Below are 69,453 nucleotides of genomic sequence, written 5' to 3' on the forward strand. Positions count from 1 at the left end.
GATGCCATCCCAAGTCTCATAGATTCAGTGTCCCCATTTTTTATTTGATTTTTTCTCTTTTGTATCTGGTGACATTGAGCTCATTCATCCACTCCTTTTTCTGCACTGTGTGATGTCCCAGGATTAGATTGAGCCATTGTCCTTCATCTTCCCAAATAATATCTGAAGGAAAGGGGAAGGGAGAGTGAAGGAACTCTAAAGGGTGACCGGAAGCCTGTGAAGCAATGCTGTGGTGTCATTCTTCAGCTCTGTGTTATGTGATGATGCTTCTCCAGCCAGTGTCTGGGACTGCACTGGCTCCAGCTACACAATGCTGAGCCATGCCCAGGTGTGGGCCAGAGCCCCATCCCCTCCTAAGTGCAGTGCTGGGCTGCTTGCAGTCCTGGTTCCATGTGCCGTCATCCCATTCCGGTGTTCGCCAGCTGCCTCCCTCACCTCTGAGGTTGCTGTGGTTGACCTTTTTGTCTGGTGGTCTTCTGGGACATCATCCCCCACTGTGGGAACAACTCAGGATGGCTCAGTGGTGGGCACCAGTGCTCCTGGCTCCCCTGGAAGCAGACAGCTCTAATTCTATTGTCAGGGAGAGTCCTGCTTAGGAATCTTGGGCTACAGCAGTGTGGGAGAAGCCTCAGCCTCTGGGCTGCCCCTGGGCTTGACCCAGCCTTGTCCTCTGGCAGCATCGTGCCTTGGGCTGTGTGAAGCCCCCAAATGCTGACAGGGCTGGCAGCCCCTGGGCAGGGGGCAAGAAAGCTGGGCTCAGGACTTTCACCCCCATGCCCCTCACGTTGGTTTCCCAGCACCTTGAGCACCCAGGAGTGGGCTGTCTTTGTGCAGTGCTCTCTTGAACCTCAGGGTCTGACCCTGGCTACAGTGAGGAGTGCCTGAACATGGGACTGGTCAGCCATTGGGACAATGCTGGATACTGGGGAGAGAGAAGCTCCTCATCTGGTCTTCAGGGCTCATCTCTGATGCCAGGTAAGCACCTGTAGCAGCAGCCCCAGTGGGGTGGGACACGACTCCCACCCTGTCTGCTGTTACTACCTGCCTGTATTCTGCAAGGTCATCCATCTCCCCACTGCATGCCACTCAAGACCAGGTGGCACCCAAGCAAGGCTAGGCATGTTGCCTGCCCACAGGGATAGATGCCTGCTAGGGCAGGGATAGATGGCACCCAGCTATGGAAGAAATACATTTTTATTAGGAAAGCACTCTGCAGAGGTGCCAGGCTCTCTCATACCAAACTAATCCCTCCAACTCCACTGGATGGGATGCAGGATCCCTAAGGGGGCATCCAGCTCCATCCATAAATAGTGCTTCCTCCTGGCCAGGAGCAGCGTCGGGGTGGAGAGGAGGAGGGTGGCATCGGTCGAAACCAGCTCGACCCCACTCCGGCATGCACCGGCAGTGGAGAGCTGTGCCTGGAGGGCGCCGGGGCAGGGGAGCTGCTGCCAGCGATGCATGTGGGGCACATCTCTGGCACTGCCCTGGGCACTGAGCAGCAGCTCCCTCCCCCTCCCATGCTCCACGACCCCGACAGACCGGAGCGGAGCGCGGGAAGCGAGCGGCTCGGTTACTGCAAAATATACCGTGGGCACGTCTAGTACAACAAGCGCTGCTTATGCAATCGATAATACTGCTACAAAAAAAAAAAGGTGGGAGGAGTGGGGGGGGTGGGGGTGGCGGGATACGCCGCACACGGAGCCCCCTGGGCCGGCTCCTCGCGGTCCCGCCCTGCGCGGGGAGCGAGCGCCAGCTGAGACCCGGGCACAGAGCAGGAGCAGGGCACAGATGAAGGGACCGGGTCCTAGGGTGGGGGGGACTAAGGCAAAAAAGAGGATGAGAGAGGTGGAGAGGGATAAAGGGAGGATCAGGGCTCTTCCAGTGCCCCCAGCCCAGTCCAGGCTCCCACGTTCGCTGTTTGTGCTGGCAAATGTCCTTCTTCCCGGTATGTGGCCGGTGCGGGGCCGGTGCCCGGTTCCTGGTCACTGCACTGCCTGAGCAGGGACAGCAGCTGCCCTGGGCGGCTCCAGGCTCGCTTCCCGGCTCTTCTTCCTGGGAGGCTTCTTAATGGGGGTTTTCTTGGCTGCCTGCTCAGTGTGGAGAGTCTGATCCTGGCCGCTGCCGGCACTTGGCTTCTCCACCCACTTGGGCTCCCCGGCTGCCGTCTCGGCCGCCGCAGGGATCAGTTTTTGCAGATGGGGAGAAGTGGGCAGCAAGGGTTTGCTGGTCTTCTGGCCGCCGGCGGCCGCCGAGCGTTTGGCTTTCTGTGGAGGGGTGGGCTTCTCCCGCTGGGCACCGACCCCGTTCGCCCGGATGCCTCCGTCACCCTTGTTGAGGCTCTGAGTCTTTTCCTTCAGCTGGGCGGCCAGCTCGGAGGCCAGCTGGGGATGCAGGGGCTCGGAGCGGGGTTTGCTGCTGCCGGGGCTACAAGGAGCATCCCTGGTGTCCCCGGCCCGCCGCTCCGACTGGAAGGCACCCATCTTTCGGAAGGCGTTCTGCACCACTCCGTTGATGGTCTCCATTGGCTCTGAGCCGGCTTTGCTCCTCTGCTTGGGTTTGGAGGGTGACTGGGGCTCCCCGCAGAGGCTGGATTTGCCCTCGGGGACGCCGGGCTCCTTTGGTTGCTTCTGCGCTTTCTCCTTGGCCCGGGCGCCGCCCTTCTCCTCCGCTCTGCCCTGCACGGTGGCCGACGTCTCGCTCGGACTCCTCTTCCTCTTGGCCAAGCCCAGGCCTTGCTCGGGGCTGCCGGAATGGGCAGCCACCTGCTCTGGGGACTGGCTGGGTGCCGGCAACGAGTTGGACTGGCCAGAGTTGTACCTGCCGTGGATCCAAGAGACTTTAGGCTTCGTGGCCGGGTCTGGAGGACGGGGCTTGGTCCTTTCCGGGGATGGCGGCTTCCCGGGGCCGCGAGGCTCTGCAGTGGCATCCTCCTCCTCCTTGGACTGCTTGGAGAGGCGGGCGACCCTGGCGTAGAGCGCAGCGCTGGCCGATCCCGAGCCGCAGGAGGAACGTTCACTGTCCGAGGACTTGAGCAGCGGGGTGTCACTGCTGTCGGTTGGGAAGGCTCTGACAGAACCTGTCTCCTTCAGGAACGTGTATTCGCCCGCCTCCTCCTCGCTGATCGGGGCCACCAACTTGTCTCCCGCGCTGGCAGGTGTCCCTCTGTCCCTGCTGTCACCCATGCTCTCTGCGAAAGAGAGCACAGCGGTGTCAGGAGGGACGTGTCTGAGGAGGGGAAGACTGAGATGCTCCCGCAGGACAGTGTCCTCCCAGTTAGGCTGTAGTCAGAGATCTCCTGGTTCTTAACCCTGGAGCAGCAAATGCTGGAGAAGGGAGCTCTGAAACTCTGTGGGAGGCATGACTGGAACCTGCACTCCTTCCTGGTGCATAAGGAACCATGATGACACGGTCCCCACCAACAGTGACACCCCTCCAAGTAGCAGGCCTCTGGTATTGTCCCCGAAGTCCCCTGGGGATGCACCCCGTTCCCTGCTCACCTTCATGGGGGACACAGTACACGGGCCCTTCGTCTGTGGTGTCAAAGGAGGAGAAGGAGCCACGGGATGACCAGGATGGGGAAGGCTGCTCCACCACAGAGGGTGGCTCGATGAAACTGCAGTTCATGGTGTTTTCCAGGTCATGGTGGGCCACTGTGTGGGCAAGGAACTGTTGTCAGTGCCTGTTCTGCCAAACCCCCCAGTCCCTGCTGCCAGCCAGGGTAGGGTGCTGCACAGCTCCCCACTGCCCAGCCTCCTCCTGGGTGTCAGGGACAGGGACAGCATCCAAGGCATGGGGACACCTCTTGCTGCACAGTCCCACCAGGTCTCTCAGCCAAGTGGCCACAGAAGCCATCAACCAGCAGTGGTGCTAACCAGTAGGCCCCTTGCTTGGGCTGTGGGCAGCAAAGTCTGTTCAAAGTGTTCTCACACTTCCATCTATCCCTGTCTCCAGCTGCCCAAACTGAGGAGGCACATGGTGGAGGGACATGCCACGCAAACCCTGGGTCCCATGAGGACTTGGTGAGTGTCCTGGCACAGCCACCAGCAAAGAGGTTACTGGCACTGTGACTGTCCCCTGACCGGGGAGAAAATTAGCTGCTGGCTTTAATTCCACTAATTTCCCACTTCAGCATCACTGACTGCATTTTCCTTTTCCATGTGCTTTTGCACATGGATGCAGAAGGATGATCAAAGGAAGTCTGCAGCAGGGGGATATACATTTTCCCAATTTTGCCCCCTTTCAATTCCTTTGCTAGCTTCTTCCATCCTGAAGCTGAGTAAGAGTATCCCTCCCTTCATGCTGTGGTACTGCTCCTCTGCCAAGGGGCCACCCACAAAGAAGCCAAGTAGAAGCGAAAAACCACCAGAGGAAAAATGGTGTTAATAAAACAAAATAGAGAAGATGAGCAGTTAAGAGTTGTCTGGGCTGATGCGACTTTTTTTTTTCAGCTTGATAATTTTTAAGGCTTTTTTTCTGGATAAGCTCATGTCCCAGCACATCCCGAGTGCCTTCCCCAGGTGCCCACAGCTTCAGCATCCTCTTTGGGTACCCACAGAACTGCAGCAGCACCCAGCTGGTAGGAGGGACTGACCCTCCCAGACAGCCATGCAGCAGTAGATGCATTTGTTCCCATATCCTTCCACTGGCGTTTGTGCCCTGGGATAGTGACAAGCTGCCTCCAGCCTTGTTTTAGATGAAGGGCTGCAAAACGATGGTCCCAGAGGGTGCTGGGCACTGTCCAGGCTCCCCAGGGATTGGGCATGGCCCCAGGGCTGCCAGAGCTCCAGGAGCATTTGGACAATGCTCTCAGGCACAGGGTGGGACTGTTGGAGTGTCTGTGCAGGGCCAGGAGCTGGACTGATGATCCTCCATGGGTCTCTCCCAGATCTGTGATTCCATGAAAACCCCATGCACAGAGGGTCCCAGCTGTACATAGGTATTTCCAGGTACTTTTAACCTTTGACTGAACATTCCAGCTGCATCCCAGTCATGCTGCCTGGACTGTTTGATCCTTGAAGCACATCCCTGATTTACAATAAAATAACTTTTAGTGTTATTGGGATGCCCACTGGAACATTTATCCATTATTAGGGAATCTGGCTTCAGACATGTAGGGCTGTTAAAATGACAGCAGTGCTGCACACTCACCCCTGCATAGTTTGGCTTCTTGGAGCAAGGAAAAAAAGACCCAAGCAGAGATATTTAAAGAGCAAATGGCCCAGAGAGGGGGAAGCAGCAGTTCCAACATGGCTTTCCTTGTAATAAAAACCAAAAAGAGAAAATTAAAAGCAGCCGTCTGGAAATGGATGAAGGGAGATGCTTCCTGAGAGGAGGCATGATGAGTGGCTGGGACTCATGACCAGGAGGCGACTCTGGGACTCCAGTGAGACCCAGGACAGAGCCAGATTATAAAATGAGGACATATAGTGCACCTGGAAGCTTTGGGAAGATTGGGGACTCAAGCACGGTCACCAGCGATTTTTCTTCCCTGGCTGTTGGGGCTGAGAGAAATGTGGATGCTTCCCACATATCCCTACCTGTCACTGCTCTCCAAAACTCCAGAGCCACAGCATCAGGATGACAACCCTAGCCCTGCCTGCACAGTGGCCAGTTGGTCTCAAGACTGGGATGAGGCAGAGAAGAGCAGTGGAAGAACCATGAGAGGGGTCCCAGGGTCCTCCTGGATACCCCCTCCCACTCATCCCAAGCTCCCCACGATTGGCATCACCCTTGGGGCTGGTTGAGCTTTTCTGCTTGGAGAGGACACATAGTGGACTGCAGGGCTCAGGTTATCCCTGGCATCTTCAGTGTGACATGACCAAGACCCACACTGGTATCACTGACACCTGACAAGCAAATCCCACACACAGAGGTACCCAAACGCTGGCCCTACAGCTGCTGGTGCGAGCCCAGGGTGTGGCCTTGCAGGCTGCCAGCTCAGGTGCAATCCCCAGGGAGAGGCTGTGGATGCAAAGCTGGTGCCAAGGCTGGGGGGCAGCTTTTGAGAGAGGAATCTGAGGCTCCAGGCACCTGATGAGCTTTAGTGGGGCTTCAAGACCTGCAGTCCAACCTGGGAATGTTCTAACTATGAGTAGGCTTGTGCTCATCAGTGTTTGAGCCTAGAGGAGAAAACCCACCTGGTGTCAGTGAACACATGGCCAGAACTGTAGGCAGATCCAGAGCGACCACTGCGTGGGCATCAGCCAGCACCAGTTTCACTGTGACGTCCCCACAAGGTCCTAAGCACCTCCAGCACTGATTTGACCCTTGAGATGGGGCTCTTCAGCAACCCTACGACCCCCTAGCTCAGGCAGGACCAACACGGAGGGAAAATGGCCTCTGCCAGTGGATACTGGCTACTGTGGCTTCCACAGCACCAGGTGTGGTCATGATGTGGCACCCTGGTCTCTGGGCATCAGGGATGCAACTACTGTAGGCAACCAAACAGGTCCCTGTCACCCTGGGGTCCCCAGACCCAGTGGGGGCTGGAGGCACTGCCAGACCACATGTCAGTGGGACTGGAACCCACATGGACTCCACTGTGCTGGCTAACACAAGGCAAGCCCTGACCAAAATCTTTGCCTCCGGGGAGGTAACAACCCTCAGCCCCGTGACAGACTCCAGGAATGGCCCCAGCCCTGCTGGGACCTGAGAACCATCCTGAGCACCCTCAGCCTTTACCGGGGCCACTGCTGCCCTGTGTACACAGAGCGGCTGGACTGATGCCCAGCTGCCTGCGGGCAGCCCCCCTGCCCTCACTGCACATAGGCACCCTCTGTCCTCCCCAGGACCTTCCCTGGCCACTTCCACAATTACAACCTCTATGATCCTCTGTTATCCTTGCAGTAGAAATTTTTCTTGGGCCCTGGCACACCCTGCTCTAGGCAAGGGTTTTGCTGTGGCCCATGTGGTGAGGGGTTATCCCCCTGAGCTTGGATGCTGAAGGTTATGCATGGTGTGCAGGGATAGGGGTCACCTCTGCCTGGGAGGAAGGATTTAGCCTTATGCTGAGCCACTATGTGCCAGGATGTGGCTGCACTGGGGGGTCCACCAGCATGGCATGCCCAGGGAGGTGCTGGGCTGAGGAAGAGGGCTGGGGTTTGAAATATCCCAGCACGTGGTGGAGATTGCTGCCTTCACACAAAGTTCAGTCAGTAAGGTTGCAGCAGGATACCCAGCTCCCCATGCTGGGAAAAGGTGCAAGGAGAGTTCAGAGAGTGCAGGGGACAGCATTCCCCAGCTACCGCGATGTAGGGGGTCCCCAACAGCCCTGACAGTGCCAGGCCATGGGGTTTGCCAGGTGCCAGGAGCAGCTTCCTACAAGTCAATTCTGTGCCTGGGCAAAGTGGGAAGCTCAGTCCAAATCTGTAGTCCTCTATCCTCAACTCTGCTGCAAATGGCAGGAGGGTGGGCATCTGCCCAGATGCTCTGGCTCCTGGGGTTACTTCTGGATCAAAAGCACTGACAAGACATCTTGCTGAGTGACAGGGACCATTCCTCTCCAGGGGAACCTCAGGAGAGTAAACCCAAAACTACTCAGTGGAGCTCCAGAACCAGGTACAACCTTTGCATCCTCACAAAGCAAAATGTGCTTGGAGATCCAGAAGCTGCATACAGAAATGGCTGAGCTCCTGCAAGCCAGGCAGCTCATACCAACCGCTGAAATGCTCCCAGGGATCTGTCTCCCTGTCACTGCCCTGCCGTGCTCACTGCCCTGCTTTGGTCCTGCAAAGGGTGCTGAGCCACACATGCTGCCCTGACAGGGTAACACCTAGCTCTCTGCACCCTCCCCAAACCCCAGCTCCTTACCCATGACCTTGGGCAGCTTCTGGCGGCGCAGGGGGATGCGTGGGAGCTTCATCCCAATCCGACTGAACCGCCCACACAAACGTCTTGGAGGCTTCTTGGCTGCTGCTGGGTCCTGGATGGAGCTGCAGAGAAGGTAATGGCACTATCAGAGGCACTGTTCCCCTCCTGTGGCGGGGACAGCCTTCACAGGCAACAGAGAGAGGCAGGAGCCCAGGAATGCAGCATGCGCAAAGGGGTTTTGGAGCGATAATGGGGTGGATGAAAAGCAGGAGCATGCCCAGGCTGAGAGAGTTGAGGACCCACAGAGGCTGCCGCCAGCCCCAGGCACCAGCTTGTGCCACACCAGGATGTAGAGCAGTGCCAGGGAATGGTGGGATCCAACCACGGCCATTGGCAGTGCGGCCCCAAAATACCTTCAATGCCTAGTCAAGACCCCAAATCTTAAAAAAAAAAAAAAAACCAAAAAACATCCCATTTAAAGCCAAACGTGGCTTTTCTTTATTTGCTCTCTGATTTGAAGCCTCCTGGGTCCATGTTTTCAAGTAATTTTCCACAGCTGCAGGAGTGAGTGGCTTTGTGAGTTGATTCAAGGGAACCTGTGCCATACCACCACCTCCTGCAAGGGACCATGCTGTGGACAGCACCATGGGTCACCCAGCAGTCACCGTGGTCTGGGCACCCTGGGAGAGAGGAAACTGTCTGGAGCCATTCCCCTCTCCCCAAGCCATTCCTCACCTGATGGGTTTGTGCTTTATCTGCAGAATAATTACCTGCAACACCCAGGCTCTCCAAGCCAGCTGTACCTGGCTAGGATTGAGCATGCAGGACTGCAAGGGGAGGCTTCTGGAAAATTCCTGTGCAGTGGCTGGTGGCACAAGGTGGTTTTCTTTATATCTGGAGGAGCTCCAACAGCAACAGCCCTCTCATCCCTTGCTGAGCAGCACAAACCTTTCCCTCTGCCTTTGGTCTGTCCATACTCCTATTCTCATGGTAGGATGTTAACCTGGTGATGCTAAAATGCTTTCAGCAGCCTGACCTTGCTGCAGGAACCCACCCTCCCAGCCCAGATCATCCATCCCCATGTGGGACAGTCAGCATCCCCCCCATCTCGACGCCTCATCCCTTTGCCCAGGGGTTTGTTCTGAGGTTTTGGCTGTGTCTTGATGCCCTTGCTGCATTTCAGGGCCCCCTTTGCAGATCAGCTCCAGACCCTAGAGACTGGAGGGGACTTGGCAAGTCTCCTTGAAATGATGGCCCACAAGAGATAAACAAAGTAATGGAGAGCAGGAAGGGGTTTCCCTGGAAGGGCTCAACTTGAATACCTCCATCAGCCCTGATGATGCAGCAGGACTGCTCAGACCCAGGGCAGCACAGTTCTGCCTCAGTTTTCCTGCAGAACCGCTATCCCAGCGTGGTCTCCGCATCCCCCCTTCAAACCCAGAACCCACTGATCTTCCATATTCCCAGCCTGGTGAGATCTCTCCTAGCCCTTGCACTTACCCGCTGCCTTCGTCCTTCTTGCGGCAGACACAGCAGCAGCAGAGCAGGGAGAGCAGCAGGATGAGCAGCAGTGCTAGGAGGGCCCCTGCCCCGATCACCCCCATCCTCTGGTTGGCCTCTGCAAGGCAGACCCACGGCTCAGCCCAGGGCCAGCCCTGTGGCAGAGCCCAGCCGCCGGCCCCTGGCACTCACCCATGTGGCAGGCGCCCGTCAGGGGGTCGCAGGCGCCGTCGTGACAGCTGCAGACGTCGGCACAGTTAGCTCCGTAGCGTCCAGGAGGGCAAGTCAGGTTACAGCTGGAGGGAAGGGCTGGATGAGAGTGGTGCATCCCCCACCCCAGGCACAGCGGCGGGGACCACTTGGCTGCCAGCATTTCTCAAACCCTCCATGTTTCAGGGAGCACTCCTCCAGCTTGCTCCAGCACAGCTCCTCCACACCCCGAGGGAACCCTTGATCCACAGGGATCAGGAGCCCATCACCCACACAGTGGCTTTGCCCATTGCTCAGGGTATTTGGCCCAGCTGCATCTCAGACACTCTTGCTGCTCTCTGCATGGGACTTCACCATTAGACACAGTAATTAGGAAAGGTCATTAACCCAGCAGTCACATCTAAAGATACCCTGATGTCCCACACAGGGATTCCAGCTCATCTCAGGGGTGATGTGGCCATGGCATCCCCAAGCCCCATCCCTCACCAAGCCAGGCAGAGTCACAGTGGCCACATGCTGGGAAGGTGCCCAAATGGACTTTTTTAGCCTCCAAGAAGAAAAAACAATAAAGCAGCCCTAAGACCTTCCCAGCCTGGTTGTGCCTGGTGCCAAATCTCCACTGTTGATAAAATGACTTCCTGATGGTGTCACGGAGATGATGGGGACACGCATAAATGGGCACCAATCCACAAGTCTCAAGGGCTTGAGCATGGAAAACATGGTGTCAACGGGTCCAACCCAACCTGCCTCTCCAGCCGTGGGCCAGGCACTGCAGAGCAGGTCCCAGCTGGAGCTGGGAGATGTTGGCAGCACTGCTGGGCACCAAACCCTCTTCCAGCTGCATCCCAGCTGGAGTGGCTGCAGCTGGGAGGAGCTAGTGGGCCCCAGCCCAAACCCATTCCCCTGGCGACACAGCTGCCCCCAACCCTCGGTACTGTGCTCCGAGGCGAGTCTGCCCATTTCACACTCCCAACAACTTGGCAAGTGCCACCTTAGCCAAGCCTTGTGCCTGCTGTGTGCCTGTCATGTGACAGTGGTGTGCCCACCTGTGCCTGCCAGGATGGGTGCTGAGCTTCTGCATCTGCGCTGCTGCACCAGGCAGCCAATGCAGCAGAGCAGGAGCAGAGACAGTCCCCCAGCAAGGCAAAACCTCTCACCCCACCACTTGGTCCCACATTTCTGCCCCAGGCTGAGATTTGGGGCGAGCAGAGGAGGGTGATGTTTTTCCAGGAGAGTACTGACATTTCTGGGAAAGAGAGAAGATAAAGCACTTTGCGCACACGTAAATATTTTAGCAGCTGGTCCTTTATCCTCCTCCTGACACAGAGCTGAGAGGACACACTGCATGGCAAAGATGTTGCTTCTGCCTCCATTGCAGAAATCCCCTATTTAGCAAAATTGTACCCTGCTAACAAAACCACTGGTTTGGATATAGTCACAGGGATCTGCCTGAGCACTTGTAAAGTTCCTGAGCGTGCCTGACTGCACCGCCTGGCACAGCACCAAGCCTGCATCCCAAGCATCCCCCATCTCCACCTTCCCAGTGCTGTGCTAGGTCTCAGAACAGGTTAATCCACACTCTGCCCTCTGGCACTGTGCTGAAAGCATCACCACACCCCCTGAGGAGCATTCAGACCCTCTCACCTCTGCCTTTGCTACCAAAAGTGGCGTGATGCCCAGCCCAGTCATCCTGAACTGGTGCCAGTGCCCAGAAACTGTTCCAGCACCACAAATGGTTGGCAAAGCCCCAAAATATACCTCCCAAAAAATGCAAATGCTCCCCGTTTTTATGCCCTGAGTGAAATGCCCAGCATGGGCAAGATGCCAGCTCCAAATCCCTGTCCTTGCAGTCACCCTCAGTTAATTGCTGGGAAAACTGGGGCACCACGTGGCAGTACCTGGGAGATCTGTGTGCATGTCCCACCGGGGTGGAAAATGCTTTCCTCATCTTTTCAAACAACATTTCAGTCACATGCTGGGGAAAACTACCTGGAGATGTGAGCAGACCCTTGATGGTCCTCGTGCCCCTGGAGTAGGGGAAAGGGGAGGCCTGGGGCACACCCCAGCTAGAGGCAGAGCTTTAAGCAGGAACCCCCCATGGATTCCATGCCTGTGAGGCTGTTTGTTATTCTGGGATGTGGTTTTCTCTGTTTTTGGATAGCAATTCCACCCTGGACTTAAAAACCCCCAACAAACCACCACTTTGTTGATTTTTTTTTGCCAAACAGGCCTTTTCTAAAGCGCAACACCCCTTGCTGCTCTGTGAGCTTGTCCTTCTCCCCTGTGCTCACCAAATCATTCAAACTATTGCCCATGAGCACTTCCACTACAGGAGACCTCTCAGCTGGCAACAGCACAGGACACAAGGGGGCAGGAGGTGCCTAAGCATCACGTGTGCCTCGAGGTGCCCCCAGGTGTGCTCACCATTGCCTCACTTACTATGTGCCATGGGAGCCGGGGTGGCAGAGGCACTGCCCAGTCTCGAAGTGGCACAGGCCATTGACGCAGTCGCTGCAGACGAAGGCGCAGTTCTCTCCGTATGTCCCGTTCCGGCACTTGGTTTCACACCTGGGAGGGATGAGGGCAAGTGGCTGGAGCACCCACGGCACTTAGGGACCTCCAGCATTCCTCCACATGCATGGAGACAGAGCTGTATATCACCGTGGTGCCTTGTGGTTTCTGAAGCCAGGAGAAGGGTACAGAGATGGACTGAGCCCACTTACACGGCCATGGAACTGAAGGGAGCCTGTGAGACCCCTGCCCTATACCCCTCAGACCCTGGATGCTTGCAGTGGGGCTCAGCTCTCAAGCTGGGATGGTCTCCCACAAACTCTTGTGCCCAAGATTGGTTCCAGGGCTGCACAACCCTTCAGTGACCCTGTTCCCTGGGAGAATCAGGGAAGCCAGGCACTGCTCTCTCCCAACCCAATGCTGCACTCAGCTGCACTCACCGATCTCCGATCCAGCCTGGGTTGCAGTGGGAGCATTTGCCATTGATGTGATTGCAGGTGTGGCCATCCTTGCAGGGGGGACAAAGCTTCTCACAGCCCTCTCCGTAGAAGCCAGGCGAGCAGGGCTGGTCACACTTGGTGCCATTCCATCCCGCCTCACATGTCAGGCAGCGCCCATCAGCCACGGTACATGGCTGCAGGCTCTTGCATTGCCCACACCTACAACGAAGGGAACCCATCACCCAGCACACCCCAAATCCTCCTGCTGACACCTCCCACCGGTGCTGGACCAGAGCCAGCAGGGCTGGCCACTCACCGCCTCCTGCAGCCTTGGCCGTAGAAGCCGGCTGGGCACGGCTCGCGGCAGTACTTGCCCCGGTAGCCTGGCTCACAGGTGCAGGTCCCGTCCACCTGGTTGCACTTGCCCTTGTAGCACTGGCAGTAGCGGTCGCAGCGAGGCCCGAAGGTCCTCTCCCGGCACTGGCAGCGCCCCGTGAACTGCTCGCAGGGTGAGTTGTTGCAGGAGCACTGGTTGTTGCAGCCACGGCCCCACCAGCCAGGCTGGCACAGGCAGTTTCCTGTCTGCTGGTCACATTGCGAGTTGTGGCTGCAATAGCAGGAGCTGGAGCACTGTGGGCCCCACCAGTTGGGCTCACAGGTGCACTTGCCCGTCCTCTGGTCACACTTGCCATGCTTGCAGAGGCAGATGTTCTCGCACTTGGGGCCCCAGCGGTTGAGGTTGCAGGTGCACGCGCCCGTCACATCCTCGCACTGCCCATTGGGATGGCAGGTGCACATTTCCTTGCAGTCAGGACCCCAGAACTGCCGGGGACACTCTGTGGGGAGACCCATCAGCCTCAGCACTGTCCACAGGGACAACTCCACTGCCAGGCACCAGTCCCAACAGCACCTCTTGACCAGTCCTCCCTCTCCTCCCCCCAGTGCACGGGATCTAAGAGGAGACCCTGGCAAGGCGACAGTACCCTGGGACACAGAGCCAGGGGACAAGCAAGGGCAGAGCAAGAGCATCCACAACTCCATCCCTGATGATCTGCTCTGAAAAGTCACCCCAGGGTGAGCCAGGTCCACCTTGATGAACCCCCAGAGGACACAAAGGCACCTGCCAGTACTCACTGGTGTCGCAGTTGGCACCAAAGTAGCCGTGACGGCAGCGGCACTCGCCAGGCCTGACGCACACCTCGTTCTCCTTGCAGGTGAAGTTCCCCTCGCATACAGCTGGACAGATGTACAGACAGCAGGCATGAGTACCAGTGCTTGCTCCTTAACGCCCCCCAGACTCCCCCAGAGCAGAAGAAGGGCTGTACAGTGACTCTCTGAGTGCTGCTGAGCTGTGGCACTGTGACCATCCTGGCAAGCAGCTGCCTGCACTGGATGAGACCCTTTCCAAAAAATTCCACCAGCCTCCTGTCACCCAGCTCAGCTCCATGTCTGCCACCCAGATAGAATGCCACCCCATCCTGGCCACCAGCCTCTTGCCACCCAGCCAAGCCATGTCCCTGCTAGATGCTGCACCCAATGGTGTTGTCCCTTTCTCAGCTCTGCATTGCTAGTGGGGAAAAGGGGACATGGAGAGGAGGGTTGTGGGCACTACCATCCCAGCACTGCCTCTTCCACTTGGCCACCTGCCCCCAAAGGCCAGCAGCCCCTCTCCTGCTGAGGGAACCTCATGCTGAGGCCGATGCCTGGAGCCAGGCAAGTGCAAGACATGGGGCAGGCAGCAGGGACAGGCAGCACCACGGTGCAGGCAGCACTTGCAGATCCCGCACCGCCTCGGACAAGCTTCCTTAGGCACTGGGAGGGAGAGAGACAACCACCCATCCCAGCCACCTTACCTGGGAGTTGTTAGACCTACGGTGATGGATATTATAGAAACCCCTAAAATAGACAGATTACACAGGTTAGGAGCAGTGAGTCTAAAGGTTAGAGCAGGCTGGAGAGGCAGGAGATGGGAACAGGTCACTGTGGGAACATCCTCCCCCCATTGTCCTGGCAGATCCTGTCCTTCTCCTTTCAAACAGGCCACATCCCATTCCCAAAGCATGCAGTGAGCGGTTACAGGGCTCATACACAGTGGGTTAGTTGGTTATGTGGGCTTTGGTCCCAGCTGCAAAGTGCCACCTCCAGATCTCCCAGGGTATGGTGAGCCCTGTGGCCAGCCGAAATTGTGGGGAAGCCCCAAAGCAGCTGTCTCCACTGTGGGGGCAATGCAGGGAATGATGCTCCCAGGGTTTCATGCTGAGCATCCATGCTGGGTTCACTGTGGCCCCCAGTAAAGAGCTGTGACACCTTGTACAGCCCCAGTCCAAGCTCAGGGGTCTTTGGCAGCTCCAGCAGCCTCTCCCCAGTGAAGCCATGATAGAACATGTGCCTGGTCTGGGCAGCTTCAGCTTCACCAGTGGCTCTGGCTCAGGTCCCCACACTGCTGCAGTATTGGTGGAGAATCTCAGTCCCATCCCTGCAGCTGCACCTTCACCCTGGGGGACAATTCACTGTCCCTTAGGATGCTGAGCAGCATCCCCAAGTCCTTAGACCCAGAGCTAGCTGGTAAGGAAAGAATCCCCCACAACTCTGTGACCCCTGACACTGGGGCTGAGCATCCATTCCATCCACACGGTGCTGGCTTGGAGCATTGCAGGGAGGCAGGCCTCCAGCTGTAGGTCCTCAGGACAGGGAGTCCCAGCCACAGGACACATTACCTATTAAACACTCGCTCCCTTGTTGCTTCCATCCCAGACAGCACATAAGAACCGAGGAGCTGCAGGGATAAAAAAAAGCATCACAAATAGTTACAACCCTCAGAAAGTCCTGGTCCTTCCCAAAAACCCACCAGGAGCACTGAAGCTATGATAGGAGAGGTCCTGCTGGGGGCCTCTACACGTCCAAAAGAGAAGGAGAGCTCTTGGCTCCTCCTCCAGCACACAGTGAGTAAATGGATCTGCTGAGCGATCCCCTGGATGCCCCACCAGCCATTAAGGTGATGCCAGGAGTAAGAACAGGACCAGTTTTTCCCATTAATAAAGCGTGATGAAAAAAGCAAAAGTCATGTTTGCAACCTCTACAAAAAACAAAACAAAACAAAACAAAAAAAACCACAAAAAACAAACAAAAAAAAAAGTCCCAAAAAACAACAAAAAAACCACAAAAAACCACCAAACCAAACAAAACCAAATCAACCAACCAACCAAACAAAAAACAACCAAACAAAAACCCCCAAAAAAACAAAACAAAACCCACAAAAAACCCCACAACCAAATAAAAAAACACCACAAACCACAACCATTCCAAAGATTCCCCTGCAAAAAGCTGAGAAAAAGGTAATGTTCTAAATGTCCCAGGGGAAAACATGACTTGAATCCCAGGCTTGGTGCTCTGTGGCCTGGGGACAGAATCCCAAAGGCAGGTTGGAACCACCTGCCTGGAATAGCTGGAACACAGTCAGCTCCCAGGGAATGTCCCTACTTATAAGGAGGGGGATACCAACTGCAGGCAGCTGGAATGTGTCCCTGAGCTCTTGAGAGTCCTGGAGTGCCACCACTGCCAGGGAGTACCAGGCACCGGATCATCAGGCTGGACATTTTTGGCACAAGCTTGACTGGGATGGGGGCTCAGACCCACTCACAGGCTCAGCCAGGGATGCTCAGCTCTCTGCTGGGAAGTGACACATGGGGGCACCTCACACACACTTCATCAAAGAACCCCCTGAAGCAAATGTTTGGGGGCGCATGATGCTGCAATTAGGTGTGGGGCGTACATTCCCCATGCCCCCTCAGAAATCCCTGTTTGTGGACCCCTGCTCATCCCTGGAGCCACCCACTTATCCTTGGGGTGACCCACACTGCCTGGTCCCACAGGGGGGGCAATGCTGGAGGGTCACAAACAGCCAGGGCAGATGCTGCAGGCAAGGAAAACTTCACCCGGGCTGGTCTGGCAGCGCAGCCTGGAATGCATTTGACTTTTTTTTTTTTTTTTCCTTTTCCTCTTTTCCTCTTTATATGTAACAAACGCAGAAGAGGAGGAGACAGCGAGGAAGTATTCGCTCAAAACCCAGCGCAGTCACAGGACCATGTCTGGCTGCCAGACTGCCTCATCCAGGGGCCGGGGAGGGAGCTGCTAGCACCCCCTCGGCCAAAGTGGGGTCCTGGGGCCACAGCTCCCACCCCAGCCCCTTGGCGGGCGGCACCCGCAAGGCCCAGCCAGGAGCACCGCGTCCCCCTTTTTGTGGCAGACAGTGAAAAGTTGGAAAGGAGGCAGAAAAGAACCACAAAAATGATTCAAGGCCTGGAAAAAATGCCTTGCAGCTGGAGCCCAAAATAGCTCCATCTATGCAGCCTGTGGAAGCAGCCGCAAGATGCTGCAACAGCAGTGGCACAAACACCCCCCACAGGGACCCCAGGGATCAATGGGGGGCTCTGCTCCCACAGGATGCACAGGCTAAAAGGTGAAGGGGGGACAACCACCAAATCACCTCCCCGAAGACTGGGCGGGCTGGAGTCAAGGTCCTTCTCTGCAAGAGGCTTCAGGCTGCGGCCCCCCAAAAAGCCTTGCCAGCTGTGCCGGGATACTCAGGCAGGGGTGGGGAAGGGTCCATGGTGCTCCTGCCCTCCCACAGCATGGCCAAAGCCTCACTGTTGCAGCCGGCGTTGTTTTCACCATTCCACCCTTTAAAAATTAATTTTGGTGGCTTTTAGCATGAAACCATCATGTTTTCAAATGGAAGTCCTTCCACTTGGGAAACCTGCCTCCACCAGCCCAGCCTGGCCACCTAAATGGGCATCATGGGAAATGTGCCAAAAAGTATCCTTTGTGATGAAAAATTCCAGCGGATGGTGGGGAGCTGGGAGTTACTGCAACACCGTGGCAGGAGCGAAAAACTTCTGCATGAGCTAGAGGAGATGAGCAACACCACGACCACCCCCAGCTGGGACCCAGCCCACTGCCTCACAGGATTTAGGCTTATCTGTTCCCTGATAGCTAATCTCTCCTTCCCTGTGCCTGCTGATGGCCTCCCACACCCTGCTCAGCCCTCACCTCATTTATCAGCAGCTTCGACACCAAATAAGCTTGGTCCTGTGGCAAGGAGAGGTAGGCAGGATGCAACACTGGGAAACCATTGTTCCCAGTGGGGTTCATGGACTGCTTCCAGAGCCCACGGAGGGTCAGTGCTGGCTGCAGGTCACCAGCGCTCATCAGGGTGTGGGACTAAAAGGTGTTTCATGGCCTCAGCTCCTTGACAGGGCTTTCTCCATGTGCCCCCTGACCACCGGGAAAGGACAACTGGGAGATGTGTTCAAAAGCTCGCTCCTGACCCACATGGACATGGCACTGCAGACATCCACTATGCAAATACTTTCCTTCAAAGCACTATAAATGCTGGGGAAAAAAAAATGAAAAGCTGCCTTTCAGCTGTGGCGAGGGCTTGAGACCTCAGCTGATGAGGAGGAAAAGGAGTGGGATGTGGGCAGAGCTGGAGCTGTCACCTGCAGGGACGAGTCCTCCATGCCAGCCTTGCCCCTGGCCCACAGCCATGTCCTACTCATGCTGAGGATCACTGGGATCTCAGCAAATGGTCCCAGGCTTTTCACAGAGCTAGAACATTTTTCTTGTGGATTAGTATCCTACACTCCTCCCAGAAATCTTTACCAATGGCTATAGAGAGGGCTCTGAGGCAGGAGGGGTGGCTTCTCAATCAGACCAGCACAGGCTGCCCTGAACAGTGAGGATCCTTGAACAAGGAGGTTCCTGGAAGCAGGAACAAGACTCTGGGGCTCAGCTGGGAGCTGCTGCCTGTGTCCCATGTGAGATCACCCAGCTCAACCGAGTGGATGGAGCTGCAGAGGAGCCCTGCAGACATCCAGCATACCCTTGGTGCTCAGAGAACCACTGGCACCGTCCCCAGTGCTTCTCCATCCCTGCCCTGCTGCTCCTTCCAAGCATCACTCTAGTGCTAATCTTTCTCTGTGTCACCCATCACATTGTGCCACCCAGCTGGCACAAGGTGCTCTTGTGATCACTGGGTCCCAGCCACTGGCACTCCCCAGCTGATGCCAGCTGCAGCTCTCTGACCCCAGCCTCAGGGTGCAGACAGAAAGACATCTCCAGGGGAGGCAGGAATAGGATCATGGGAATAAATAGAAACCCTTCAGGCAGAGAAAGTAAATTGAAGACCAAAGACTGGAAAAGAGAGTGTTAGCAAAAGAGCAGGACAGGGACAAAGAAGTGCCCAGGCAGTCACCACTGGCACCTTTGGCCATACCAATAGGAAATCACTTATAAAAGAACTTCAAATTTAAGGACAAGTTGAATTTAGAACACAAAACCCCAAAGAGCCCCAAATATACCCTTTTCTTCTGCCCTAAATTATTCCTTGAATTTCTACCAGGAACCAGGTCTCAAGAAGTCACACAATACTGAGCCTTCTGAAACCCGTGGTGGCATCTCCACAGGATGTCTGGATGGGCTTTGCAGAGCCAAGGGTCCAACAAGCTCCAACAGCCTTGGGTGGAGGACAGTGGGACCTCCTCCCAAAGCCACCTCCAGCCCCACTGCCCCTGGCCCCAGGACATGCAGCACCAGGGCCTTGGGGCCACTGGGATGGGTTTGGATGGTAACATATAAGGATCTTCCACATCCATTGTACAGAGCAATGATGAGGGTGGGTGCCAAGTGAGTACATGGAGAGGGAATAAGGGTTTGCAGAAGGGTGAGGGATAGAAAAGGATGCAAACATCATCTGAGCTTCCTAGGGACTGTCCTTGCCCCACCATCCCCAGCTCCTAGGCTGCCTTAAGGCCCCAGTCCTGCTGGAGGATGGACACAACCAGCCTGTCCCACTCAACAGTCAGTGCCTCTTGCATAGCCCATGGCACCCACAGATGGCACAGCGAGTGAGTCTGAACCCTGTGGTGCTGGTACAGCACTTCCCCCACCTTCATCTGGTGGGGATGAGGGGCTCCTTCTGCAGAGGGGAGAACCCAGGCACCTCATCCCCAGCACGTGGGGTGGGATGCAAGGAACAGGGTAGGGACACTACTCAAGTTCCCTCGGCCACCCCAAGACGTAGCGGCAGCTTTGCTGTGCAAGTCACGAGCAGCTGAGGAGGGACGGCTCCCTGTCAAGGAACAGCACCGGTGGGAGCTGCGGCCGTTCTGGCTCGTGAAATGCCGCCTTAGGAAACTCCGGCTGTAATTTGAGGAGGGGGCACCAGCGCCCTGTGGCCCTGCTGAATGGAGCCATTATGCGGCCCCTCTCGTTCGAAGCACATGTTTTCCTTGTGGACTCGTCTGACCTCACAGGCGAGATGTAAAGGTGCATTTACGGCCTGGGCCCCCCATCAAGCGCCGGGGATCCAGCTCTCCCGGGGGGGGGGCAGCGGCAGTGGGCTCTCTTCCCTTTTGCTGGGGCCAGCCTGGCCCAGGAGCCTGGGCAGACCAAGCCTGAGAGTTGCTCAGCTGAGGTGATACTCTGCAAAGGGACCTGTGGGACACGGAGAGCACTGGGAGCAGGGACAAATCAGTGCCACGTCCTGAGACCCTGCCCCCAGCCAGGCAGGCAGGATATGACCCCTGGGACAGCTAGGCACACGTTTTCTGAAGCCAAACACGAGGGTCCTGGGGCTGCCAACTCCACAATCCCCAGCAGCCTGGGGCAGATTCACCATGACACCCAGAGCATCCTGTATCCCACTAGCCCAGGGTCAGCAGTGCAACCCGATCCCCGGAGACATTCAGGACCGGCTCCCCAGCGCAGATCCTGCCACAGGGATGCAGGATTGCCCTCCGTCCCTCTCACGACTCCATTCCCAAAGACACCGAATCCCAGCTCCCTAGAGCAGAACCGTCCCCGGCCATCCAGGACTGGCTCCGGAGGCATCCAGGACGGGTTCCCCGCAGCACCCCGGGGATCAGGACCAGCTCTCACGTCCCTGGCCCCGCTCGGGCTCAGCTCTTCAGGCTCTCCCCGCCGCCGGCTCCCCCCGCTCACAGCCGCACACAGGACGGACTTTGTCTTGGAAGGCACCCAGCGCCGCGGCCGCCCGGGATGGGGGATGGCCCGGCGAGCGGTCCCGTCCCGTCCCGTGGCTCCGCCGCGGCGCTGGGGGTCCCGTCCCGCCCCGCACACCTGCCCGCCCCCGCTCCTACCCGCCGGCCCTGCAGGACGTTCCTGCCGCGGGGGCTCAGCTCCTGGGCGGCTCCGCGGCTCAGCACGGGCAGCAGCAGCAGCACGGGCAGCAGCACGGCCCCGGCCCGGGCGCGGCGGGGCGGCCGCAGCCCACGGGCCGCCATCAGCGGCGAGGCGGCGGGGCCCAGGCGGACCCGGCACGGCCCATCCAGGGCCCGGCTCCGCCGCTCCCGCTCCCCGCTCCCCGCCGTCCCCGCCGCCGCTGGGCGGGCGGAAGCCGCGCTGCGATCGCTTCCCCGCCGCCTCCTCCGCTCCCCTCTCTGCGGCGGCGGGAGGGGCTCCGCCGCCAGCCAGGAAATTCCGCATTGGTTCCCCTGACGGCGGGCCAGGCTCCGGGGGCCGCCGCCGCCGCCGCCCCGGCCCCGGACAGCGCCGCCCCGACGGCCCCGAGAGGCTCCGCCGGGTGGGCAGCGCCGCCGAAATGGAGGAGGGTCCCCGAGGGGGAACGGGAGGCTGTGGAGTCCTGGCTTCCAGCGCAGCCCGGGGGTCCAGCAGCTCCCGGGAGTCCTGGGAGTCTCGGAGTCCCGTGGCTCGGGCTGTGGATGGCCCGCGAGCCTCCAGCGCCGGGGATCAGCTGTCACGGTGGTTTGGAAGCTCCGGAGCCCCGGGAGCGCCCAGCAGTGTGATGGCCCTCGGGGTCTGGCTGTCTCGGGATCCAGCATCTCCAGGGGTTCGACAGCTGTGGGTGTCCAGGAGCTCCGGGTTTTGACTGTCCCGGGGGTGTGACAGTCCCGGGCTCCGGCTGTATCTGCGATTCGGCAGCCCCAGATGCACAGCAGCCCTGGTATCTGTCTGACCTGTGGTTCCAGCAGCGCCAGGGGTCCCGCAGTCCTGGGTGCCCAAAGACCTGAGGGTCAGTCTGTCCTGGCAGTCTGGCCACCCTCAGGAGCCCGAAAGCCCCAATATCCACCTGACCCAGAAATCCAGCAGCTCCAGATGGCCGACAGTCCCAGGATCTGGCTTCCCCAAAGGTCTGGTAGCCTCAGATGTGTGACAGCCCCAGTGTCCAGCTGTCCTGCAGGTCTAGGAGTTGCCAGATGCCAGCGATCTGGCATCTCCATATGTCTGGCAGCCTAGACCAGTCTGTTGGGGTCTGTGTAGGACCCGTGGGAGCCAAGTGGTGCCTGCAGCAGCCGAGCCAAGGGCCCTCTACAGGGACAGAAAGGTTTCAGAGCAGCCACTTGTAAACCCACTCTAGGAACACAGCTGTGAATCAGGGGGAAACCCTGGGCACCTGCACGAGTCCCACACCTCTAGCACGGTGGGGCATCTCTGTCAATAAACCTCCTCAGCCTGACAGTGCTGCAGGACTGAACGGGCCAGGGCTTCCCTGGCCACCATTCTGTGCCAGCTGGATTTTCAGCTTAATGGTCACTGCAAAAGATGCCTCAAGCTTCTCTGAGCTCCCAGGACACCTTATAGCAGTATGGGGGAAGTGTGGATGGGGACACCCTGGCGATCTCCCTTAAGGTAGTGCACATGCAGCTGAACAGCTGCATGTGTCTCCTGAGGAATGTTGGTGGCTTGCACAGGGCTGGGGAAGGTGTATAGACAGTGCATCTCCCAAAGAGCTGCCTCTGAGCACCACACACCTCCAGGGATTTCTTGTGGATGTGGAGCCTCCCCATCCCTGTAAGCATGAGTTGGGCAGCATCCTTCTGGAGACGATCAGGAAGTCCTGAGCACCTTGGGATCCTTGCACCAAGCAGAGAGTAAAGGCATTTGGAGGGTTCTCTTCATCTTCAGTATTGGCAGTACTGATGTGCATGAAGGCTTCTCTCCTGTTCAGACAGGTGACTCCCAGTGGAAAGTCTCTGGTGGTCTTGCCAGTGGGAATGTGACCATTGGGCAGCACCCCCTCTCCCCCCTCCTTTTTTCCCTGGCCCATTCCACGTGTTTGGCAATAGCCCCAGGAAGTAGCATCTTTTGCCCATCTTCCCATGCCTGCACATCCCTGTCCCTCCTGCCCCATCCTGCTCACAGGTGCAGGAATGTGAAGACCATAGAAGCACAAATTGCTTCCTTGGGATGACTCAGCCTCAGGCTAAGCTTGGCATCCCTTTCTGCTGGGGAAAGTGGGATGGAGAGGGTCAGCTCCAAAGTTAGGCAGAAATCTGTGTTTGGCGGTGGTGTCTCCCCTGGCAGCTCTGCCCACCTCGAGCTGTAGTCTCACTCAGGCTGTTTCCTAGGATTTCCTTCCTATCCTGCTCTCTTCATTTCCCTGCATTGTGCTGAGCAGCCCTTGTGCTCCACTGTCCCAGTCACAATGAGCTACGGCAGGATCACCTGCCTCACCTTCACTGTGCTGGTGCTTTGTGTGAGGATGTGTCAGCTCTTGTCATTTTTTTTACTTCCATGAATTTAACTTCTCTTTCTCTTGGCCAGCCGGTAGTGCATCTTGACTGCTTTGTTTCTACCCATGTAACCCACGGCAGGGCAGGGACTGGGCTGTAGCCAGAGAGATAAGCTGCTTCCTCAGAAGATGCTGCCAGCTGGGATAAGAGGCTAGAGAAGCTGAGAGTGCTGTGGGGAAAAGGCAGAAGGAGGTTTCACGGTGCTCTGGACTGGCTGGTGCAGCCCACAGGTAGCACCCACCTCCCTCCCTCCTCTCCCCCTTGTCCCAGGCAGGCTGTTGTCTATGCAGAGCTTGGCCCATGCTTTCCATTCCACCATTATTTGCAGTTCCTATATCAGACCCTGCCAGGTGCCTGTCTCCTGTCTTTCTGTGTTTTGGAAAACACCACAAAAGAAAGAAACCCCGACACTATAGTATTTCTGAACACAAAACTAAGTAAAAAGATGCTGTTTTGTCAATGATTCAAAAACCCCGATGGCTGCTTTGGTGAGCAGGACTGCACAGCGGGGCATGGGAAGACCTACAGTATGAGGTACTTGTTGCCATCCTCATTGTGCCCAGGCTCTCAGGATGATTGCTGCAAGGATACGACTCTTTCCCCTTCCAGCTCCCCCCTGCTGCAGCAGCAGCAGCCTTGCGAGCAGCAGGGTTGCTGCACAGGGTCCTACACACCTCCTGCCTTTCCATGCCTCCTCTTCCCTCAGGACAAGTAGAAAAGAGCAGCAAAAGCTAAAACTGAGCAGGGTGGGGAATGCCTGGGGTATGGGAGGGTTGGTTGAGTCAGTGCACCCTGAAATAAGAGTGGCAGTTGCTATTTTCTGGCTCAGCATGGGCATAGCTGTGCCACGGGACAGTTAGGTGGGGTATCAGGGAAAGGTTCTTCCCCTTTTCTAGGCACTGCCCAGGGAATGGGCATGGTCCCGAGGCTGCCAGATCCTTGTGTCACCCTTCCAGCTGAGGACATTCTGTGAAAGTTTGTGGGGAACCAGGGATTTGGGGATTTCAAGGACATCCTGTGCCTTGGTGTGTTCAGGAGACAGCACCTGCAGCCCAACACAGCCCCCGCAAACAGGCATACACAACACCATTGACTCAGGCTGCAAAGCTGTCCTGTCCTAGGAAGAGGGCTGGGGAGGGGATTATCTGCAAAAAAGAGGGTCGAGAGGGGTTCCTCCTGCCCTACTACACAGATGTCTGGGGGTCTTTGCAGAAGCTCACAGTGGGTAACAGCTGCTCCTGTAACAGCTGCATCAGCCAGCCCTGGGTGCAGCTGCAGCAGCAGAGCTCAGCCCCTGAGGCACCAGGGTACTCAGCGACATTATCACAGCATCCTGCATGGGCTGGAAGACAGCCGAGGGCCTAGAACATCTCCCATCTTCTCTTTAATTCCAGAAGTCCAGCTGTTGTCTGCACCACTGCTATTATTGTCCCATGCTCCAGGAAAGGCTCCCTGCTCCCCTCCAGTCTTTTTAAGGGAGAAAAGTCTCAGCTAGAGAAAAGGCAGGAGATGAACAGTTCTGGAAAGCCAAAACATCACCCCTTTGGTGTGGGTGGCTGACCAAGTAGAGGGACTCGGAAAAAAAGGACACACTGCCACAGCTCCAGGCAGGGAATCCCAGAGATGCCTGTGGTCTTGCAGAGCCCAGGAAAAAGTGCCCCTAATGTGAGGTGTGAAAGCCTGCAGGTGCATATCCCCCAAAAGCAGGTCTGAGGGTGGGAAGAGGCTTTCTTATGCTGCCACACCCCCTCTGCAGGTAGGGGGATGCTCCAGGGCTCCCAGCTCCCCCCAAATCTATCACAGGAGGCTCCACAGCTCCTCCGCTCCCAGTTCTTTCCCCAAGCTCTGGCTCAGGCCACGGAGTGCAGCACTGACCCCCTTTGAGACTATGACAGTGCTTAGGGACATGTGGCTGCCCAATAGCAGAGAGAGAGATGAGAGCAGGAACAATTGTGATTTAATAATTTCCATTCTCGACAAATCCAGTGTACAGCAGAGACGAGCTATGGTCCAGCTCCTGGTGCTCCCACTGCCCCTGGTCCATCATTAGAATCAGGGACTGTGAGCAGGGCAGGAATGGTACAGTGATGGGGCCAGCCCACTCCCCTCACCCCTCCTGTTCCATCAGACGTGTGCCTGAGGATGGACAACTCCAGGCAGCATATCCCAGTGGGATGGGGGAGAGCCTGGACCTGCCCAGCTCTGGTCAGTGCAAAGCCAGTGAGCAGGCAGGTAGCTGTCTGGGACAGGCAACAGCGGCTCATCCCGCCTCTTCAAAGGTCTGGTGGAGCTCCAACCCTGGCAGAGGCTGGAGGAACTTCTGGCTGAGGCCAGCTTGTCCCCAAGTTACCCAGCCCACCTGGACCTGAGCCCATGGGCACAAGGCAAGTGGACAAATCACCCTGTGCAATCTTGCCAGGGGAAAAAGACCGGGACAGTGTTCATCAAGGCACAGGGCAGGCTGGCAGGAGAGCCCCAGCATATCCCTTGGCACAGCTAGAGAGGCCATGGGATGGCAGAAGGACATCCCGGGGGCAGTGCCAGCTGGGGCGATCCCAGAGGCCACTGGAAGGTGTGAGTGGTTCAACAGCAATAAGGACACTTCTCTCCCAGGGAGCAGGGGACTGGGGGAGCTACAGCAGAACTGGGATGGGGAATGGTGACAGTGGTTCAGGCTGAAGGTACAAGAGCCCCAAGGCTGAGGCTGGGGTCAGTAGCTGAAGAGGTTTCCTGTGAGGAGACGCCTCTTGACCTCTTTCCAGAGCAGGTCCCGCTCGCGGTTCGCCCGCTGCATGAAGCCCCTATTCTCCTGGGCCCGGCGGGACAGGTAAGGCAGCACCTCATTCACCGGCCCATAGGGCACGTACTTGTACACGGGGAAGCCAGCCTGGCCTGCAGGGGGAGAGGCTTCGGGTCAGGGAAGTGCCCAGAGAGAAAAAAATGTGCAGAAAGGAAAAAGAAGGTAAAAAATTGAGGAAAAAAGTGAAAGCATGTGAAAGGGGAAATAGGAGGAAGATACATGAAAAGGGGAAAAAGGGGGCAAGGGGGAAAAGAGGGGGGAAATGGGAGAAAGGGACAGGAAGGAGGAGGAATGGGGAGAAAGAAGGCAGAGAAGGGGAAAAAAGGGGTGAGGATAAAAGTGGTGAATAAAAATCGGGGTGAAGAAAAGACAGGAGGACAAATAAAAAAAGGTGGTGGGGGGAAAGGAAAATAAGCCACCTGCCCTTCCCTGCCTGCATTCCCATGCCCTGAGACTGTGCTGTTGGAGCAGGGATGGATGTGCAGGAGTCTGGCTGGGCACTGGGAAGGGGATCCCGGCAGCGGTGGAGCCTGGTGGGGAAAGCAGCAGTGCATCTCTCCCGGCTCAGCACTGGGAGCTTGGGAAAGTGCCAGAGGGAGCGGGCCGAGGTCACCAGGAGCCCTGGGAATGTCAGCAGCCGGGGCTGGGCCAGCTCAAGGAGCGTTCAACCAGAAACATCAAGTTAACACATTTTTCTAGCATGACCAGAGGAGGCTGCAGATGGGCGGCCAAGCCTCGCTTCCAATAGAAGTCCAGGACCGAGTGGCATCTGCACTGGACAACTGCCCAGTTTGCTTCCTGTTGCTCTGCTGGCCTTGGAACTCTGCTCTGGACACTGGTGTGGGCAGGGGGATCAGTCCCTGATCTGGGCTGGGCACCTGGACCCTTGTGTGTCCTTCTGTCCAGGCCCCTGGCAGTGCTGCTCTCCTGCCAGGGTTGGTGGCTGAGGACAAGGTCACACAAGAGGCTGGTGTCATCCCGTTAGCAGAGAGCCCAGGACTCAGTGTGCACCTCCCATGGAGCCAAGGGACACCTACAGGCTGAGGAGGTACAAGAGAAGGTTTCTGTCTGCCAGGACCAGTCTCTGCCTCACCAGGGCCACCCCAGTTTCTGCTCAGACTCCAAAGTGGGAATGTCCCTGCCCAGCCACTACAGGCTCATGGAACTCCAGAAGAGAGATGTGACTTTTCCCTTATATCCTCACCTACATCTTCCACAAACCCCATGCAGGGGTCACAGCACTCCCCATGGCAAGGCACCTGTGCTCAGTCAGTGGTCTATGACAGGCCCGTCTTCCTTTCTTCCTGCCCGCCTTCCTGCCTGCCTTCCTTTCTCCTTCCCTCTTGTCTTCCCCTCCTCCCTCCCCTAGACCCCACAGCTCCTGTTCAGGGATCTGGTGGGGCTGGAGCACCTCTGCCAAGCCCTCCACTCCCATCACTCACCCAGGGGGAAGGTGATCTGGTCACACATGCCCAGCAGCTGCCCGAAGCACACCTTCTTGTCCGAGGGATGGATCCCCAGCTCCATCATCCTGCAAAACAAACCTCAGCACAGGGGGAGAGCAGACACAGAAGAGCTCACCAGGGCAGTGTGTCCCACCAGAGGACTGGGTGTCATCCCCAAATAGGACATCATGGCACTGACCACATCCCAGATGGATTCTGGGAGGCAGAACTTGAGGAATTTGTTTTTACAACAGCCTCTGAGTAGGCGATGGGACCAATTCTGCAGGCACTGGGGACACCATGCTGTACTGCAGCTCCAAGCCCCATCTAAAGCCTGGAGCACCAGGTGGGAGCCAGGATCCCATGAGGTGAGGGCAGGGGGGACCTGAAAAACCATAGCACATCTCCCGGCATCTCTGCTGAGCCCCCACATTCCTCAAGCCCCTTGTCCCTGCCTCACCATGCTTCCTGCCCAGCACCCACCTACGCAGGGTGAACTTCACTGTGTCCTCGTTGTGGGATGCCACCATCACACTGGCTTTTTGGCTATGCATGATCTCCTCCAGGATATAGTCCAGGCACCTGTAAGGCAAGGTGGGCCTCTGGTGAGGCCTCTTCCCACTGGGGCAACAGGCAGCAGTGTGACTGGGGCTGTCCCCTACCTGTGGTACATCTCGTTGGTCTTCTCATAGGTTGGGTTGATGGGATTCTCGTAGCCCATATGAGCTGCCCTCTCCCTCTCCTGCTCCATGTAGGCACCACGCACCAGCTTGGTGCCAAAGTGCCAGCCCTCCCGGCGTGACAACTCCATGTCCCCTGTCACGTTGTTGTAAGCCTCCTGTGACCAAGTGGAAGAGATGGCACAAGGTCATTGCTCCAGTGCCACCTCTGACTGCCTCAGCAGCTGTGCCACTGTACCGCCATGGCTTCAGGAGATGAGGTCTCCATCTATCTGCACCAGTGCACTGGGGCATGCTGGGCTCACCTTCAGGTAGCACTGGTAAGTGTTGTAGATGATGGGCTGGCTCCTGTTGAAGCGGCGCTGTGTCTCCACGGTGACACGGCTGATGGCCGGCTGGAAGTAGCTCTGTTCTGCATCTACCATCAGCCTCACACCCTTCTCCCTGGCTCTCTGGGGATGAATAACACAGGCTGGGTTCACAGGGCTGCCTGCCCCGTGTGTCCCCCCTGTGGCTCCCCCAGCCCCAGGGGCCCCTCACCTTTGCAAGGACATCCATGCGTTGCAGCACCCGCTTCATCTGCAGCTCCTCCTCCTCGCTGAAGTGTAACAGCAGAGGCTCCAGCTGCCCAGTCTGAAACAAGAACAGCTTTGTGGCACCCTGCCTGCACCCAGCTCTACACAAATAGCTCTGGAGGGAACCCATCCCCAGGAGTGCTGCCCCACCCCAGCTCCCCAGCCCCCACCAGCCAGCACGGTGTGACACCCTGCCAGCCTGGCGGCTGCATGCAGTGCTAACAGCATGGCTGAGCTTTGCAGCCACCAGCACCTACCGGACAAAGTACAAGACCCTGGCCCTGCTCCCACAAACACTCTGTGGGACCGCTCTGGGGTAGCAAAGGTGGGTACCCACCATCCTGTTGGGGATGAGCAGAGGCCTGGAGAGCTTGGTGCGGCTGTCGAACAGGCTGTTCCAGTCCAGCAGGTCCACAGTGCTGGGTGCAGAGAGCCAGGTCTTTGCTGGTGTCTTGCAAAAGCAGGGGGGCTCTCTATCATCTCCCAACTCCCACCAGCAGGAAGGACACATGACATGTGCCACCCTCTCCTGTCTCGTCACCGCCACCCAAGCTTCCCCTATGCTGCATTGCTGAGCTGAGCCAGAGCTGGCCTTTGGAGACCTCCCCTTGCTGCTGCCTCAGGGACAGAGTCCCCCAGAGTCCCTGCCCTGCAGCACCCCCAGCTCCCAGGCAGCTTACCCGCTCATGCTCAGGTTCTCGCCTGTGAACCACTGCTGGCTCTCTGCCTTGCTCGCAATGCCGAGGTTGGCCAGTCCCTCCTGCCACCAAAAGAAACATCAGGCTACAGAGGTCTGTCTGCTTGGGATGTCACAGCTCAGGGCTGCTCTGGCACCTCTGTCCACAGCCATCTCCAGCAGTGCATCCCTGCAGCACAGCCTCCTCCCACAGGCATCACCTGCCTCACCTGCAGCTTCTCCACCTCCAGCTTTGTGTCCAGCACTGCCCGCCCGGCCTGGCCCTGCTCTGCTGCCATTTGGTAGAAGAACCTCCGCCACTTCACCAGCACCTCTGAGAACTGCACCTGTGGACACAGGGCTCCAGGTAAGACACCCAGGCTGGAGCCTCCTGTCCTGCCAGGGCGTTGCAAGATCACACCCAGCCCCAGGCAGATGCTGACCCCAGAGCAGGGCACCTTGGCTAAGCCAAACCCGACAGACCCCACACATTCCCCTTCATGTTGAGACCTTTAAATTTCTAAGTTCTTTGTGTCTCCCCAAAAGTTGTGGCAGAGTCTCTAGGGGTCTTGGGCTCCCACGGGACAGGCTGTTAAGTGCCCACTCCACACTGCCATTACTAGAGATGCCACCTGGCACCTGCCAGAAGCATCATCTGTGGCCCTGGCTCTGCCCCACCACACTCTGTCACAGCTCTGGCACTCACCAGGAACTGGGGTCTGGCCAGTGCTGATAGCTTGATGGCAGAGAAGCCATCCTTTGAGCTGCCACCTGGATGGAACCACAAGGACAGAGTCAACTTGACCATCAGCCCTCGGGCAGGAGAGATAAGGTGTGGTGGGACTGAGAGATCCTTGCAGTCCCCAGCACAGTGGAGCTGTCCAGGACACATGGAGCACTCACCTGAGGCATCAATACAGCGGAGGAAAGTCTCCATGTGTTGGTCACACTTGGCTTCATCAGCATAGAAGTAGGTGTGGGCACCGGTGACTCCACCACGGTGATCCCCAAATCCCTGATGGGCTCTGTATTGCTTGTCCTGTTTTTCTGCTCCTGTGGGAAGAAGATGGAGATGGGCCATGCCCCACCAAGCTCCTATGGCCTCCCCAGGAGCTTCCAGGGTGGGTGAAGGGGAGAGAGGCTCTGGCTTGGATCTCAGAAGAGCCCCCAGTGTTGACATGGGCCCTGCTTGCTCTGTGCCCAAGCAGAGTCTGAGTCCTTGCTGAGGGGGAAGACTGAGGCAAACACCATGTTGCTCTTCATCCAGCTCATTTTTTGAGGCTGTGGTATCTGGGTCCTTCCTCCACAACACCAGGCCTGCAGTGCCCAGACCTCCAGGCTATCTCCTGTCACTCACCTCCCATCTCCTTCTCGGCTGCAGAGGTGCGGGAGCTAAGAAGAGAAACAGGAAAGATAAGGCCCAGGTCAGCAACCCCCTGCAACCCTACACTGATGGACAGGGCAGCCCTGAGGCTCCTGTGCTGCCATCCTGGTGCTGGACCCTGCTCTTCCCTTGCCATCCCATCACCGATGGGATCCAACAGGCAGTTCAGATACCTGAAACTCACCTGCGGAAGGGAACAGGGCTCCACCATCTACCCAGGGAAGACCTGAGAGCCCTGAGGCAGCACAGTGAGGATGCCCTGTCCCAGGGTTCAGAGCTGCTCTCCAAAAGCCCACCCCATGGCAAGGACAAGGTCAGTCCAGTGGGGCTGGCATGCTCCATCTCCAACCTGCTCATGGTCCTTGCTGTGGTGACACCAAGCCTCAACCCACTGCCTCCTCACCTTGATGGCACCAGCAGCCAGACCATGAAGCATGGAGCTTCTCCAGACCTGAGCACATCAAGCCAAGGGTGCCCTGCTGCCCCTATGTAATGGCTTCAGCCAAGAACTCACAAACAATGCCTTGTTTTAACTCCAGCTGACCTCAGATGTCATTTTAAGCTCAAACTCTCTGCCATGGAGAAAACAGGGTTCTGACAGACTGGGGGATGCTGGCCAAGTCACGAGATCCTACCTGAGCTTGAGTAGCTAAGTCTTCTTGCTAACACCCTAAACCCAGCTGCAGACCCTGGAGAGCAGCCCTGGGTGGCAGCAGATCAATCTCCTCCGGGAGATCTCTGCCTTGGCATCCCTGTCCCCAAGCTGGCTGTACCCATTGGGGAAGAAGCACAGTGTGAGAGAAGCAGCAAAGCCACACATCCAGAGCCAGCAGGCCTGGACAAAAGAGCAGAGAGGCACATGGCATGGTCCCAGGACGTGTTCTCCCGTTTGGAAACCCTGTGACAGGGATTAGGGGCTGCTGGAAGCATAAACAACTGGAAAAAAGCCATTCCTCTGGCCCCCTGGAGCCAGGGACAGCCCCACATTGCTCAAAGTGCCACAAAGCCTGGCATGAGGCAGGGCAGGAGCAGCTGGAGCTCATGGGAAGCAGCAGGCATATTATCTAGCAGGCTCTGCTTCCTGATTTTATTTGCCTGAGGACAGGGAAAGCAGCTTTCTGTCCCTGAGTACAGAGGGTGGAGGAAACGAAGGAGAGACCATGCACTCAGAAATAGGATTTGTCAGCAAAGCCGTTGCTGTGTGGAAGCTCCCTTTGGAGCAGGTGGCATGGCATAGGGGACAGCTTCAGCTGAATACTGCTGTGACTTGAGGGCACACAGAGACATGAGTCCGGTGGGCTGGGGACAGCTCTGAAGCCAAGGCCCACCTTGGGCAACACCATCCAAGGCACTGGGGACAAGTGGCTGGAGCAAAGGCATACAGCTCAAATAGCAAACAGCACCCTTGGAGTTAGAATGTTTTATATTCCTGAAAATAAACACACCCTTCCCAGCAGCATTTCTGCTCCATGACTGCAGCAGCTGTTCCTTCATCGTCTAGGGGGGCACTCAAAGCAGTGCCATGGTGATCGCTTTGTTCTTCTGCATCAAGCAAAATAACAGAAGCTCCTTCCAGCTGAAGAAATAACTTTGCCCTGGATATCAGCTGCTCACTTTGCAATATTAATCGTGGCCAGCAAAGCCATTTCCTCACTCACCAAGTGCCATGGAACCTGGCTTATACCTGACCATCCCTCTCATTGCAAACCCACAACAAGTGCCCCAGAGCAGATCTCATCTCCAGGTGCTGTCCAGATGCTCCTGGCAGGCTGTATCCAGACAGGAGGAGCCTCCAGGTTGAGCTCAGGGTCTGGGAGCTCACACTTGCCTAAAGCAGATTGTGAGGACTTGCGGGATGGCTGGGAAAGGTAATCCAGCTGACAAGAGATGGGGCTTTCAGGAAGTTTTGGATCAGGCTAAGTAAACCAGCTCAGAAGCAGCACAAAGGTCCCACTGTCAGAAATAATCCCTTTGGCCCTGGAGGTTACCTGGAGGGTGCCCAGCAACACAGTGTGTTTGCTTTGCTCAGCAGCAAATGGGTCTGGCAAAGGGGATGAGGGATCAGAGAAAAGCTGTCCTTGAATTACTACATCCAAGGAAAAGACTCATGGCTGCATTAAGTACATTTTGGAGCTATAGGTGGTGCTTGAAAGCCCACAGGTAGGAATAAAGCAAAGCCCTTGGCAGAACAAGCCTTCAGCCTGCTCCATGCAGGAGTTGTCAGCACACACCAGCCCAGGACCACCACAGGACCGCCTTGGAGAGCTTCAAGCTAAACAGAAGCTGCCCCACGATCCCAGGCACATGCTGACAGAGCACAGGGCAGGGGTGGCAGCAGCACCGGGAACAGGAGGAGAAGGGGAGGCAGCAGCTCTGGGAGCAGCATTGGCTAGGCTGAGGACAGTGATCCCACACTGGGGCAAGTGTCAGGTACCCACACAAGGAATTTCTAGAGGAAGCCAAGTCCATGCTCTGCATGGCAGAGCCTGAAGATCATCTGACAATGCTAGGGGCATGATTGTCCCTGCACTTTGTCAGCACAGCCCCCCATCTGCAATCTTGGGATGCCCGTGGGTCAGCAATGGCCTCAAGGATGCCAGGAGGCTACAACCACCTCCACTATGGGGGGCTCGCTGTTTCACCCCATAGGTACCAGAAGCCCCTGCCTAGTGCTGCCTTTCCACCCGCCACCCAGGGCTGCAGCCATGCTGAAGCCCCTAGCATTCTGCTGATTGCAGGACACTTATTTTCCAGCTGTGTCACTATGACCTGGCAGCAGCCTTCAGCACATGGCTGAGGCCTCCTGGACAAGCTGGCAGAGTCCTGGACACCAGCTTGAGCAGGACAGGCAGGTGCCTGCAGCAGGCAGGATGAACCGGTTCTTGTCCACTTTGCATTGTTGTTCTCAGATGGAAAGGCTGTGGAAGAGGTGCCCCAGGTCATTGCTGGGGTGGAAAGGGCATTTCCCTGCCATTACGTTGGGCTTGCTCCAGAAGAACAACAGGAGATGGCAACAAGAGGCCAAAACACCCACTGACTGCTGTGGTTTGTAACCCCACCTCCTGGCTAGCAGCAGCAGAATCCTGAAGCATTCACCAAAGGCAAGGACACAGCTCCGGAGTCCAGCAGTAATGAACCCAGGACCGCCCATCCCTCTCAACCATGTGCAGCCCAACTCAGCATCAGCCCTGGCAGAGACACTGACAATTTGGGATTTTACTCCCAAAAGACCAAGGGAGGACCCAGAGTGATGGCTGGCAAAAGACAGCATCCAACATAACCCTTCCAAAGCCACCCTGTGCTTGGTCTCGTTCATAGAATTATAGAACATCCTGAGGTGGAAAGCAGGAATGAAGACATCAGGTTCCACTCCTAGCCCTGAAGAGGACAACAATCTCACCCTGTGCCTGATTGTCCAAACACTTCTTGAGCTCTGGCAGCCTTGGGACCATGACCACTCCCTGGAGAGCCTGTTCAGTGCCCAGCCATCCTCTGGGTGAGTACTCTTCTTCTGACATCCAGGCAAATCCCACTGGGACTTGGGCAGGGATGCATTGAGAACTCTCTTAGGTGTGAATGGCCCACATAGCACAGACAGAAGTCAACTAGCCAGGAGTACCACACGTGCAAACCCCAAATCTGCAGCAGAGGGGGAGCAACACAGCCCAGATAGCTCAGAAACCACTGGCACCCATCAGTAGAAGGGATACAGGTACAGGCAGGGCCTGTCTGAAAGTCTATAATCACCACAGGAAAACCTTTGGCCCAGGCACAGCCAGGCATGGAGGGAAGCAGTGCCAGCCTGGCAGCACCGATGCTGCTGGCTCAGCCCCGTGGGAATGCTAAACACTGCCCGGACCATGGATGTGTGTCCAGGGGAGAAACACCTGGCTACACATCTTCTAAACACCCACCCTCCTGCCAGGCAGCAGTGGGGTGTTTTGAAGCTTTTCTAGAAGAACTCCAAAGTTTGCAGCCCTCTCTGGGTAGGCACAGCCCTGCCTCCCCCTGCACAGCTCCCGTGCCCACGCTGCCCTCACCAGTGCCTGCTCCCATTACAGACACACAGACCATCACTCCCGGGGATGTATGGCAGCAGCAGCGAGGGGCAGTGGCACTCGCCACGGCACCTAGGGGTCCCTGATAAGCACTGCCCGGGTGTGGACCAGAGATTAAGACTCCCAGCGGCAGCACCTGCATCACCACCCTGACTCACACTCTGCTCGCAAACCACCCTAAAAAGCCGTTCGAGATGTGTTTAACGCCACTGACAAGCACACGACAGCCGGACAGGGTCCCCAGCTGCCAGCAGGGAGCCTTGCCCGGGGGACGGCGCATCCCCAACCAGTGTCCTCTGGAAGGGCCACCCTTGTCGTTGGTGGGGTACACCGCTCACCCCCGTGACCGTGGGGTGCTGGCCAGCGGCCCATCGATCCGGAGAGCGCAGCTGACCGGAACTGGAGCCTGAATAATGGAAAGTTACCGGCAGCTTTGGGCTGCTGCCAGCTCTTGGCAGAGGGCAGTAGGCAGTGAAGGCTGCCCGGGACTGGGGCAGTGCGGGAAAGCGGGGCACCACCCCAGCTTGAGAGCGATGGAATTGGTGGAGGGGGGAAATCACGGAATTATGGAATTGTTAAGGTTGGAAAAGAGCTCCAAGGTCACTGAGTCCACCAAAATGTGGAAGGCAGCACCCAGTGTTCGTATGGTGGGGGATGGAGGGGTCGGGAATGGGGGGCAGCATCCCAATAGTGGCTGGGGAAGGGGGACTTCAGGCGTGACAGCAACGCTGTGTTATCTGTCTGTGTGCAGAGGGGTGAGGGGGACACAGTGCCGCAGGGGGATAGGGAAGACGGGATGTAGCTGGCAGCACACAAGAGAGAAGATGGAATGGAGGGAGTCAGCATCCCCTAAAAGATAAAGGATAGAGGTGGGAACCCCCTCAGGGTGTGCAGGAGGGTTCTGGGTGTACAACACCGCCAGGGACGAGTTGCAGCCCGGTGTGTGCAAAGGAATAGATGGGGACAGAGAGGGTGCAGCAGACGGGGCGGCAGCACCCGGTGTGTGCAGAGGGGCGGGGGGAGCGATACAGCTCAGTGGGGGCCCAGCACCCCAGTATGCAGGACACAGCCCCCGCCGTTTGCGGGCCACAGCCCCCTGCCGAGTGCGGGGCACCGCCACTCCCGTGTGTGGGTCACATTCCCGTGTGTGGGTCACATTCCCCCGCCATTCCCGTGTGTGGGTCACATTCCCGTGTGTGGGTCACATTCCCGTGTGTGGGTCACAGTCCCCCGCCATTCTCGTGTGTGGGTCACATTCCCCCGCCATTCCCGTGTGTGGGTCACATTCCCGTGTGTGGGTCACATTCCCCCGCCATTCCCGTGTGTGGGTCACATTCCCGTGTGCGGGTCACAGTCCCCCGCCATTCCCGTGTGTGGGTCACAGTCCCGTGTGTGGGTCACATTCCCCCGCCATTCCCGTGTGTGGGTCACATTCCCGTGTGTGGGTCACAGTCCCCCGCCAGTCCCGTGTGTGGGTCACATTCCCGTGTGTGGGTCACAGTCCCCCGCCAGTCCCGTGTGTGGGTCACATTCCCGTGTGTGGGTCACAGTCCCGTGTGTGGGTCACAGTCCCGTGTGTGGGTCACAGTTCCCGCCGTGTGCGGGCCATGGGCGGTGGCACGGGGGGGCGAGGCCGTGACGCAGCGGCCTCCCAGCCAATGGGAGCGGGGGGCTGGGCGGGCGCAGCCAATGGCAGCGCGGCCAGGGGCCGCCCCCGCTCCGCCCCGGCCCCGCACTCACCGCCCGTCGTCCAGGTCGTCCTCCACGCCGTAATCCAGCACGGCGCCCACGCCGAAGGCCTGATTCCGCCGGAGCAGCGGCTTGATGGCCTCCTGGTCCTCCCCGGCCACGAACTGCCCGTAGAACGTCATCTTCATCAGCCGCTCGAACAGCGTCTGCCCCAGCACCCTCTGGCACAACTGCAGCAGCTGCGGGACAGCGGCGGCTCAGCACCCGGAGGACCCCCGGAGGAAAAGTCCCCATGACCCAGGATGGCATCCCCCAAAACGGGCACACCGCCCGGCCCGGGTCCGAGATCTCCTCAGCACGCGCACCCTCAGATCCAGAGTCTCCCCGGAAGGAGAATGACACGTCTCGAAATGGGCACCCTTAGGGTGAAAGCCCCCCCAGCACAGGAGCGGCATCCCCCGGAGTGAGAGTATCCCTGGCACGCACCAACACCCTGCAAAACAAGCACTCTCCCGGAACGAAAGATCCCCCCATTTGGAGCAGTCATCCTTGGAGCGATAGAACCCCCATCCCGCACCTCCACGTCCGGAAGGGGCACTCCCCGTCCTGGGACTCGCAGTCCCAAGATAGAACTCCCCGGAGCGAGAACTCCCTCCAGAAGGGGACTAACACCTCCCGGAGCGGGCGGCCCCTGAGCGAGAGCCCCGCCGGTTCAGAGCCGGTAACCATCCGAACCGCCCCGGAGCACCCCCCCAAGCCGGATCCCGTTCCTCCACCCACCTCCCGGTTGTGCTGCACCAGCGGCTCCACGGCGCACAGCCCCAGCACTACCAGCCCCCGCAGCAGCTCCGCGCTGCTCTTGCTGCGGAACGCCTCGCGCGGGTCCCCGAAATCCACGGCGGGCGGCGGCGGGCGCCGCTGCGCGCCCCGCGGAGGAGGAGACAGCCCCGGCCGGGGTCCCGCGCCCGCCGCCGCCGGGGCCGGCCCGCGGGGGGCGGCGGGCGCGGAGCACGGGCGGCTCGCGGGATCGCAGCGGCGAAGGGCGGCGCGGAACGCCCGGGCGGCGCTCGGGAGAGCCATGGGCACGGCGGGGCCGCCGCCCGCCGCCGGCTTAAGTAGGGCCTGGGCGGGACCGCCCCCGGGCCCCCAGCTCCACGGCCCCGCTCCGCCCCGCCTTTGGCCGCGCTCTGCTGCCGCCGGAACGGGCCCCGCTTCCTGGCGCTGCCCTGGCAACGGCACCGGGACAGCGGCTGATCCTGAGATCAGCAGCGGGACTGGAATGGGATTAGCGCTGGCACACCGAGACAGGCATCGTCACCGCCATGAGGATGGGAACTGGGATCGGGATCGCCGCTGAGACCGGGTCTGGTTGCGGGACTGGCACCAGCGCGAAGACGGGAGCGGCAGAGGCACTGGGAGCGGGACAGGCACCGAGACCGGCACTCGAACCGAAGCCAGAAGCGGCACTAGGACTCGGACCTGGATAGGGGCCGGGACCACCGCCAGTACCGAGATTGGCACTGGGATCGGGACCGCGACCAAGACCGACACTGAGATAGGTACCGGGTCGGGGATAGGAACCGGGACTGGCAAGATCACCGGGGCCAGCACCAAGACTGGAGCCACCCTGCCCAGCACACTGCTCCCTCAGCCCCCTGCCCAGTACCTTTCCCATTCCCATCCCCTTGAAGCAAGCAGCCGGCCTCCGACGCACCTCTCTCCCCAGAAGCCCCAGGAAGGGCTGGAAGGGCAGTTGGCGCTCAAGGGCAGCCCTGGGTGGGGCCTGAAGGGAACTCTCTTCCTTGGAGCAGTGCTGGGTGCCGGGCAGAGGGCTTCATGCCCTTGGAGGAGCCCTTGGGAAAATTATAGTGGTCCCAAGGGAGCCTTGAAGTGGTCCCTGAAGGGGACCTGTGGGGAGCACCGGGGCCAACCCTGCAGGGCCAAGGGGATACTGACTGCTCAGGGCAGCCCCAGGGAGGGCCAAGGGATGCCTCGAAGCCTGATTGTTCCCTTGTAGCCATCCCTGGGGCGAGCTGTGATACGTCCAATTTGTGGAGCTGGAGACACATGGAGAAGGTATCTCAGACCTGAGGGACCTGTCAGGGGACAGATGTTTCAAGCCCCTGTAGTTGCTCCTCCTGATGTGTGCATGAACGTTTTTGGGGGTGTCAGCTGAATGCTCACTCGGGGTCCACGGCTGCTTGGGTTGCGTGAGGCAGCAGACTTGGCTCTCTCGTCTTGGCCTGGGGCTGCTGGGCTTTGCCTGCTCCGTGGAGCCCCGGAGAGGACTGGCAGGACCTCGGGATCTTCCCAGGCAGGGCGAGTGCCTGTCCTGCTCCTGGCAGGCATTTGCCTAAGCTGTTCCTCCCCGTCACACCCAGTGCTCAGCTCCGGAAATCACGGAGCGCGTTCTCCGCGGCCAGAAACGCTCCCGAGTCTTGGCTTGGGAGATCAGGTACCTTCCTTCCTTCTCGCAGGACTGTTTCACAGGAGCATCACAGCTGCATACTTTCTGTGTGCCCTCATCCCTTCTCTGTGCCCACGTCCTCTCTCTGTAACCGCGTTCCTTCTCCGTGCCCACCTCTCCAGCCCCGTTTCCAGTGGCTCCTGGAGGATGACTCCAGGCTGATGCAGAGATGTCCAAATCCAGCTCCTCAGTGACATCTTGTGCTGGGAATGCTCAGCGCAGAGAGGAGATGGGAAAATGAGTTCCACCAATTGTTTTTTCCTGCCCTCCCCAACACTGACATTGCTGTAACCGGCAGTGAAACCACGGGGATTCCCTGAGCTCATTTGTAAGGTTTTCTTTGGGAACATCTTGTTCTTCCACGGAGACAGCCAGACAGTGGCATTGCCTCTGACAGAGCTGGGTAAAAAGCTCTAGAAAAGCATTCACTTCCTTCAAAACATTCCCTGTGCTAACTTTTTTGTGCCATTTAGAGATAATAATAATTCACCCAAAGTTCCTTGCCGTGATCAGACTGCACATGTGCATTCTTGGGATGCAGTTCAAACCTTGTTTCTCAGCCAATTGCCACAGAGGAAATTCCCTTCAAAGGCTCTAAAATGGCACCAGTCACCCCTGGGAAACACTTGTCCGGTCTTAGCAGGGAAAGCTTTCAAGTGCTGCCTGCTGTGCCAGCAGAGCTGCAGCCCTGCAGCATTCAGATGGGTGCAAAACCAGGTCTGAGTTTCTGAAGAAACTTTAGTCTCAGACCTAAACTCAGAAATAAAATGTTAAAAAGCCTCTTTTTGATGGAAGTGAAATCTGATGGGGTTTTTCTCAGGATGGTGGTACCCAAAGCAGTGGAAGTTCCAGAGCTGGCAGCCCTGCCAGTGGCAGGGAGACCAACAAGGGATGCTTCAGGCTGCTGTGGGGACTGTACCAAGCCCTCGTGGGTCACCGTGGCCTTGCAGAGCACTGACCCCCAGCTCCTAATCCCCCTTAGCTGTGACATTATGCCCTCAAAGCCACTGTCCCTGTCCCCACCGTGCCCAGGCAGGTGCTGCAGGCACAGAGGGGCCGATCCCTGCTCAAGGTGGCTGCAGCTGGCATGGAAAGCTCAGTCCAGCTCATGGCTGGAGCACACATCACAGACACAACCATGCTGCTATATCCCACATGGGGAACATGGCTGAGGCTGGAGAGCACACATCCAAGCCCTTCCTTGGGCACTCTCGCCTCCTGCACCAGCAATGGGAATAAATCCAGGAGAAGCTGTTATGGATGGTTTGAGAAGCTATAGAAAGAAGAAACATTTGCATGTGAGACAAATAGGTGAGGAGGGATTTTGGCACTGGAGGAGTTGCAGTTTAGAATGGGAGGCCATGCCATGCATATTTCATGGGCCAGCCCTCAGCAGAGGCTTCTTTGACACCACAAACATCACAGATGGCAAGGAGTAACAGCAGCCGCTCCTGGGAAGGAGAACTGTGGGATGATCACTCCTCCTGCCTCATGGTAGAAGTGGGCTGGGGCACAGGACCTGGAAGCTGCTGGCTCTGCTCACCGGGTGTGGAACCAGCCTTCCTCACTCTCCTCTTCCTCCAGTCCAGTGCCAGGCTAGGGGCAAACCTGTCCCATCCTTGGGGCTGGGGCTCTGTCCTCACTGTCCCGCAGCTCTGTGAGCCCTCCAGCCCTGCTGCCCCAGCACTGTGCTTCCAGCAGTGCTCCTCTGAGGTTTCCTTGGAGAGTGCTGACTCAGGTCCTCCTCTGTCAGGTGTTTCTCTCTAACCATATGCCTGACTTGTGCCTAGCACCTGCACTACCAAATCACTCCTGCCACAGGCCAGCATGCAGGAGGGACACTTGCACCTGTGAAGGCAGAGTAGATCCTCAGCTGGCATCTATCTCTGCCATAGGTGCTCCTTGGAGCAGCAGCTGCTGGAGTGGCAGGAGCTGGGTGGGTCAGAGCCTGACATGGATCTACTGGCAAAACCCAGGAGAAGGTGAACTTGAGGGTGGCAACAGCGCCAATGGCCGATGGCTTCCCAAACTGCAGCCTCGTGTGTGTTCTCATCTTGTAGGGGGTTATTTTTCTTCACACATCTCCCTCTGTGCAACTCCTCAGGGAGAACTCCAGACACACTACTGCCCACTCTGAGGGGATAAACCCCTGTGGGGTACACAGGAGCACTCAGTCTTAGGATGGGGCGTGTTTGGATAATGAGTTGGTACTCTCTGACCCCCTCAAACACCCTGTCAGCCTCAGTGTCACTCTCCTGGGGCTGACTCTGACTTGTGCCACAGTATGGACTACACTCTGGCAGCAGGGTGGAGGAACCAGCCTTCCTTCTCACAGATGGGAAACCAGGGAACTGAATCTTTCCCCTTGCACTTGGTGCTGCAGAGGCCTCAGGAGGTTCAGCTGCTCCAGCAGGATTAGGGGTGATCCCCATCCAGGTGTGGCACAGGCAGGTGGGGCTGCAACACTCTGTGTCCTGCCTCTATGAGACCAGAGTAGGAGTTTTGGGAACTTGCTGGTCACTTGGAGATTCACAGGCTGGGAGCTGCAGCTCCTGGGGAATTCCTTTGGGTTCGAGGCCCTGGAGAGTGCAGCTGAGAGCTGCCACAGATCCTGCAGAGGAAAGAGATGCCTGGTGGCTCTTCTTGCAGCTGATCTCCTGGCCAGCCTAGACCAGCTCTCCTAGCATGGCTGGGATTTTGAAAGCTGGGCTGTGTTCTTGTCCTTGGTATTTTCCACTTGCATCCCAATGATTTTTGGTGAATTATTTGCAGCCCAAGAAATAAATGTCCTCTTGATTCTTCCTGTGAGTTCCTGGGCGTGGCTCAGCAGCCATGAGAAAATACCAGGTGAATTCCTGTCTCCATAAAGGTCAGTGCCATTTAAAAAATAAATTGCCTCTGTAAAGGAACCTATCCAAGGCAGGAGACACACATCAGGCTTAGCACATCAGTTAATTATATTTCTTGCAGAGAGTCCTTCTCTTTTTCCATCAATTGGCAGAAGGGAGCCATGTGAGATGTCCACAAGTGTGCTTGGGGGAAAAAGAACATCGGTGAAGATCTGAAACAATTTTGCTGCCATAACACCTGAGAAAGGATCATGCTGGAAGGTTTCAGTGGAAGTGGGGCCTGAGAAATGGACATGAAAAGCCTTTTCTCCCAGCTGACTTCCTTGGTGGGTGAGTTGTTTACAGAGCCTGGATGCCAGAGTGCCTGGAAGGGAGCCAACTCTGTTTTAGCTCTTTGTAAAAAAAACACCTCGTGCCAGGGGAACATTCCCAGGAACAGAACTTGCTTGGCTCTTCTTCCTGGGCAGACCAGGGGTGTGCAGGAGATGGCAGGAGGCTGACTTAGCCCTGGCAGGGACAGCAGGAGCATGTTGTGTGGATGGCTGTGTCCCTCCTATCCTCCAAGAGCCGCTACTGAGACCTGAACCAGCTTCTCCTGGTCCAGCTGGCCAGAGGCATCCTCCCAACCCCCTCCAGGTGATGTTCCTAAGGAGCCCCTCTATCTTTGCCTGCAAGGAGCATCGCCTGGGAAGACCAATGGGGCCAAAGGTTCCAAGTGCCCTGTGGGACCCCAGCAAGGTGGAGACATGGGGCAGACATGCAGCAGCTGGGGGCAACCACACATCATAGGACTGGGGACAAGCTCCTGAGGCGGGAGCAGGGCAACTCCAACCCCCCTTACCCTTAAGGATCTGGCTGCTCCTTATTGATTTATGTGGTGGCTTATTTCTCTAAAAGTAGGCTCTTAATTACTGAACTAGAAACAGGGTTGTCTAGTAGCAAAACCTGATTGATTCAAGGGCAGCTGCAGCTCCAGTGAGGGCCTGGTGGCCACAGAGCCTGGATGGCCCCAGCCAGAGACAGCTCCTGGCTAGAGGAGGTTTCAGGCTGGTTCAGGTTGGTTCCCAGCTCACAGCAGATGAGTATTTTTTTTTTGTGTCACTTGGTTTTGCTTCTTAACTTTCTGTGTATGTAATTGCAAGCAGGTGGCACAGAGGGGCACTTGGACTTCTCTTCCAGTGGAACAAAATGTGAGGAGAAATGTTCATTTTCCCTCGTGCTCCTGGACTGTCTGTAAAGAAGGGAAAAAGCTGTTCTGGCTTCTTTATTTCTTTATTTCCTTATTTTGTTTTTTTTCCACCTTCCTCCTTTGTATGGACAAATACTTTGTGGGAACCTTCATGCTTTTCCCTAATTCTCCTGCCCCAGAGATGGTGTGCAAGATCCTAAAAAGACTGAAAAGAAAATAAAAATATAGAAAATAGAATTGAAAATAGATTTATTTTCTGGAGGTGTTCCGTCTCTCTGACCTTGGGTTCTTGTGTCAGGAGTATCTTGTCATGTCCTGGAGATGGAGAGAGGGTATTTGAGAGCCCGGTGGTTCCCCACCCTCCCACAAGCACCATAGAGCCTCTGTGCAGCTGAGCACAGCCCCCTGGGGTATACAGGGGCCTTCTGAGAGAAATTAAGGAGAAAAAGGGAAGAGTGGCTGCAGTGGCTGGCTGCCAGCACTGGCCATGCTTGGCCAGAGTGAAGGCCATCTGTCACTTGACAGATCAACTGGACACAGCTCTCCATCTCCATCTGCTCCTGTCTGGGTTCCATGTCTGCTGTGTCTCCCTCCTCCTCCACATCCCCTGTGGGCTCTGTCCTGTGATTCCAGCCAGTCCCTGCCCCAGAGCTGGGATGGGCATCACAGGGCCAGGGGATGCTAAGAGAGCCCTGAACATCCAAACCCACAGGTCCTTGCTCACTGCATAGGCTGCAGGTCTTTGCTGACCTACTCATAGGTTTTTTTAACCTTTATATTTTGCTTTTTTCAAGGCTGAACCTTTCACTCCAGCGGTTGTGTGGATTCATTTTACTCATTCGAAGTTTGTTCCTGTTGAAGTTTTATGGGTAATTTTTCTTTGCCCCAGGAAGTATCAAAGGGAGCATCCCTCCTCAGAGGGATTCAAGCCATGGCATCCGCAGGCTCACCTTGCTGAGCCCCATTCTGCTGTCCCACAGGGCAGAGCCCCTCCAGAGCTCTGGAGGATGCTCCACAGAGGAAAGCCAGGGGACACTGGGCAGCCAGGGGACACTGGGACAGCCAGGGGACACTGGGGACACTGGACCTAGGACAGCAGTGCTGGCAGCTGTCACCCAAACTCATACCTTAACTCTGTGAGTACTCAAACAGTTTTTCAACATCATTAGCCAAACGTCCACAGATTTTCCTGGGGACAGAGAAGGCAACACTCCCAAGTCCCTGTTCCTCAAGCTGGCAACATGACAGCTTTACACTGGAATGACAAATTTTTTTTTTTTTCTTAATGCAGCCCAAAGTAATTTTCTCTCATTAGAGCTGCTGAAACAGCTGGGAAAAGTGACCTCTCTCTCCAAAGCCTCATCTGCCAGTGAAGGGCACCATTCCCCCAACAGATCTTGAGGTGTTTGGCTGCCCCAGCTTTTCATCCTTCTGGCTGTGGCTCTTAGCACTGGAACTTGGAAAGAAGAATACTCTGGGATGGAAAATTTCAAGCCAAAAAGGTGAAGTTGAACAGAATCCAGGTGGGACTTGGCAGAGAGACCCAGCGAAGGTTGTTCCTTGTGCTGACATTTTTGCTCTGTGCTTTGGAGAGCCTCTTGGCAGCTCTGCTCCAGCCAGGTCAGGCTCTGCCAATGTAAGAGGTGTTAACACCACCACAGGTGACTGTTTCTGGGTTTTCCCAAGCTTTATTTATTTATTTATTTATTTATTTCAATCCTTCCTTCCTTCCTGCCTGCCTGCCCCCCTCCCTGGAACTGTGGATATTTCAGAAGCAGACACTGCAGTGGTCTTAAATCCTGTGGGGATGGCTGTCCTGTCAGCCCACCCCACTCCCAGAGGTGGCCCAGAGGCTTTGATCCTCTGGCTGCTTGGCCCCAGCAGGTACTGCACATCTGTGGTAGCACCAGAACAACCCTGACACAACCCAGATAAATCACTTGATGGAAATGAAGAGCTGGGATCTTGCAAGCTCTGGAAACCAAGAAGAGCTACTTTGTATCTGTGCTTTGCTGGCTGGCTCTGGGATGCACATGAGGGTGCTTTGAACAAGGGACATTCTGGAGACTGCTGTGACTCAACCTCCCAAGAATTCTTCCACTCAGGTCTTGCCAGAAGATGCCTACCCATCCCTGCAAGGTTTGAGGAGCTCTGCAGAAGGATCTTCACGGGCTGTGCTGAGTTCTGGGCTCCTCTGCACAAGGAAGGACCCCACAGCACTCCCTGGGGACCCCATGAGTCACTGAGAAAGTCCCCAAGTGCTGAGGCCAAAGGCCTCAAAATTTACCTGTGGAGAAACAAGGAGATTAGATCTGAGTCATTCCAAGGGTTTAAACCATTTTTGTGTTACTGAAAAGATATCTTTATGCTCTGGATTTTTTTTTTTTTCAAAAAAAGGAGATAGGCAGAAAATTCAAGGTTAAAAAACCTGCAATTTGAAGACGAGAGATGAACCTGCTCTGCCTTAAATTTGGAGGAATCATCATCAAATTTGGTGTGGGGTTGCTGTCCTCTCCTTCCCTCCAGGGAGCACTGTGACTTCTCCTTTCCCCTGGATTTTGGAGAGAATGAATTTGTGTTTCTTAACCCAGAAACAGAAATAAAGCTCCAACAACCTGCCTGTGCAGGTCTCTTGTTCCCTGCTTTGCTGACTGTGTTCCTTCATCAAGAGCATGACGAGAGGCCACACCAGGGTCTGTGCATGATCAGGAAGGAGCTGCTCATCCCTGGGGAGGTGGATGTGCTTTTGTCCCAGAGCAGAGGTGCTTAAAGCACCATGATGCAGACATGATGTAGATGTTCCTGCCACTCCTTGGGTGACATTGCCCACCTGAGACAGCAATGCAGCTTGGCATGATTTGGGTGGAGCACGTGGTGGTGGCAGCAGTTCTTGGCTGTCCTGTGCTGAGGGGACAGGTGGGAGCAGCCAGGAGGGTGAGTTGGAGCTGGCTGTGGGTTGAGTGTGTGGTGGAGCTGCTGGAGAGAGTCCAGAGGAGTCCACAGAGATGCTCCAAGGGCTGGAGCCCTCCGGTCTGGAGCCAGGCTGGGAGAGCTGGGGGTGCTCACCTGGAGAGGAGAAGGCTCCAGGGAGAGCTCAGAGCCCCTTCCAGGGCCTAAAGGGGCTCCAGGAGAGCTGGAGAGGGACTGGGGACAAGGGCTGGAGGGACAGGACACAGGGAATGGCTTCCCACTGCCAGAGGGCAGGGCTGGATGGGATATTGGGCAGGAATTGTTCCCTGGCAGGGTGGGCAGGGCCTGGCACAGGGTGCCCAGAGAAGCTGTGGCTGCCCCTGGATCGCTGGCAGTGCCCAAGGCCAGGCTGGACACTGGGGCTTGGAGCCCAGAAGAAGGTGTCCCTGCCGTGGCCATTCCCGGATCCCGTGACCGGAGCGGACGGGCCGCGGCCGTGGCGCCTTCGGGCCGCTGGGTGGCGCTGCGGCCCCGCGCCCGGGGACCCGCGGGGACACCGGGAGCTCCGGCTGCCGCCGGCCGCAGCGGCCTCGTCCTGCGGTCCCTGCTCCTTTCCCCTGGGGGTCTCCATCCCCAGCCCTTGGTCTGGCCCACTCTGGAAGCGGCTGCTTCGGTGAATTTTTCCTGCCTCAGGCCCGCAGGCTTCTCCAGCCTCTGCCCTGCTCTCCCTCATGGAGCTCTGGGGGCCCTCCAGTTCTCGTGAAAACTCCAGTTGTCCAGCTGTTCTCTAAGAAAGTCCAGTTGTCCAGCTGTTCTCTAGCCGAGGTATCCTGGCATCTGTCCTGCAGCCTCAGCCTGGGCTCTTCAGGCAGCAGGGCAAGCAGTAGGCAGGGGTGTTCAGCTCTGCCGTAGTGTGGGTGGAATTTGTGAGGTGTCAGGGGCTGGACAGGGTCCCCAAGGAGCTTCAAGTTGGATGTCCCGGGTGGGTGGCACTGAGGCTGCCCTTGGACGGCTGCACCTATTCCCTAATTGCCTGCCTGCACCAGGGCTCCTGCAGGCTGCTGGGCGGGCTGGGGACACCTGGGTCGTCCCGTTCGTATGCTGTGGGACACGGCAGCTTCTCCTCTGCATGTTGTCATCCAGCCCCAGCACAGCCAGTGCCCGTGTAGGATGCTGCAGGGTGCTGGGGAGCAGGGCACACACAGGGCTCTGTGGAGTGTGTGTGTGTCACGCGAGGGGGATTTGGGCAGAGAAGGGTGTTTGTTGTGGTACACACATATCCAGTGGGTGGGAGGAGGAAGGAGTTGTGTGCATGGAGCAGTGCCCAGCAAGACTAAGGTGGGTCCATCAGGCCTGTCCCTGCTCTGCCCCAGGGGTGCCTGGCTGTGCAGGGCTCCCCAGAAAGGCTCCTTTTCAGATTGTCCCACATACACCTCATCCTGGTCCAGCTGGCAATGGAGTTTTATTGCTGCTCCTGAGAGCTGCTGTGGAGAGATCCTGGGAGGAGCTCCAAGCCCATCTGTCACACGCTGACTTGGCATTTATGAAGAGCCTGAAGCAACAAATTATCCCTGGGACATGCCTGGGCGTTGGTGTCAAGGATGGGCTCAGCAAAATTCCAGCAACCCCTGCCTGTTCCTGCTTCCTCCTGGCACCCACAGAACCACCCTTGGGCTGGCCCAAAGGCTGCCCTTTCCCAGACACCAGAGTCTGCTTGGCCACATTGCAAAGTGCCCATCTGCCAGCCTGACCCATGTCACAGCTGGACAGGGGTGGGTGCAGTCACAGTTGAGTGTCTCTCCAGGACAGCCACAGATCCCAGAGCCTGGCTCTCTGGTGCCAGGAATTGCTGGGGTAGCACTTTGGTTTTACAGATAGGTGTGGTGGCACCCCAGTACAAGACTGTTGCTGGTTACTGGGCCAAGTCCAGAGAAGAGCTGTGAGGATGGTTAAACCACTCAAGAGAGAAGCAGTGCTCTCTATCCTTGTAGACATCCCAAAGCCTGGGGGCTATAGCCCAGAGAATCCAGCTTTAGGTGATCCTGCCTGAGCAGGGATGGGGCTGGACCAGAGGTTCCCCAATCTCAGAGAGCTGTGAGTCACTTGTGAGAGTGTCGAGCCCTGGAACAATGGACAAATGTCCAAGGCCAGAGAACAAAGAGAAATAAGAATCGAGTTTTGTTTTCTTTTGGAAGCATCTCTAGTTGCAGAGGATGGACAGCAATGAAGGGAGAAGCTGGGTGGTGGTGGAAGATGGAAGAGAACTAAAGTCCCAGACCTCCTTCAGCTGTCCAGCATCACTGGAGAACACCAAAGAGAAATGTGGCATGTTCCCAAATAAAACAGCAATTCAGGCCCAGTCTCATACTTCTCCACCCATAACCAGAGGCTGACAACAAAAATTATGATAAACAAGATACAATTTGTCTGAACTTTGGCAATTTTTTCCCTGAAGAGTGTTGGGATTCTGATGAAACCTGGTTTTATCATGACATTTTGCTCTGTGAGAAAGCTCTTCATGGCTGTGCCCAACACTGTGTGTTGCTCAGCAGAGCACAGACGGCCTGACAACAATTTGGCTGCTAAAACTTCTAAAAATAAAAGCCATCCTTTTTTCTTTCTCTTTTTCCTCTCTGAAGAAACGTTGCAGCATCACACCTTCTTCCCAGTACAAACTGTCAAACCTCTTCAGGCTGGGGGCTGTGCATGACACTGAACTCCAAGATTGTGTCATTTTGGTTTTCTGCACTATTTTGTTCTCAAAATGGGGCATTTTCTCTGGTCTTGGCAGAAAAAAAAGGAGGGAAGAAAAGGTCATAGGGTAGGTTCAAACACTTTTTGTTGTTTGAAGCTGCCCAGAGAGGAGCATTCGGGGGGCCTTTTCTGGAGCTGTCTGCTCTGATGAGGAGGAGGAGCTGGAGCTCATTCTTCTCCTCTCTGGGGTGATGGAGGATCCTGGTGGTCTGTGCCATACTGGTTTGAACTGGGAGCTCCATCCTGCAGCATCCTCCCTCACTGCAACAGGGAAGCTGCCTGAGGCTCCCCTGATGATGCCCCAGGGCTGAGTGACAGAGCTGACACTGCTGCTGGTCACTGGTCAACAGCCAAGAGACTTCAGAGTGGGGCTACAGCACCTGAACCAGAATTAAATAACAACAACAGATTATTTTTATCTGAATATGTATCTATATCTATATCACCCAAATTTATATTTAACAGGGCTTTACTCAAAGCCATGCACCTCCTATCACCTGAAATGTCCAGTCAAGAGGAATTGCTTTCACTTGCAGATGTTTTGAAAAAGCTTCTACCTGCCTTCCGAAGGGAAACATGGCACCACTGAGGGTCTGTCAGGGGTTGGAGGTCCCTGGTGTCCTGGTGATCTACAGAGATGTCACCCATGTGTTCGGACATGGACATGCCCACTAGTCATGCTGGAGAAAAATAAAAGGGATCCAGACCACAGAGACAGCCCTGCCATCCCCTTTGCCCCTGCTCTCAACCCCCAGCTTTGCTTGGAGCACCCACTGCTCTCAGTTTTACCCATTTTCCATTTTTTCACTCAGATTGTACTTCCCTGCCTGTTCCTGGAAATGCACCAGAGGCTTTGCATAATGGATCACATCCATAGTTTCTTCCTCCATTAGACCAAATACCCTGTCAGGGAGGGAAATTATATCATCCTGACATAATTTTTCCCCGGTAGAGTTTTGTTGGCTGGTTTTTATCCTTTATTTTTATTGCAGTATTGATACTTAAAAATGGATTGTTCAATAATTTGTTCCAAAATTTTTAAAGGAACTGAAGCCAGCTTGGCTGATCTGTAACTCCCCAAACTCTTAATTTCCTTCATTTATGTATTTTTATTTTTCACAGAAAAAGTATTTTTTCTGTACTTCCCAGGGATTCCCTAAGCCTTCAAAATTTGTCACAATCTGCTGTTAATTGTTTGGAGTTGCTTACATTTTCCTGGATGATTTCTCCTGAGCCCTGACTACTCAACGCACTGAGCTTCTCTCACCACTTGTGATGGCTCTGGGCACTGGTTACAGGCTTACACTGTGCAGCCATAGAGAGGAAGTCACTGTTTGTGTCTCTGTGTCATCCCTTTGGTTCTTTCCATCACAAGACACAAATGCTGACTCATTTTTCTTTTCATTGCACTTCCTGCATATTTCTGAAACTTATTTCCTGGCCTTTTATGCCTCTCACTGGCTGTAACACTCTCTGCTCCTTACCCTTTCTCGTTCTGCCCCCATGGACTTGAGCTTTCCCTTTATACTCACCCTTATACTCTCATTCCCATTTTTATAGGATTCTTTTTTGATTTTCAGGGCATTAAAGTGCTCCTGATGAAGCAATATTGGCCTTTTACTGTTGCCCTGTGGTTGTTCTGCAGCAGGAAGTTTAGCTGCTCTGCACCTCATATACTCTCTTTTAGTAACTTTTCAGTCCAGTATTTCTGATTTTTTCATTGGGCTGCTCTCCTGAGGGATATTGCTGGTGGAAAAGCATCCCCTCAGTTTTGTTCTGTTCATGTTTATTCAGGCACCTGTCTTTTTTTGGATTCTCTCTTTTAATTTCAAAATCAATGAACTGGTGGTGGTGGCTCTGCTCCACAGGACCCAACTGGTCTTTCCCTACTGATCAGAAGCTGGAAGAGGTGCTCCCATCCTACCACTCCAGAACAGCACTTTGGAAAAGGTAGCCAGAGAACTTTCCAAATGATCTTTGGGTGGGCTGTGTCCTCCTGCATTTGTTTGTGTGATGGAATGTCAAAATAGGATGGTTTAGGCATAAAAAATTGCTCTTTATTTAGTCAAATACTTGCTGAATGGAGCCTTAACTTGAGAATAATTGCAGATAAAATGAAGCTATATTTTTGATGAATAAATTGTTCTTCTTTTAAATGTGCTCAATTTGAGGTTTAGTGCTGTGATAAATCTTCACTAACTTCTCTTCCTGATAGAAGCAACAGCAGGGAGGGAATGTGCCCAGCCTGATGTGGGACAGATGGTTCAAGCAGTGATCCTGAAGGGAAGTGGAGCCCTCTCCTTCTGGAGGGAATGATGGGCACCTACCAGTCTGAGCCTGAATGTGTAATAGGAAGGGAGAGTGAGAGGGTAGGAGGGGTGGGTTAAAGAGTGGTTATCACCACAGGAAATGTATCCAAAATGCCACACTTGTTCTCTAGCCAGAGTTAGTCTGTCTGCTCATCCCTTCATCCATCCCTCCATCCATCCCTCATCCATCCATCCCTCCATCCCTCCATCCATCATCCATCCATCCATCCCTCATCCATCCCTCATCCATCCCTCATCCATCCATCCCTCCATTCATCCATCCATCCATCATCCATCCATCCATCCATCATCCATCCATCCATCCATCCATCCATCCATCCATCCATCCATCCATCCATCCATCCCTCCATCCATCCATGAACTGGGTTTGCATGGCTAGGTTTTGGTAGCAGGGAGGCTCCAGGGGTGGCTGCTATGAGAAGCTGCTGGAAGCCTCCCCCATGTCCAGGAGAGACAATTCCAGCTGGCTCCAGGATGGACCTACCAGTTGCCAAAGATGAGCCCAGTGGTGACAGTGGCAGCAGGACTTGTGACCCTGTGGGTGACCCACACAGGAGCAGCCTGCTCCTGGAGGAGTGAGCCAGTGGAGGGACCCATGCTGGAGCAGAGGAGGAGTGAGGAGAAAGCAGTGGCAGAGGTGATGTGTGACTGGGACCACAACCCTGTCTCCCTGCACTGCTGAGGGGAAACACGTGTAGAAATCAGGAGTGGAGTCCAGGAAGAAAGGAGGGGTGGGTAAAAGGTTTAAGATTTGGGTTTATTTCTTATTGCCCTACTCTGATTTGATTTGCAATAAATCAAATTTTCCACAATCAAGTCTGTTTTGCCTGTGATGGTAATGGGTGGGTGATCTCTCCTTGCCCTTATCTTAATCCAGAAGCCTTTTGTTATTATGTCCTGTCCTCTGTCTCCAGCTGAGGAGGGCAGTGATGGAGAGGCTTTGGTGGGTACCTGGTGTCCAGCTGGAGCAAACCCACCACAATCTGCCGCCTGTAATGATGGGAGTAGGAAAAGTCACTGTGTATCCTGCAAAACCATTGGAGCCAAGAGGGCAGGGATGCATAGTCCAAAGCACATCTACAGGGGCTATGGAAGCATGGAGAGGCCACACCTGCAGCCCCAAGCAGCAGACAGGGGAAGGTCAGCAGGAGGCTGGGGACAAGGACACAGCCGTGGGCTGGGAGATGGAAGGAAGCCAGAAACTGTGGGCAGTCAGAAAAACCAGAAGACAATTTCCCATCCCAAAATGTGAAACCATGTTCTGTGTTATTTTGTGCAAAATTTTCTGCAAGTTTGTGGCATCTACTGTGCATACATAATGAATGCCTCAGGAAACATAATAGCACTAGCCTACTGGCTACAAAGTCATCACCATGTCTGCCCCGGCCTTGAGGCAGTGGGGTCTGTTCTGCTGGGAATGTTCTTCAGCCTTCTTCACTCCACATCCTTGTTGGTTCTGCCCATGAACTGTGACCACTGGATCAGGATTAGGAAGCAATGGCCAGACCCCACGGGTACTGTGCCAGCCCAGAGGGATGCTGGAGGGGACTTTGCCCTGTTGGCAGAGGTGGAAATGCACATCGTTGTGAGCTGTCCTGCCCTGCCCCTCACATCCCTGCCAAAGTCTGAGAGAAAAGTGGACGCTGCCCTTTGGCACAGACTGGACAATGTGGGACCCAGGGCCACAAGTATGGACCTATCTGGGGACATCTGCTGCTTGTGCCATGAGATAGGGCAGGGCTGGCCCCTGACCCAGTGGGCTGTAAGGGCTGCCCAGTCCCTGGGAACAGCAGTGGCTCAGAGTGCCACATGTCGCATATGTGACCTCAAAAGGGAAACGCTAAGCTGCTCTGCTTTGGCAGAAGCTTAGCACTTAAAGCTGATTTCAACAGCTTTTGCCTAAAGTTTTAAGACCTGTCACTAATCAGCAGCTGTTTTATGGCTGTTGTAAAAGACCAGAAAAAAAAAAAGAAATCTCCTGAAGTTGGGGGAGCGCTTCCCAGCTCCTGCATCCATCATGGCCATGCCGACATTTACGAGCACAGGGAGCCATAAATCCACACAGGGCCGACATCGGGCCGGGACTCAGTGCTGAAGAGGAAGTGTTGTGTCTGAATCTGTGTCCTGCCCTGGGAGAAACTTCATTAATGCTTTGCACGGTGGGACAGATGCATCCAAGCCCTGGGACATTCGTCCCCAGACTTTGCAGGCTCTCCTGGCCACTCCTGCCACAGCCTGGTACTCCTGGTGTGTGGTTTTATGCTCCCGAGCCTCCTTGGGGCAGGAGATCTGTGTGGTTTTTGGCAGGGGAAACAGGTGAGTGGCTCATTTTGCTGTGATTTTGGTTACTTTCCTGCCTCCTCTGATTTGTGGAGCAGTTCTGGTGCAAACTGCCTCTCTCCTCAAACTTGGAATTGAATGGAAGAATTTGGTCCACGGAGATCTTTTGTGCATGACTGCTTGATCGCTGGACAGAACTGCTCTGCCTCAGGTTCTGGGATGCTCTGGGACAAGAGGAAAATCACCTCCAAGGGCTGGCTGTGGCCTGAGATGTCTCTTTTCAGACTACAAGCACTTCTGCGGATAGCAGGTACAGGAACTGCTGCCACGGGAACTGACTGGGGAAAGCTCCCAGCCCTGCACTCCAGACTTGTGGTAAAATTCAGCCCAGGGGATGGGGAGTTGTGGGCAGCATGAGTGTCCTGGCCCCCGGTCTTTAGGCACAGCTAGGACCTTCTGGGGCAGTGGGAGCTGCAGCAGGGAGTGGAGGAACTGGATCAATCTCATCCAGCCTCTGGTGCTGGATGTGTCTGTGGGTCTGCTCAGCCCAGTGCAAACCTGAGCTGAGCCTGTTGGCAGCAGAGACCAGAGCCAGGCGCCTCCCCTGCTGCTGGCAGGTGTCCCAGAGCACTCTGTTTGTACACAGACTGTGTGCATGGTGGTTATCACCCAAGCCTCCTCTTTTGAGCACAGCACCTTGGTCCTTTCCCTGTCAGCCACAGAGCAAAAGCAGGAATGATGATGGGGCAGCAGAAGTGAGGGGAAGTCAAGGAGATGCTCCATCCCCAGGCTGGTGAGCACAAGCAGAACAAGGTGCCTGTGGAAGCCAGTGATGTGTGGCAAGGATACCATGGCCACCATCAAGGCAATGTGCTTGCTCAGCAGCTCTGCTTTCAGGGCAGGACCTCACTCCATCACCTGGGAAAATATTTTCTTTGCAAACCTAAGGAAACTCTGTGTGTGCAGTGCAGGGGAGAGGCCTGAGTTGTCCCCAGCCACTGCCTTGCTCTGCTTACACATGAATTGCCATCTTGTAGAAGAGCTGTCCAGAATAGAGTAATTATAGCTCACCCTGAATCACAGAGGAATGTGAGCACAGCAGCTCTCTTACAAATCACTGCAAAGGCCTTACAGATTAAACTCTTCTTCCCCCCTGTTAAAGGGCTGCATTTGTGCTGTAAACAGTAAAAATGGCAAATGCTGTTATTAATGAGGATGTGCTGCAACTGCTGACTCTAAGGCACAGCTTGTCTCCATATGGCCATTACAGCTGAAGGACAAAACCAATATTTTATGTTTCTCACTGTTATTGTTCATCAAATGTTAATGAAAATGCATAATGACTGTGTATGATGAGTGCGCTTTTCAATAACGGGAGTGATATGAGGACCTGGGTGAATTTCCAATCCAAGTAGAAAGACCATTAAATTAATAGCTTAATTACATGATAAATTAAAAAAAAAATCTAGAATGCGTTTAATTTTTATTTAACCTAATAACATGTTTAGCTGCAACTCCTTCTGGGATTTTTTGTAATAAACCCACAGCAGTGGTGAAGTTTCTCTGAGCCTCAGTTTGTATTTTTATTGCTGTTCTGGAGGATGCTGATGTTCTGGGGTCCTGCTGCTGTGTGGTCCCCTGCCTCACACCAGGCTGGGGTGTGCAATCACAGACAGATTCTGAGAGGGCTCCAAGTTACTGCTCCCAGAGATGCTGAATGCGTTACAGGGCTGATCTCTGTCCAGCAGGACCAGCACTCTGAGGTGCTCCCTGCTAGCTCAGGGCCTCACACAGGCTGTGCAAGTGAGATTCAATAGTGCATCTTTCAGGCAAACAATTGCTGTTAATTACCTTCCCTTCCTCACTGCAGTGGTCCACTTTTGTGCAAAGTTCCCTGTGGTGCCATTCCCAGCTCTGGGTGAGTGACTGGATCCTCTGGCTGGGGACAGCCTCCCCACTTCATCAGGGGTGTTGATGAAGTGGGAGGTGAACAGAAGAGAGCAGCAGCAAAAGGCAGAGTGGCTGGAAAAGCTGCCTCCGCCTGGGCACTTGTGGGCAGGTGTGCCAGTGAGCTGCCTGCAGAGCAGGAGCCCTCACTTTGGGAGAGTGGTGCAGCTGGGAGACAGGAGTTTGGGTGAGAGCAGCACACGGAGAAGAGCCTGTGGAACTGTAGGCGAATCCGCAGACGGCTGGAACAAGGAATTCTGCCAACCTGTATATTCTAGAACATGTGCGTTTATTGCAAGGGTCGTGGGTAAAAGGGCCTTGCCACCAGCCTGGGCTGAAGGGAAGTCCCAAAGAGAGAGGGAGAAAGAACAGGAGGATGTGGGCTAAGTGAGAAGGGAGCGAGAGAGCAAAGTGGCAGGGGGAAGACAGCAGGAGAGAGCGAGAGCAGGGGGAAGAGGAAGGGTAAGAACGAGCAAAGAGCAGTGGGAAGGAGAGGAGGAAGAGGTAAGAGAGTGAGGTCCTTGTTACAATACATTATATCTTCTTTTGTGATGAATATTCTAATTTACAGTGACCAACCAACACAAGACACAAAATCCTATAGAATCCACATCCAGCCTATAAGAATTACTATATTACCATACTGTGTTATATTTTAAACTCTAAAACCTACTCTTTAGACTTCTGTTTTGATACATTGACCTTTGGATCCCTCAGCCAGCAGAAAGGGATTGTTCAATCAAAAGGGATTCTCCTTCAGCTAGCTGGGCTATTGTTTTCAGGTTATATAGGAACTAAGACTCAGTATCCTACAACTCCATTATCTTTCATTTCTATTTTGATTATAGGTTTCATATTTTCAGAATCTTTTGCTAAGCAATCATATTTATAAGGTTTCCCTAATTCATCTTCCCCAACAGGAACAAACAGCCACTAGGATGAGTCAGGCCCAAAATAAAAGATGTGCCTGAACAGCTTAATTAAGGATGTACTAGATTTGGTGTCACTGATGATCTCCTCCCAGGGAGCTGTCAGAGAGCCTTGGGTCCCTGCCCCACTGTGCTTTAAGGTCAGTGGAGAGGGGGGCCGAGAGATGGTGGGAGCTAAATCCTGCAGGTTTGAGGTGTGCGAGGGCTGCTGGGACTGTGATCCTTCCTCCACATCTTCCCTTGGCTCCTGCCTGTTTCCTCATCCCCTTGAAGGCATGTGGCCCTGTGCACCTCTAGTTCCTCCTGCACATCCCTTGTGGTGCCTGCTCACCCAAAAAACAGTGCTCACACCATGGCCCAAGAAAACTGTCTGGGAATGGTCTTGTAGTAGTTTTGGGAACAGCCTTTGATGGCCTATCACTGTCCTCTCATGGAGGGGCACCTGGCTTAGCCTGTGCACATCACTTCAGAAAACTGGGGCAATTTCTCTCCAAATCCATGAGAAAAACCAAAAATTTGGGTATTCTCCATTCCTTTCCTGGCTGAACTATCAATGGAAATGTCCCTGCATGGAGTTAATGTGTCAGGCAGGGAGATTTGAGGCTTGTGCTCCTCAGCAGATCTGCTGAGCACTCTCAGCTGCAGATATGTCAGTAACAACCAACGCCTCACAACAGCAGCAGGGCCATGCAGCAGCTTCTGGGAGCCATCATGCAATTAGCTGAAACTTCTGTAAATTATAAATATATAATTAGAGTCTGTCTAATGAGTTATAGTGGTGGAAGGAGGTGTTGTGTGCACAGTTCTTGGATACAAACTCCTCCCTTTCTGAGAGCAGCACATTCCAGCAGTGTTGCAGTGTTTATGTCCCACTTAATATTCCACTTGCAAAAGGGTGTTTTATTAAATGAAAATTTGACACTTAATTGTATTAATTTTCTGTTGATTGTGTATCTAATTCTAAATGAACTCACTTACAACTCACTTCCCTGCTGCACATTGAATCAATCTCAACAGTTGATATAGCTGCAAACACAACGTGGAAGGAGTGACAGGCTTGTCACCTGCCTGTCACTCACTCCTGCAGGTGCTGAACACTCACCTTTTGCACCCAAAGAACGGGGTCAAGGCCCTTGCTCTGCAGGGGAGAGATCTCAGGGGTTTCCATCCAGTCAGGGCTCTTGGCCTGACCTTGGCTCTTGGTCCTCTGTTGTAAGTGTGTCTTTTTGGAGTGCAGCTACAGCCTTTCTAAATCCCAGTCAGCCTCTCTGCAGAGAAACTGCATAAGAAGTATTCAGGAAGCAATCAAGCTCACACAACCACACACATCACCAGGGTAGCTCAGCAAGAGAGGCAGAAGGCTCCCAGCCCCAGATCCAGCAAGCGTTTATTCCAGTGTGCTGAAGGTGAATCTGGAGGCAAAGAGAGAGTGAACAGGTAGTCCTTTGTAGGGGCATCCGTGGACGGCAGGGACCAGCCAGGAACTCTGCACACCTGAGATATTCTAGAAACACGTGGTTTTATTGCAAGGGTCGTGGGTAAAGAGGGCTGCTTTCAGCCACCAGCCTTGGCTGAAGGGAAGCCCCAAAGAGAGAGGGAGAGAGAGAGAGGGGGCATGAGGTAAGGGAAGTAAGAAGAGTGCTGGGGTCAGGGCGGGAGGAGAGAGGGAGAGAGAAGAAGCAGAGGGAGAGAGTGGGCAAGAGAAGGGACAAAGAGGCAAGAGAGGCAAGAGCGCAGGGAAAAGAGCAGGGAAAAAGGAGAGCAGCAAGAGGGGAAGGAGCAAGAGAGCAAGAGAGTAAGAGGTAAGAGTGTAAGAGGCAAGAGAGCGAGGACCTTATTCCAACACATTGTATCTCTTTTTGTGTTAAATATTCTAATCTACAGTGACCAACCAGCAAAAGATACAAAACCTACAAACTTTGCATGCAACCTATGAGAACTACTAAATTACCGTATCATCCTACATTCTAAACTCTAAAGATTTTTTCCTATCTACTTTCTCCTTGATGCCTTGGCAGGGTGGAGACAGGCTGCATTTTCCGGTCCTTTTGTTTTCTGTCCTTCAACCTATCTCCAGTTAATCACCGTCCTCCTGCCTGCCATGCCTACATCTCAAAGCTGGCCTTCATTTCTATTTCACTCACATATTTTATATCTCCAGTATTTCCTACCACACAATCATATCCATAAGTCCTTCCTGCCCCATCTTTCTTAGTTATATCGGGTCTGAGGTTCATGAGTGGTACAAGGGGCAGGGCAGGAGGCAAGTGACCACAGGGAAGAGAGGAACAGGACACCAGGCCCCATAGCCAATGGAGAAACAGGGAAAGGGGATGCCATGGGGTGGATGATGGGCCTGCGAAACCCAGGGAGAAGACTGCACAATGTCTGCAAGGATTCATGGGGGAGAAGCCTTTTACATCTGAAGTATCCTTAATCTTCACTTTTCCAGGGCAGGGCCGTTGGAAATTCCTTTAATGGTATGAGGGTCTCCACAATTCCTCTGTTTTTACTAACTAAGAAGGCTTCCTCTATGGATTTCTGCAAACACTTAGCAAGGCAGAGAAACACAAGCAAGATTATAAAAACAATAGTTACAATCAAAATTATTCCTTTGACAAAAGATGAAACCCATCCTGTCAGTCTCCAGTGTCCGAAAAGTTCATTGATCCAGTCTTTAATTCCTTCACTCGCTCTCTCAGCTTCTGAATGTGTGTGTGGATGGATTGTGCGTGTGTGGAGAGGTTGAAACAGCACATCCCATCCAAGTCCTGGCAGCCATGTCCATGGGCGAGCAGCAGACAGTCTATTGCGGCCCGGTTTTGAAGACTTGTATGCCTGGTAATCTCAGTGTCACTAAGAAGGTGACTGTAGCATTTGCCTGCTCGCTAAGCCAGCATTCCAAGTGAGAAAGCTCCCCGAGGGCCTTGGCTGCGGCCACCCAAGGTAAAAGTAGGGAAACTCTGTTTGTTGAGATCCTGTTGGAGGCTCATGAGTCATGCCAGACATGCCAGGCTGGTTACAAATAGTCACCCCCAGCAGGTGTGGGTGTCTCAGAGATTGTGTACATGACCCCATGATTGCTCCAGGGATGGCCAAGCCCCTAAAGGAAGCAAGAAGTGTTGCTGGCCAGGACCTTCTCTGTGTCCCTGGATTTCTCTTCTGTGCTTTACCATGGGGCTGTTGCTCTCTATCCATGGCCACTACTAGCCTTGAACCCTTTCAGGTCCTGCTGGTCCCCCTATGTGTTCAAGCACTGGGGTGCACAGTGCCCGTACATGTGCACAGAAGGGTGGGATGGACTGTGAAGACCCAATGAAGTTACCACAGATCCTCTATCATCAGCGAGATATGCTGCTGCCCCTCTTGGTCCTTCTCTGCCATCTGCCCCTGACTAGGGTTGTCCTTGTCACCAGGAGCTGTGCTGGATCAATGGCCCTGCCTGGTGAAATGGACTCTGGTGTAAGATCCATGATACAGCTGAAATTCCATCCTGCCAGCATGAGCATCCTGCCGGCAAGAATGAGCCCAGATGTTTCTCCAAAAAGCCTTTGAGGTGTGGGACATGCTATGCAGTCTCTGCCCCTCAGCAGTCTCATTTCTCCTGATCCAAAAGATGAGCTGAAGAACAGTCGCCAACAGCTTCTTCATCCCTAATCCATCCAGGGGCTACCCCAGATGCTCCTGTGACTGGAGAAAGGAGAGGTTCTCAAGAAGAACCATTTGCAGGTGCCAAGCAAGGATCTTGCTGAGTCCATGAGCATCACTATGGGCCATTGTCAGTGCCCTGCTGCCCTGGACCCTCCCCAGCCCTAAATCCATGTCATCCTAATGAAAACAAAGAGTCTGTCTCACTTAGGAACAGCCATGCTCTGATTCTCACTCCCACAGAAGCTTCTCTATCTACACCAGATAGAGAAGAGAAGAGGCGTGGGCAGGTCCCCAGTCCCAGTTTGCTGGATGGGTAGGGTGGTGGTGGGAGCCTACAGAGAAGGTGTGAGCTGTGTAGAGGCCAGAATAGGGGTGGTGGCTTTTCCCTTCAAAGGGACATGGGACACTGTTGGCTGGGGACGGTGGGATAACAACCTGTGTGCAGAGCAGGCACATAGAGAGGTCCTGGGGTGCAGGAGTGGCTACTCTTTGCTCTGTGGACCAGAATGGCTGGAGGAGCTGGGCAATGTCCTTGCCCCAGGCACCATGTCCCTGCTCCTGGCTGCACTCAAGCTCAGCATCTCTGCTGAACACGGCCATCATCACTTTTATAGGCACTACAGCAGCCATTGCTTTATTCGAATGGAGGCTTCTTACAGTTTAGTATCATTAAATACAGATGCAACTTGTGTTCCTAAAGCCATAATGCCCCTTCCTGTTACTGCCTCACAATTAACTGGGCTATAAAGCTTTCAAACATATTGCAGGCACTAATTCAACAGGATGGTGAAGAAACACGATTTTATTGGGCAATTATAGTGCTTGGAACATGTTCCAGTCTGCATGGTACCTTCCCATAGTAACAGGGGCTGCCAGGCCATGTCGCCAAGAAAGGTCTAAAGGTGGCATCCAAATGGCTGCAGGGATGGTTTTATTTATATCTAATAAAAGGCTCTCTAGGAGTGATGAGAGCTCCATGATCTAAGCAAGTTGGGCTGGACCATCCCCTCTACACCTGCTGCCCAGCCACCCCCACCTTGCTGCTGCTGCTGCTGCTAATCTGCTCATCCTGCTGCTGCCAGTTCAGCTTCAGATTCCTGGGCTGAATCCTCTACTCAGCCCACAACCAGTATTTTGGTCTCTGGAGAGCTAGGTGGAGAATCCCTTCATTCTCCTGCTCCTGCCCTTGCTCTGGGGGTGCTCAGGTTTCTGGGTAGGAGGAGCAGTGGGGACACAGCAGCTCTCTGGGTCTTGGTCTCTCGTGTGGGGTCCTGTTCCTTCAGCAGGGCCCTGTCCTGGCTCCAGGGTTCACTGGGAAGGAGGGAAACAAAGTGCTGAGCTGGGTGGTCCTGGGCTGCCAAGGGAGCAGGAGAGTCTGGGAAGCTGCGAGGGGCCCTGGGATCATTGCTCTGATGGCTAACAGGTAGGAGAGGGTCTTTATCTCCTGAAGCACCTGCAGACTCCTCCAGGGACAGATCCCTCAGTGCCTTTGCTCCTGACATGGGAGTTACATGGATGACATGACATGGCATGATATGACCTGCACCAGACATGTGGGCATCTGGGTGGACAGGACATGAGAGCAGGCATGAGTTTCTTCAACTACACCAAGTGCAGAGCTCTCTCTGGGGAACGTCCTCCCACCCAAGTGTCCTTTCTCGTCCCTCCAGGTCCTTGGAAAGGGGACTCTGAACACCATGAGCAAAATGCCCCATGGGATGGGACTGGGCAGGCACAAGAGAGGCAAAGGCAGGTGACCATGTCCTTTCAGCCCATTCAGCTTGCCCTGCTCGGGGGTTGTGCTGAAGCCATGTGGCTTTGTTGATGACTGTCATCTGCTGGAGCAGTCAGAGGCTGTCAGCTGGGAGCTGGTGGGGCTGGGAGACAGGTGACAGTACACAGAAGGGGTGGCTGCTCTTGCTCTACTGTCACAGTTGCTGGTTCTGGTTGCATCCAGAGAAGCATCAGGGAAAAGTTGCTTTTTATTTCTTTGCAAGGTCAACAAGACACTGTTCACTTCCTAGGAAATTCCCTGGCTGGCAGAAATGGTTCAAAGCCAAATGGATGGACCTGGGTGCGAGCACCCACTGTGCTCCCATGGAGACTTTCCTGGAAGAGTCACAACACTGAGAATTCCCTGTGCCATTCAAGAATGAAGCCTTCAGTCTGGGACAGGAGACTAAAACCCCCCAGTCACTGACTGACCCTCTCCTCTGCCCCCCTGCCTTGGCAAAGAGATTGCTTTTGCTTGTCAAGAGTCTTTTCCTGAATCTTCTCTAGAGATGTTTTTTCTGTGGTATCCAGCTCCCCATGGAATATAAATCCCCTCTCACTCTGATGTTGGCTGTGCATGGAGCTGGCAGTGACTGCCTTTTGCTGCTGGAGGCCATGGGTGCTGCACTTGACCTTGCTGGGAGCAGTAGGGGACAATCTGTTCTGGGAATGGTTTTCTCTTCTTCCAGAAAAGAGGTCATTTCCTCAGTGTGGAAAAGGGAGTGGGCAACCTGTGCTCCCACAGCCTGTGTTCAGCCTGTGCTCAGCCTGTGCTGAGCCAGCTCAGCTCTCCCCGTGTCCTCAGGTGGTAGTAGAGGCCTTTTGCTCATCTGCAGCCATCCAGTCCCTGAGCTCCTGGGGCTGTATGAGAGCAGGACCCAGACGGCAGCTGGGTAATTCTTCCCTGCCCCAGGTTTAAGGATGCTCTGTGCCACAGAAGAGCTTGAGTAAGGACTGGAGCCTTACTTAGGAATGGATAAAGCTGTGCCAAAGGTAGAAAATACTCGACCATTTCCAGGGTGCAGGTGCGGTGTCCTTGTCTCCATCCTCCTGGATGGCTGTTCCCATCACTGTACTTTGCCATCCTGCATAGAATGATGTCTCCTACGAGGATGGCTCAAGAGAAGGAGGGAAAGAACTGCTCCCATTTCACTTGTAGTGACCTCTGATTTACTGGCAGTGACCTCTGGAAGAGGAACTCTGCAGGGCCCAGGGAATAATCCCATCCAGATGTCCCTCATGCACAAGAGGAGCTTCAGTTTGTTTGCAGTGTGGAAGCCTCAGTGACATGAGGTGGAGATACTCAGCAGGCCTCAAAGGGTTCAGTGCTGAGGAACAGAAAAGCACCCTCGGTGAGTCTGAGCTGGGAAGATTTTCCTGATCTTCCCCAGAGGTCACTGACAGCAACAGCACATGGCATGGCCAGGAACAGCTGGAGGGCTGGGAACAGATGCTGGTGCCAGCAGGGCTCTGTGACACTTCTGAGCCCAAAGGCAAGTAGGAGCGGGGCTTCGATTTGGGAATTTCTTTGGAGTTAAGGACCACATTCATGAAAGAAATTGGAGTCAGATGCTCCCTCTTGAAACTGATCCACGGTGGGAGTAAGAGCATATTCATATTCCTTTTTATTTTTTCTCCCATTTTGGAAATGGAGAAGATTTGTTAAGTTTTGAAGGAAAATGTGCTATAATAGCAGATTTTTGTGTCCTTGTTTATCCTTGATATGACTGCTGCTTTCATGGTATTACCTTCAAGAAATGACTTCTCATTTATACTTTTCTCTCTGGAGGAAAAGGTCATATCCCTCACAAATGGGAAAACTAATTAGAGGAGTAATTCAGCAGTTCCCTGATAGGTCAGATAGTGGAAATAAATATAGAGGTTAGTGCATTATTATGACAGTAGTTTTTGCCCCTTTAGTGAGTTGTCATGAAAATGTGTTGTATTAAGAGAAGATAAATTTTATTCCCCAGTGGTAGAACAGAGGGGCTGTAGCCACTCAGGAAGTCCTTACCCAGCCTGCACAGCTGGGAGCCTCCCAGAGCCTCCCCTGCAGCCCTGGAAAACGCTGCAAGGGCCCCAAGGGTGGGCAGCAAAACCTGCTTGAGAAGAGATCTGGAATCCTGGAATTATACAATCCTTTAGGTTGGAAAAACTCTTTAAGATCTACCATTGAGTCCAACCATTAACCTAGCACCACTGTGTTCACCACTGACCCATGTCCCCAAGTGACACATCTCTATGTCCTGTAAACCTCTCCTGAGATGGGCACTCTACCACTGCTCTGGGCAGCTGTGCCAGTAGTGGAGAAGTTTTCCCAATATCCAGCCTAATATAATCTAATCCCTGGCACAGCTTGTAGCTGTTCCTCTTATCCTATCCCTTGTTTCCCAGGAGCAAAGCCCGACCCCCTCGGCTGTCCCCTCCTGGCAGGGAGTTGTGCAGAGCCACAAGGGCCCCCCTGAGGCTCCTTTTCTCCAGGCTGAGCCCCTTTCCCAGCTCCCTCAGCCTCTCCTGGGGCTCCAAACCCTTCCCCAGCTCTGTTCCAGTCTCTGGATGCAAAAGCAACATGAACGCATCGGTATTTCCTTTTCCCAAACTTTTGCAAACGGTGTAGCTGATTCGTAGAGAAGGAAAAGCAGCGCCCCACATCACCAGCCAGGAGCCTACTTGAGATCTCTTCAAACATCTGCTGGGTTTAGGCACATCCCAGCAAGGCCCCCCAAAATGGCAACACTGGACACTGTCTCCCACAGCTCTGCATCTTGCTTCACTGGCATCTCATTACTTGCCTATAAATTCTCTTTCCTTGAATGTGCCTGTCTGGGAGTGGACTGAGAAGGCTCATGGAGCTGGTATGATGTTCAGAGGATCATTAGTGGTTTTGGGCTGCCTGTGATCCTCCAGCAGAAAGCCCAGTGTTGGTGACTCCCCACACAGCCCTGAGCCCAAGGGACAGGAGCAGGAACAACTTCCTGTGATAGCATCCTGTGGGTGGGAAGGCAAGAAGTCCCTCCACGGAGCTGGAGCCTGGTGGGGCCAGCAAAGGACACCTGGGTTGTAGCTATTTACTGCTTGCAAATGAGCCACAGCCTTGGAAATGTTCATAGGAATGACTCCAAGTAACAAATTCTTTCGAGAAAGCCACAATCTGGTCATGGCTAATTTGAGAGCAGAAAGAGAGGAGAGCTGGGGCATGTGATGAATTATTCACAGGGCGCTGAGGGGGTGCAAGAGGCCTGTGCTGCAGGGGGGTGATGCATCCATGGCTTGGGCTTTGCAGCTTCAGGTGGGGTGTAGCCTGAACTGCCCCAGGCCTGGAAGCAAATTCCTGTCCTTGTTCTTGAAACAAGAAGCAAGTGAAATACTGGCCTGGCAAAAGCAAGGTCAGGCTGTGAGGTGCCTATGTGTATAGTCACAAATGATTGCAGTCAGCAGGGAGCTTACACCTGGGGGAGAATGGATGATGTGCTTTAGGTCCTCCTGAACTGGGGAAAAATCCTGGCCCGAGCCCAAGAGTGGCTGAACGACCACCTGGAAGAGCAGGTTGTACAGCAGATGGGTATGCCATGGTCTCAACAGGTCGTGGTACTGCTGGTGGTGCATCTGTGACCTGCCTGGCCAGGATAATTGTGAACATGGAATTGTCTAAAGGCAGCTCCAGAACTACACGAGAGATGAGAAGAAGGAGTGAGAAAGGAGGACAGTGCAGGAGGACACAGTTGGGACTGAGAGTTGACAGGAGGCTGGAGGTTGAGGTGAAGCTGGGCTGAAGGCAAGGAAGGTGTGGGAGGAATGTGTGGGGGAGATGGAGGGGCCAAGGTTTTTGACCTGTTCAGTAAACCTGGCCCTGAGACCCATAGCCACAGGCAGCAGCCTGTTCCAATGGATACTTCTTTTTTCATGGGATTGGGCACAGTGGTCCAGAATACCCCACAAAGGGGTCATCCACAGGGCTAGAGGCTTCTGGATCACCATCTGCCTGGCTGGGAAACTGTCCTGGAGCTGGAGCTGTGTAGACAAGGTCAGATGCTTCTCAGTTGTCCTGAAAGGCTCAGGATCTCCTCAAACTGGAAATCAGCAGGAGCAAACATAACCTTGGGCACAGGTCAGACTGGGAAGTTAGACATCTCCAGTATCTGCCTGGCCAGTGCTGCTGGGGGCTTAGTGCTCAGGCAGTTCTGAGAACAAACATTTTTGGACAGAAATTACAAGAAAATCTATTCCTTAAGCTAAAGATAGTCCAGGTGAAGCAATAAAGTGTCATTTTCTCATTTAAGGAGTTTTTAAAGAATCTGCATGGTTCCTGTGGATGAGATGGAATGGGAAAGAGGGTGATCACTCTGCAGCTCTGTGCTTTGAGCACCCCCCTCCTACAAATGCCATCACTGTGCTCCAGCCCCTGTGCACTGGATTTGGCTCTCTCCTTTCCTTCTGAAGAGCAGTGCCATTTGGAGGCAGTTTCCCTGCTGCTGGGCTCAGGAATGGGAACCTCCATTAACCTGCTTGGTGCCTGTGGGAGGAGACACTGGCCCTGCCTGACCCTGCTGTTTGTCACGGCTTTGTCATTTAATTTGAATTTATTGATTTGATTGTCACAGTCTGGGATCAATCACTGTGGTGATTGGGATCCAGAGCTCAGGAGGTGCTGCTGATCTGCTCCTCCTGCTCTTCCCAGCCAGCCTGGAGCAAACCTCAGAGCCTGGGGATGGCTGTGAGGAGACTGGGGACTGCCACCCCCATCGCCAGGCTGTGTCCCTGGAAGGGGTTGGGTGACAATATCCTCTGCAGGCATGTGAGGAAGGCAGCCAAGCAGTGACTAATTAATAAGTGACACTTGTAGGCAGAGCTCTGATGTCTAAAAGCACTTTTGTATCTCAGCAGGGTTTTCTGAATGATGGAGGGAGCAGTGAGGAGTATTAGGGTAGGGAGTGCTCCATGAAATGGACCTTCCCAGGACAGCAGTCCTGCTGTGGGGATGCACATCTCCCATCAGAGGGCAGGAAGTGTTCTCGTGAGCTTGGGACACACTGGGAAGGTGGGAGATGTGGTCCTGCTGCAGGGCTGAAGGGATCTCCTGCTGTAGATTTGCTGTGAGGGTGAGGAGGCCCTGGTACAGGCTGCCCAGAGTAGCTGCCCCATTCCTGGAGGGGTCTCAAGCCAGGTTGGATAGAGCTTGGAGCAACATGGGATAGTGGAAGGTGTATCTGCCCATGGCAGGAGGGTCACACTAGGCCTTTAAAGGTCCCTTCCAACCCATAACACTCTGTGGTTCTGCTGGAGCTTCTGGGCTCAGCTGTGAGAAGTAATGCAGGAGGATCTGCCAGGGGTTCATCTCTTGTGCCACGTGGCTTTGTCATAATTTGCTTCAAGTCTCTGCTTTCCAAACCTGCAGATGGATGGAGCCTGTGATGCAAAATCCAGGGTCAGCCTGGCCCCAGCAGCAGGCTGGGCATGCCCATGGCACTCAGAACCCTTCTTGCCCCAGTGACTCTGTAGGTGCTCTACATGAAGGGTGAATGTGTTGGATGCTGGTCACCACACCCCTCAAAGCATCGTCCTGCTGGATCCCCTCACCTCCAGGATGAAGGGGAATGGCCAGATGCTGCAGGAGAAGGTGGAGCACCAGGGGTTGCATGTGAGCGATCATTCTGGTTTCTGAAAGCTGGAGACTGGCTTCCTCCCAAGGTACCAGGCAGAGTCTCTGCCAGACCCACTGCTGTGCTCAGCAGCGTGTGAATAATCTTGTTACCACTGCAGGTTTACAAGATCTGCTTCTGTCTCGATAAATTCCAAACTAAAGTGTCTTCAGGTACTGAGAGGCCCACAGGCACCTTCTGCAATGTTGCCCCTCCCCTGGGAACTGCTGCTTTCCAGATTCACTGGGTGTCCTTGGATTTTGAGGCAGGGAGAACAGATGCTGTGAGTTGCTCTTTTCTAGATCATTTATCCCATCATTGGGCCCCTCTGGCCTGTGCCTTCTCCAAAAAGCACTCCCAGGCTGTCTGACCTCTCTTCACGGCTGAGCTGCTCCAGGCCCCAGGCTCTGCCCGACATTCTCCAGGAGCAGTTCAGCTCTGCCACTTTCTTCTAGTGGCTCCATTTTCCTGGTTTAAACCATATAATCAGCACAAACTGAGGTTTCAGCCATCTGCATTTGCCCTCATGGAGGGACATCACACACAAATTCCTTCATGGCAGGTGTCCTTGGACCTCTGTTTCTGGGTAGGGTTATCTCGAGGCCATGTACCCCTTCCACCCCACCAGTGCACCATCATGCTCAGTTTGCATGGCTGGAACATCCCCAGTGTGAAAAACGAGATTCACTTTTTTTGGGAATTTTAAGAAATAGGTTTAATAAAAGATAAGACAATTTAGGAGATAAAAAAGCAAAGTACGGCCGGCCGGGTGACTTGGCATTCAGTGAAATCCACACCCTGCTATTTCAGAGGCTTTCTTTAAATACCCTTTCTATTGTATCAATCTGTTGAATATTCATATTTTTCCATAAACTAGTTTCCATATTCCAGGGACTGTTTTGCAGGGCACCTCCTTGGGCCTGCCTTCTTAGATCATGTGTGTTTCTGGGCTGTGTCTTCATCATCACCTCCAGATTGGGCCTTGGTCTGTGCTTTCTTCAGATGGGAGATGCTGATAGTTGGTGTGTCAATAGCAGAGTTTTCTTTACATGTTCACTGGATGTTATCCCAGCCAAACAGACAGTTTAAACATACTCTATCACTACTACCACTATGCCTAATTTTCTTTACTAACAGCAGAAATAAAAACTTATATCCTTACCACAAAGTTATTAATCATATAGCACACATCTTGTGAGAAGCCAACTTTATAATAGTCATTTATAACAGCAGAGAAGCTTCACCCCCTCGGTCAGGACAGGACACCTGGAGAGGCTGCTGCTTGTGTGCAGCACCAGGTTTGTCACAGGGTGATACTGCTGGGAGCAGAAAACAGATTTGTTGAGCAAAACCAAGACTTGACTACAGGCAAAGCTCCAGTGTGGATGCTGCTGTAGGTGCTGCTCCACAGGGAGTGGGGACCAGCCTCTCGCCCTTGTTGGGAAAGCTGGGCCCATGGAGAAGAGGGACAACTGAGGCACATCAGTGCTGCTCCCTGAAGGAGGCTGCAGCAGAGGGATTTTGCTGAATGCTCACTGTTTGCTGTGGGAGATAAGGCTACTGGGAGCTAAAAATACAGGAAGTGCTCTGATAGCTGAGCTTTCTGCAAATATTTGGTGAGTGCATTTGACTCCCTGTGAACAGAAACCACCAGTGTGCTGTGTCTGTAATGGAGAGACTGTTTTCCAGCTTGTCAAGGGAATTCTGGTTGCTATCTCCATCTGGAGCTGTTTTCAATCTTGAGTCCACGGCCTCAGCTCACATCTATTTTGCTGTACCCTCCTGGCCAGGACATGGGATGCAGCAATTCCTGATGGACTGTTCTAGTGGTCTGTCTGGTGACAGAGACAGCTATTATGGTCCCTTTGCTGTGATGTAAAGCCAGGCTGCTCCAGAATGGAGTCCAGGGCATGGCAAGACTTGCAGAGCATGTGGACAGGAGTTTGTGTGCCATTGTGTGTCATCAGGAGACCCCTTAGGTCTGTTCTAGTCCTTGCTCAATCTTTGCTCAAATGATTCTTCTCCAGCATCATCCTGCCTGTGAGGAGAGCTCCCAGAGGTACAAATCCTGCTGCCCCTCACCTCTCTCAGGCTGTTTCTCCTGCCCTCCTGTTAGTCCAGCTCATGTCTCATGTGATGGCCTTTAGGACACAGAGCTGGGCTGGTCCCAGAGGTCCTGCTGCTCTCAGGCTCTCCAGATCTCTCCCTCTGCTTCTGACCTGATGGATCTCTGACCCAGGCTCACCCTGGAATGCAGCCTGGCTCCAGAGGGGGTTTCTCATTGCTGCCACATCTAGAGATAGCAGCATTAAGCTTTGCTGTCCTGTGACAAATTAATTTAATTGATTGAGGTTTCTGCTGACAGCTGGGATGCAGCAAGCTCTGGAGGCATGGCCCCACCTGCA

At 54.8% G+C, this 69,453-nt stretch overlaps 2 protein-coding genes and 1 long non-coding RNA gene across 4 annotated transcripts; 1 reads left to right on the forward strand and 2 right to left on the reverse strand.

Moving 5' to 3' along the window:
* Positions 1–1,178: 1,178 nt before the first annotated feature.
* Positions 1,179–20,975, reverse strand: SCARF2 (scavenger receptor class F member 2). Its single transcript, XM_066331115.1, is given in 13 exon segments — positions 1,179–3,187; positions 3,498–3,650; positions 7,810–7,931; positions 9,310–9,427; positions 9,502–9,605; positions 11,959–12,087; positions 12,471–12,689; positions 12,787–13,306; positions 13,605–13,706; positions 15,188–15,246; positions 20,630–20,643; positions 20,645–20,822; positions 20,824–20,975. Coding segments are annotated over 13 exon segments (3,075 nt in total). The 3' UTR covers positions 1,179–1,982.
* A 3,988-nt stretch (positions 20,976–24,963) lies between these two features.
* On the reverse strand, positions 24,964–37,265 carry PRODH (proline dehydrogenase 1). Its single transcript, XM_066331116.1, has 14 exons — positions 37,111–37,265; positions 36,382–36,569; positions 30,557–30,591; positions 30,103–30,252; positions 29,906–29,970; positions 29,430–29,546; positions 29,204–29,283; positions 28,861–28,942; positions 28,489–28,581; positions 28,254–28,400; positions 27,931–28,106; positions 27,752–27,850; positions 27,266–27,354; positions 24,964–25,915 (listed from the first exon to the last, which is right to left on the reverse strand). The coding sequence occupies exons 2-14, from the start codon at positions 36,516–36,518 to the stop codon at positions 25,734–25,736; spliced, it is 1,452 nt and encodes a 483-aa protein (XP_066187213.1). The 5' UTR covers positions 36,519–36,569; positions 37,111–37,265; the 3' UTR covers positions 24,964–25,733.
* A 4,159-nt stretch (positions 37,266–41,424) lies between these two features.
* LOC136368752 (uncharacterized) lies at positions 41,425–45,455 on the forward strand. 2 transcript variants are annotated; one of them, XR_010744906.1, is made up of 3 exons: positions 41,425–41,976; positions 43,816–43,971; positions 44,127–45,455. It is a non-coding gene; the product is annotated as an uncharacterized lncRNA (long non-coding RNA). The 2 variants fall into 2 exon arrangements; XR_010744907.1 differs by having other exon boundaries at positions 41,425–41,972.
* The last annotated feature ends 23,998 nt before the right edge of the window (positions 45,456–69,453 follow it).

Source organism: Sylvia atricapilla, chromosome 17 (assembly GCF_009819655.1).
Source record: "Sylvia atricapilla isolate bSylAtr1 chromosome 17, bSylAtr1.pri, whole genome shotgun sequence".
Classification (NCBI taxonomy): Eukaryota; Metazoa; Chordata; class Aves; order Passeriformes; family Sylviidae; genus Sylvia; species Sylvia atricapilla.

Coding starts and splice junctions, on each gene's coding strand:
- PRODH (XM_066331116.1), bottom strand. CDS start 36,518: ATGAAGATGACGTTCTACGGGCAGTTCGTGGCCGGGGAGGACCAGGAG. Junction 30,592..36,381: donor GACGACCTGGACGACGGGCG/GTGAGTGCGGGG, acceptor TTCTCTTCTTAG/CTCCCGCACCTCTGCAGCCG. Junction 29,284..29,429: donor TGGAGGTGGAGAAGCTGCAG/GTGAGGCAGGTG, acceptor TTTTGGTGGCAG/GAGGGACTGGCCAACCTCGG.